This window comes from Accipiter gentilis, chromosome 24, assembly GCF_929443795.1.
Source record: "Accipiter gentilis chromosome 24, bAccGen1.1, whole genome shotgun sequence".
NCBI lineage: Eukaryota > Metazoa > Chordata > Aves > Accipitriformes > Accipitridae > Astur > Astur gentilis.
Genome location: NC_064903.1, coordinates 22,739,049 through 22,796,704, shown reverse-complemented (window position 1 = coordinate 22,796,704; position 57,656 = coordinate 22,739,049). Strand labels below are relative to the sequence as shown.

The following is a 57,656-nucleotide window of genomic DNA, read 5'->3' as shown; positions in this document are numbered from 1 at the left end:
GTATTATTAATACATGTAATGCTGTTGCAAAGAACTTTTTCTGTCTCTCCAACTTTTCTAAGCAAGCTCACTCAGTTTTTGATGCCAGTTTCAAGTACTGAAGAGAGATGAAGATAACTTTTCCTGTTAGCCCTTATTATAGGAAGAAGCTTTAAGCAATTGCTGAAACTTATTTTTCCAGTACAGGTCACCCCTCTCCGGCACAACGCTGCAGCTCTGTATTTAGCAAAAGCAAGCCGGGTGCTTTGCTTGATTTACCAAATGGAAACTGTGATTATCAGTAATGTTGCTGGCATGTGTTCTCACTGTGGGGAGTGGAGAAATCCAGTGAAGTCCACTGTAAGATGGGTCCGTTTCTGGATGGGGCTGTTTTTTGGGGGCTTTTTTTTTTTTTTTGTGGGACCTGTTCCATCCAAGTCTGGCTGCTCTGGCAGCAGCAAAGATTTTTTTTTGTTTTTTTGTTTTTTGGGTTTTTTCCTCCCCCTCCAAGAAGGATTTCTGAGAGACTGGAAGCCAAAATACAGCAAGGGTTAGGACTAAAATGCAACTTGCCTCTTTCTCAAGCGTGCACAGGTAGGCGGTTAGTCCAAGCGCAGGCGAGGCATTTCTTCGAGGAAGCGTCTGCAGGAGGAGCCTCTGCCTGTTCGGGCACGTGGTGCCAAAGGGTGCGATTCTCCAGCAGGGTCTCCCAGCTGGAAACGAACGGACCAGGGAGGAGAGTCAGGGTGAGGCGGAGCAGTCGCTCCTCTCTTTGCGTTGAGCCCAGCTCCGGCGTCTCCAGCGGCGTTTCCCGACCGGTCGCCCACACCGGCGGGTACCGCCGACGGCCGAATCCCGGCGGCAAGCAGCTTCGGAGGGCTGATGGAGGGGCAGAGACCAGGCTGCAAAGCTGTGGCTGCCGTCCTAGCTGGGTCCTTGATCTCCTCCATCCTCCGAGCCGCCGGGGTCAGAGCCCTGCAGGGCTCCCCACCGATGCCGCCGCTGGAGGATGCGATCCCGGAGAACGTCAGCTGGGCTGCCGAGGAATCCCGGGGCAACGAGTCCTCAGAGCACGCGTTTTTCTCTCTGGATTATCAGCACGTCCAAGTCCCTTTTGAAATCACGCTCTGGATCATGCTTGCCTCCTTGGCCAAAATAGGTAAGGCATCTCGAGAGGGTGGGGAAGGACGGGGCTCTCCGTGGGGATGGCGTGGGCAGGGGTGGCTTTTTTTCCTCCAGGAATTGTGATCACTCCTGTTAAATTACTGCCATAAAAGTTAATTTGCAGCATTTTTTTCTTTTTTTTTTTCCTTAGAAGGGAGAAGTCTCTGAGATTCATTTAGATCAGAACTTCTTTCAGATGGAAATGGTCTTTTTGTTGTGCTGTTCTGCATATTATATGATGAAATCTCAACTCTCTTAACATGCATGAAGAAATGATAATGATTACAGATTTTTTATTATTATTATTCCTATTCCAGTTTGGTTTGTTTCAATTACTTTCTTGCTTTTAATAACTCACCTAGAGTACTGGTAGTGGTTGTCAGCATTTCTCTCTAACATTGGGTGTTGCACAAGGCTGCCTTGATTGGTCTTTTTTCAACGTTACCTTTAGCTTTAAGCATTAACGATTAAATGATATTAAAAGCGGGACCATTTATAATTAATGAGAATGCTTTTTTCATGATTTTTTTTGGATGTATGGAATCTGTATTGTGTTTAAAATTAGCAGTTGCTATTTACACTAGTGCTGAATATGGCATGCTAATTAGATTACATCATAAATAATGCCGAATACTTTTTTATTTGAGTTTATTTCACTTTTCTATTTGCGTATTACCTGAAAATATGTCTTTAACCTTACGCTATGATCAACTGCAGTTTAAACCAACAGTAATTTTAGACAGTTTGGGGTTTTTTTTTGGTAATCTTTCAGATTTTCTAGCTAATTTCTTCTTGGGTGACTTCAACTTAATTGTGTGCATGTACTACTACTACTCCAAAGCACAGCCTGCTGAAGGTGGGAGCATGGGGATCTTCGCTGGTGCTCTTCAGCCAGTTTGGGCTGATGAGATAATACTTATGGTTTGGGTTTTTTTTTTTTCCTATTCATCCCCTTCCAGGGTTTCATCTATATAACAAGCTCCCTTCTGTCGTTCCCGAAAGCTGCTTATTGATATTTGTAGGACTCATCATGGGGGGAATCATCTACGGCTTAAACGACAAGTCGCCGCCTGTTATGGACAGCGACATCTTTTTCCTCTACCTCCTGCCACCCATCGTCCTTGACGCAGGTTACTTCATGCCCAGCCGTCCCTTTTTTGAGAACATGGGCACTATCCTCCTCTACGCAGTCGTGGGGACGATATGGAACGTGTTTGGGATCGGTTTTTCCCTGTACGGGATCTGCCAGGTGAAAGCCTTTCGCCTGCAGGACGTGTCGTTGCTCCACAACCTCCTGTTCGGCAGCCTGATCGCCGCCGTGGATCCCGTGGCGGTGTTAGCGGTCTTCGAAGAGATCCACGTCAACGAAAAGCTCCACATTTTGGTCTTTGGCGAATCGCTCCTGAATGACGCGGTGACGGTGGTAAGGACTAGCATCTTTTTTTTTTTTGCATATTGAACGTTCAGAGGAAGGATGAGCTGAAATGCCAGCAGCCTATTTTAGTGTCGTTGCTACATATGGCCGTGTCTCGTGAATATCTTGTTAAAGGCTGGTTTTCTCCTTCATATTTTCACCCAGGTGCTCTACAAGCTATTTCGTTCTTTCTGTGAAATGCCAACCATCAAAAGCGTGGATGTTTTTGCTGGAGTCGGAAAATTCTTTGTGGTTGGGCTAGGAGGAGTATTAGTAGGTCTGACTTTTGGGATGACCGCCGCCTTCACCACGCGATTCACCAAGGATATTCGCGTCATCGAACCGCTCTTTGTCTTCCTGTACAGCTATCTTTCCTACCTCACCGCCGAAATGTTTCACCTTTCGGGGATCGTGGCGTAAGTATGTCCCAGCATCTCATCTGATATTTACTGAAAAGTATCAGAAAAAGTTTTAAAGTAGGTTTGCTTAGTTGGAAGTCTGTGTTCAGCCGCAAACGATGAGTATAAAAGCCTGCGGTAGAGCTGAGAGGTGTAACCCCGTTTCACACGTTACACGTCAATGGTAATAGCTGCGAGTCACAAGCAATCCAGCTGACTACTGCTGGGCAAGCTTCCGACGGCTGATCCGTTTATGTAGGTTATTGAGGAATGTTTATTTGAGCTCCATGGTTTTTGTCTGGAAACCCTGGACGTTCAAGCAGCGAGATGTCTAGTAGATTTGGCAGAGGCAGAAGAGGCTTTCTTGGCATATATTGTTGTTTTCCATGTGTGGCCTAGTCAAAACCAACATTTGAAGAGCTCCAAGGAGTATTTAATGGACTCCTCGGAAAGGTTTGGTCTCAGTTTACAGCATGTCTGTTCTAGCATCTTCCTCCTCCTCTGCCCACCTTACCGACCGGCTGGTTTTGGGTGGTGGCCCCCTGGGCGTGCTGGGGCAGACCTTCTGGTGACAGAGCACAGTGCGTGATGGGGTGGGAGTTGGGAATCCCCTGCAGAGCTGAAGCCTGGAAATATTCCTACTGGTTGGGAGCGGAGGGCTCTAGTGGAAACCTCTGCTTTGGAGATTCTGACTTACGGCCAGAAATTCAGACACAGCTGACGAGTTTGGCTGGTCTCCTGAGCGAGGGTGTCGTCCATCTCCTCTCCACCTCCAGTCACGCTGGAAATCTACTGACCAATTTCAGCCAAAGGTGTTGGAGATCAAGATTTCAAAGGTACTAAAACCAAAACTGCTTGCAGTTTACTACAGCAATTGTACATAATCCAAAAAATAATAAATAAATAAATAAAAATCTGTGAATGCAACCCAATCTGCTAAACAGCTCTGCAAATGTTTTTTGGCTAGGTTTTTGAAGAACACTTTAGAGTCCTGGCAGGTTTTCTCTGTGAAGCTTTTGTACAACGAGGGTACAGCAACCTGGGGCAGACAGGGACTGCCCGGCTCCGGCAGCCGAGTCCCACGCTGCATCAGACACCATCTTGCGTATCCCCATGCAACTTTTCGGATCAGCGAAGTGAAACTATTTGTTTCTTTAAATTCAGTCTTTCACAAATTGTAACTTATAGATAATACAGTTAATTTATTTTTCTTTTTATTGGCTAGGTCATTCAGTAAAATGAATAATTTGGGGCCAGATCCTTCAGTTTTAAGAGTGGTAATTGAGCTTCATGCTTACCTCATTGTGTGTTTTCCTTGCAGAGCAGGTGCCAAGGAAAAAAAATAGATACAATAATCCTAATGGTCAAAGAAAGCTCACCTTAGAAAGCAGAGACAGATGAAAAACGGAGTGATCCAGTCCTTCGGGTTTCTGTGGGCTGATATCTCTTGCATTTGGTTCTCCTACCTAAACTAAGTCAGCTGGTGCTGAGGAGCACAACCAACTATTTCACATTTTCCAAAAGACTACAAAGTGTGCTTAGACTGCATTGATAGCTACAGTGTAAACAACTGTAAATCTGATCATAATGAAGATAAACATAAAAAAAATTGTCAGGTACCAGCTAGACACAGGAGTATGTGGGAGATCTATTTTAAAACTAATGATGCTTCTTTGGATATAAACCATTCCTATATCTTGCAGATTTTGTTTCCTCGAATGGTTAATAGGAGCAATATTCTAGCATTACTGAAAACAATTCTAGCTCTGGGAATAGGTAAGAGAAAGCCTATTTATAGGAGCGTAAGACAGAACAGTGAAATAAATAGGCTGCATAATCATCATAGAGCAGAAAACATTCAATCCTAATGGTGTCTACTTCTATCAGTCAGAATCTACTGTACCCATTATGGAACGCATTTTCTATTCTTTTGAATAATGCATTGTTTCTAAAGCAAAACAGTTGCAAAGGCAGCTGATTCCTCCACTGCTGGTCTTATAATTGCCAAATTATAAATACCTCTTTTATATATCTTGATTTCAAACAATTCAGTCATTTGTGACCAGGGAATACTGTATTATAAGAAGCAGATCTTGGCAGTTTGTTTCCTTGAAAAATAATTTGATTGCCAAAAAAAATCAATTCTACGTAGTCAAAAAAAAAAAAAAAAAAGAAAAAAAAAAAAATCTGTGCATGCAACCCAATCTGCTAAACAGCTCTGCAAATGTTTTTTAGTCAGATTTTTCCCCCCTGCCCCCCTTTGCCCTAGTGGCAGTGTCCATCTTTGAAGCTGGGACAGGACAGGTCAAGTTTATTCCCTCTCTGTGAATCTGGTGTGAACCCATATCCACCCTCCAATAAGTGTTCCCAAACCATGGTTCGGGAAGTCTCTTGCCCATAAATACTTGTTGGATTTCTTAGTTTCTAGCTGGAACTATTTTACCCACTATTTATTTATTGAGGCAGATACAGAAGAATTTATTATTTTCTTTTTAGCCCGTGGTTCAATCCCTGTTGCTCCTTCTGGCTCAGTGCTTTATGCAAAGTGGGTCAGTCTAAAAAGGATAAATCAAAAAAGACCAGTTTCAGAATATTTTTAAGTATTGGTGCATTTTCTTAGGAGATGAAACATGTGAACTCAAACAACACTAGATGAAAAAGAGATTTGAATCTTGGTCTCGTGCTGCTGGATGAAGCAGGGTCTCTTTCCCCAGCAAGAGTATCATGGCTTTTCTGAGTCTGACCTTTCATATCCTGCGCCTTCACTACAAGTCCTCTCCCTGAAGCCCAGTTCTAATTTCAGGCAAACCCAACCGTTCCTTCCTCCTTCAAAAAAAGTATGGGTTTTTTTCATGGCAATGAGGAAAAACAAATAACAACTATTTTTAAGTGAAAGAAATAGAAATGTGTGTATTTGTTGGGTTTTTTTTGTCTGAATGCAAAGCCCATTAATCAGTAACTCTCAGTGGGTGGAAGTGCATATTCATTTGAAAAAGGGTTTGTTTTTTTTTTTTTTCCTCTAATTTCTTATTTGTTGTTCCAACCAAATATCTGATAAGTATTTTCCCATAATAGTGTTGCCGATTTCCTTAGTGCTTTACGTAGAGCAGAAATGAATGTAGGTGTTGTCCATTCCTTGGCGTCTCGGTCCAGCAATAAATGCCGAGCTGTGGCAGGGAAGACGTGCTAGTGATTCCCTGGTGAGCCGGGAGGAAAGGAGCCTTATTCTGCTTTTATTAGCAGTGGTGCAGGTTAGGAGCAGCAATGCAGTGGCCGACGGTGTCTTCCTGAAATAAATAAATAGCTGTGGGGGAGAGAATCGAGGTCTTTGGTCTCATACAGGTTATAAAACCACAACCAGAGCAGAGTCAGCTCTGCCCAGCTGCAAACTGTCCTGTTTGCTGGGGCCGGGGGAGGCAACCTGGGTTTTTTTTTCCATCAAAGCCCAAATAATGCAAAGAATCTCCTTTGTGAAATTCTGGGGTTAAATATGATGTTTTCACTGCAAAGCAGTAGTTGCACGGCTGTTTTCTGAATAGCTCTTACCTGAGAGGATACATTATGGATAATGTGCTGCGGAGGCCACCACCTCTCTTAAACACTTATCTGCATCTATATGGGTCATTTACGTGTCCTGGTCATGGCTGGTGTTTAAAGTCAGTCTGCCAGAGCCCCGCGTACTTCTGCAAGCCAAGGATCTTCTTCTCTGTGAGCTTGTCTGTGTGTGATAAAGGTAAAGAGAGTTACCAAGATGTCCCCTGTGAAAGGAATTTTTAATGCAATAAAACTCCGTGTAGATGGCCTTACCAAATACCAATGGAATCGGATCTCAGAAACATAATGCCATTTTGCTTTTGCTGGTACAATATTTAGAACAAAACCATTTCTGTCCAGGCTAAACTGTAAAAAACGGAGCTTTGACTTTTTGAGCACTCAATTGTTTTGACCTTCTAAGATTGCTGGCCTGAAAATGTATTGATTTGAAAAGCTGATGAATTAGACTAACCACATGTACCCTGTAACTTGAAGAACCAATTATCCATGAAAAATTGCAAGGCAGAAATTTTAGTTAGTGTTGCGCACTTCTGAAATGACCTTGGCTATGCAATGCCTGAGGAGGTCAGATGTTCCGACTAAAGCAACAGCATTTCTTGGCTCATTGTCCAGCCTTATGAGCTTGCTTGAGCATTTTATTGTCTCTTGGTTGCATGGAGTCAATGGCTTCCAGGCTGTGCCCAAATAATAAAAAGTGCAAGTCTGGTCAGTGTGAGGTACGTCATATGGTTGAGTTTCTCCAACTTAAGATTAGCTTTGGTCCCTTGGGTGGAGTGCAGCATTTGGTCTGCTCTTAAACTACACCGATTCCGAGTCCTACAAGAATCTGCTGTAGTGACCAGATATCAGCCAAACTCACAGAACTCCTATTTACATGTTTCTCAGCATAAGAAACAAGTCTCCCTTCCCTGAAATGTCTTTCTCTCATCTGGGCAAAATAGGTAATGTGGGCTCCTGAGCATGAAACAATTCAGCCCAGATGGTTGGAGTGTGGCAAAGTTAAAGAACTGAAAACAGCGTATTGTGATGGGAAGAGCTGAGTGTAGTTAATTATAGGTATTGCTTTGTGGCTATGATAAATGCAACAGAATGTGAGTTGTTTATCTCTTAAAAAGCAGATTCGGATAGTCTGGTCAACATATATGGTCTCTTATTGTCCTGGTGGCCCTCCTGGTATTATTGGACTGATGTAGGAAGTGAACCACCAGCCAGTGAGATGTCTGAAAACATCTAAGACTTGATGAAGCCTATTTTTTTATAAATGACAATGTCTCAATTTTGTGTGCTTGAGTAGAAAAAATTATTGTTTCATTTTCTCAGCATCATTGCTTGTGCCATGGGCATGAAACGTTATGTGGAGGCCAACATCTCTCTGAAGTCTCACACCACAGTCAAATACTTCATGAAGATGTGGAGCAGTGTTAGCGATACCCTCATCTTCATCTTTCTTGGAGTTTCCACCATTGGAGAAAATCATGAATGGAACTGGCCATACATTTGCTTCACTGTCATTTTCTGTCTCATTTGGAGAGCACTAGGTATGATGAAATTATTGATTTTTTTTTTTTATATATATTATTATTATTTATGGGAGTGAACAGCGTGATCCCATTAAATGAGAGAATGCTTCTGTCCCCACCATCATCCTTTCCTGCTCGCTCTGTATGTGTGGTTATCCCAGACGTGAACACAAGGACCGGTGCTTCCCTCCTCCGTCACTCGCTCAATAGCAAGTGTTGCATTTTACTGCAGTTTCCTAGTTTCTGCACTCACCATAGACAGCACTGGTGCTAAATAGAAATTCTCACGACATCTGTTTTATTGATACCTCTGTCTTAGCCTCTCCTTTGATTGCCATGATCTCCTCTTCCATTTCAGCATATCCTCACAATAGGAGGGAGACTGTAAGTACATAGCTTGGGATCAGAGAGCTGTGTAAAAGCATGGGGCCTCTGGCTGCATGTTCTGAATTGCAGAGATTTAAGGGATTTAATTCATACCAAGTTTGTGTGCAGCAGCATCCTTAAATGGGCAAGTGGAGGAACCTTCAAACAGCTGTCCCTGGAGATGCTGTCCTGCTTTACAGAAGAGCAGTAAGCTGGGTAGATAAGAATTGGGACCTAAAATGTGAGGATGCTTCTGCTCCTACTGAAGAACTTCAGCTAAGGACTAAAAATGACAGACTTGCACAGAATCGGGGAATTGCTGAGGTTGGCAGGGATCTCTCGAGAACATCTGGTCCAAACCCCTGCTTAAGCATGGTCATCTAGCAGGACTGTCCATGTGGCTTATGATTATCTCCATGCATGGAGACTCTACAACCTCCCTGGGAAACCTACTGCAGTGTTTGACCAACCTCACAGTAAAAAAGTGACCAAGACTTAGCGACAACAAGAAGAGAGCTTTGCATGAAAATACTCTCCTGATAATTGCAGCTAAAGATAATCTTCTTGAGATCAGTCACGATGAAAACCACTGAGTCAAAGAAAGTAAACTCAAATTTGATAGACACTTCAAGAAATTGCTTAAATAGGATAGGCCGTGATTAGCAAGTGTATTGGTTTTGTTTGGCAAGGTTTTGGTAGCGGGGGGGGGTTACAGGGGTGGCTTCTGTAAGAAACTGCTGGAAGCTTCCCCTGTGTTCAAGAGAGAGCGAGCCCATATTAGCCGGCTCTGAGACGGACCCGCCGCCGGCCAAGGCCGAGCCAATCAGTGATAGTGGTAACGCCTCTGTGATAACATTTTTAAGAAGGAAAAAGTTGGGACGGAGAGAAACTGCCGCCGGAGTGAGGAGTGAGAACATGTAAGAGAAACAAGCCTGCGGACACCAAGGTCAGTGAAGAAGGAGGGGGAGGAGATGCTCCAGGCGCCGGAGCGAAGATTCCCCTGCAGCCCGTGGTGAAGACCCTGGTGAGGCAGGCTGTCCCCCTGCAGTCCAGGGAGGTCCACGGTGGAGCAGATCTCCACCTGTAGCCCGTGGAGGACCCCACGCCGGAGCAGGTGGGTTCCCGAAGGAGGCTGTGACCCCGTGGGAACCCCGCGCTGGAGCAGGTTCCTGGTAGGACCTGCGGATCTGTGGAGAGAGGAGCCCACGGAGCAGGCTTTCTGGCAGGACTTGTGACCCCGTGGGGGACCCGCGCTGGAGCAGTGTGCTCCTGAAGGACTGCACACCGTGGAATGGACCCATGCTGGAGCAGTTCGTGAAGAACTGCAGCCCGTGGGAATGGCCCACGTTGGAGGAGTTCGTGGAGGACTGTCTCCCGTGGGTGGGACCCCACGCTGGAGCAGGGGAAGAGTGTGATCAGCCCTCGTCCTGAGGAGGTGAAGCGGCAGAAAATAACGTGTGATGACCATAAACCCCATCCCTGTCCCCCTGTGCCGCTGGGGGGGCTTGGTGGTGAAATCCGGGAGGGTAGTTGTGCCCGGGAAGAACGGAGGGGTGGTGGGAAGGTGTTCTGAGATTTCGTTTTACTTCTCATTACCTTGCTCTGGTTGATTTGTAATAAATTGAGTATGTTTTGCAAATTGAGTCTGTTTTGCCCGTGACGGTAATAGTGAATGATCTCTCCTGTCCTTATCTCGACCCGCGAGCCTTTTGTTATATTTTCTCTCCCCTGTCCAGCTGAGGATGGGGGAGTGATAGAATGGCTTTGGTGGGCACCTGGTGTTCAGCCAGGGTCAACCCATCACAGTCTTTTTGGTGGAGATGCCGGGGAATGTGAGGAATTTGAGATAAGGATAGTAACTGAGAGAGGTAACGGGCAAAACATGGACTGAACGCAGCTAGAGAGTTAAGAGCTGCTTGATGAGTGGGGAATCTTTATTGTTGTAATTGTGGTGAAGGGATGAGGGGTGGATTGTGTGTGTAAATTGTCCACTTTTGTCAGTTTTGTGATGATATTATTTTGATTTTGGTGTGGGGAATTATTTTTGTGATGTGAGTGAAGACTTTGTGTGATGAATGTGGATTTTAATGATAGTTCTTAAAAATGTGATGCACAGAGGCGAGGGGTGGAATGTATTGGTTTTGTTTGGCAAGGTTTTGGTAGCGGGGGGGGGTTACAGGGGTGGCTTCTGTAAGAAACTGCTGGAAGCTTCCCCTGTGTTCAAGAGAGAGCGAGCCCATATTAGCCGGCTCTGAGACGGACCCGCCGCCGGCCAAGGCCGAGCCAATCAGTGATAGTGGTAACGCCTCTGTGATAACATTTTTAAGAAGGAAAAAGTTGGGACGGAGAGAAACTGCCGCCGGAGTGAGGAGTGAGAACATGTAAGAGAAACAAGCCTGCGGACACCAAGGTCAGTGAAGAAGGAGGGGGAGGAGATGCTCCAGGCGCCGGAGCGAAGATTCCCCTGCAGCCCGTGGTGAAGACCCTGGTGAGGCAGGCTGTCCCCCTGCAGTCCAGGGAGGTCCACGGTGGAGCAGATCTCCACCTGTAGCCCGTGGAGGACCCCACGCCGGAGCAGGTGGGTTCCCGAAGGAGGCTGTGACCCCGTGGGAACCCCGCGCTGGAGCAGGTTCCTGGCAGGACCTGCGGATCTGTGGAGAGAGGAGCCCACGGAGCAGGCTTTCTGGCAGGACTTGTGACCCCGTGGGGGACCCGCGCTGGAGCAGTGTGCTCCTGAAGGACTGCACACCGTGGAATGGACCCATGCTGGAGCAGTTCGTGAAGAACTGCAGCCCGTGGGAATGGCCCACGTTGGAGGAGTTCGTGGAGGACTGTCTCCCGTGGGTGGGACCCCACGCTGGAGCAGGGGAAGAGTGTGATCAGCCCTCGTCCTGAGGAGGTGAAGCGGCAGAAAATAACGTGTGATGACCATAAACCCCATCCCTGTCCCCCTGTGCCGCTGGGGGGGCTTGGTGGTGAAATCCGGGAGGGTAGTTGTGCCCGGGAAGAACGGAGGGGTGGTGGGAAGGTGTTCTGAGATTTCGTTTTACTTCTCATTACCTTGCTCTGGTTGATTTGTAATAAATTGAGTATGTTTTGCAAATTGAGTCTGTTTTGCCCGTGACGGTAATAGTGAATGATCTCTCCTGTCCTTATCTCGACCCGCGAGCCTTTTGTTATATTTTCTCTCCCCTGTCCAGCTGAGGATGGGGGAGTGATAGAATGGCTTTGGTGGGCACCTGGTGTTCAGCCAGGGTCAACCCATCACAGTCTTTTTTTTTTTTTTTTTTTTTTTTTTTTTTTTTTTTTTTTTTTTTTTTTTTTTTCAAGATAAGGGCAGTTTAATAAAACGATAGCAAAGGTTGCGCGCGAAAGCAAAGAAAAAAAAACAAATGATGTTACTCTCTACTTCCCATCAGCAGGCGATGTCTGGCCACTTCCTGGGAAGCAGGGCTCCAGTACGCGTAGTGCTTGCTCCGGAAGACAAAAATGCCCCCCACCTCCGTCTCCCTTCACTTAGCTTTTATATCTGAGCTGACGTCATATGGTATGGAATATCTGTTTGGTTAGTTTAGGTCAGCTGTCCTGGTTATGTCCTGTCCCAAGATCTTGCCCTGCCCCAGCCTGGGACCTAAAATGTGAGGATGCTTCTGCTCCTACTGAAGAACTTCAGCTAAGGACTAAAAATGACAGACTTGCACAGAATCGGGGAATTGCTGAGGTTGGCAGGGATCTCTCGAGAACATCTGGTCCAAACCCCTGCTTAAGCATGGTCATCTAGCAGGACTGTCCATGTGGCTTATGATTATCTCCATGCATGGAGACTCTACAACCTCCCTGGGAAACCTACTGCAGTGTTTGACCAACCTCACAGTAAAAAAGTGACCAAGACTTAGCGACAACAAGAAGAGAGCTTTGCATGAAAATACTCTCCTGATAATTGCAGCTAAAGATAATCTTCTTGAGATCAGTCACGATGAAAACCACTGAGTCAAAGAAAGTAAACTCAAATTTGATAGACACTTCAAGAAATTGCTTAAATAGGATAGGCCGTGATTAGCAAGACATAGCAGAATGGGTTTTATTAGCTGTTAATACATGCCAGGGTTTGTTTTAATAACTGTGTGCTATAAATGCGCTTGGAAACATGCTTATTAGTTGTGCATACGTTCAAATGTTTTATTATGATTAAGTGGTTTTCCCTTAAATTATTTGCTCACATGAAAAGAAGTTCTGAGTGAGTTTATCTTTTTTTAGTTCAAAAATTCTTCATTGCAAGACGTAAGGAACATAGTAACATTGCAGAAGCAATCCGAAAATCCTCTGGCTCCCCAAACACAGCTCTTCTGATTGCATTCTCAAATTATGCAGCGCATTATTAGAGAAGGGCTCAGCGCTGCAGCCAGGAAAGAAACCCCTCTTTATATTCCAAATCCCCCTTGAATTAAATAAGAAGGCACAAACCAGGGCTGAAAAATCATCTTGCATATCTGATCCTGAATAGGGTGTCCCTTTTCTGCAGCACCTTCCTGGAGAGCCGTAGGTGTGCCGGGAGGATGGAAGTCAGGCAGGGCGCTGCATGAAGCCGTGCTGGGAAACGCCTGCCTTGGAGATGGTGGTTGGGATTAAATCCTGACCTGCTCAGACCTGTCCGACAGCTCTGGACGTGCTTGAGGCACTGATCCAGAAATGGGAGGTGCCCATAGAGTTTGCTTGCAGGAATTGAGGACTTTTGGGGTTGAGAGCACTGGGGTTAGTATGTAAGTTGCACCTCAGTCCTTTATTGGACCCTCGTAGTGCTCTTAAACGAGAAATGATTCTGCTGAAGCCTGGGGACTGGAATTGCTTTGCTGTAAGAGAGGTCATCTAAAAAGCGAAATGCATTAACTGCAAGACAACGCTAGTATTCTACTGTTATCCAAGCACTGGGGAGATTTCCTTCTGCTCTTTTTCAAGGTGTATCTCCAGAAGAATATATATTCTGTTCAAAATGTTTAGTTGTATGTCATCTCTTGGAGCAAACTGGCCTTGAATTAGTTTAGGGAATGCTAATAGTAATTTATGAGGAAGGATTAAATGAAGACAAAAGCCAGGATATCAGCTCAAGTAAATTTTCTTCCTTTAAATCATTGGTACTGCCTGAGCTTACAGTAGCTGAAGATGTGATCTGAGGTATGGTTGTTTTTTTTTTTTTTTTTTAAAGTTACAAACAACCTTGAAACCAAAGTACTTCACATCTGCTGGTCTGGGCAGCAGCTCCATGGTGCTCAGGGGACGGAGAAGGTGTTGCAAGGTTCAGTTAATTGAGTTCCCTATTCCTGAACATCCACAGCTTTTTTTTTTCTTCCAACTGGTCTGATGTGCAATCAAAGTTCAGATATTTTTAGTTGTATGCATGTGAAGATGTTTGATATGTACATTAAAAGTGCACTATTTTTGACATTTATTTCTCTTACAAACACCCTTTAGAAAAGCAATAGTGATGGAGATCCAGCTAATTCCTAGCAAAAGTCAATGACAGTCTGTGTCATCAGTTCTCAAAATGGCCATTAATCTTCAGAAAATAAGATGTTGATCACATCTGTTGGTATTAAGATCACGGCTTACTGATTTAAGGCCTGACTTTTTGTACCTTTCCGCATCTGCTTATGTATTTGCAAATGACTATAAATTACATCAATTGCTGTGTCACCTTATGTAGTCTTAAATTCACACAGTATAAATCTCTGAGGGCAAGATTTGTGAAGAAACAACATTAATGCCGGCAGAATATACATCAAATATTTAGAGTGCCTTGGCTACTGCTTGGAAACTTTTGGAAATCGGAGGGTAACTGGTGGCTAAATTATTGCTGATGGTTTGTCTTGAGAGCGTTTATAATCCAAGCAATTCAATCATTTGTTATCACCAATTAGAATAAATCAATTAATATTTCAATCCTCAGAATCTGGCTCTGTATCATTATACTGGTAGATGTAAAATTTCAGCTGGCACGTGACCATAGGATTGCCCTAAAAACTTTAATTAACTACCGTCAAAATAGATGTGCTAATACATCCTATGCTGCCAGTAGTTATTGTTTGTTCAGTATTTAGCTGATGCTTAACACGGAGTCATCAGGTAACTCTGGGGAGCCGCAGTTGTGGGAGCGGGATGACACTAAAACTCCCCTGCAGAGTCCAGAGTCCTTCTGAAGGAAACTCTGGTTTCCCAGCTGGACTGTGCTAAGCACAAGGCTGAGTTAAAAACCAAGAGAATTTGATACAAGATGAGCTACCCAAAATTTTGTAGTTGTACAAACCCCGAGAACTGTGGCCAGTCAATGGTTTTTGGTATCCCCCAAATCAGAAATGTGTTGGGGATTAATTTTTATCTGGACAAATCAAATGCAAACCTGTTGGACCAGGCTGTGGAAGAAAAGCCATTCTCCAGTGGCATATTGGGAATATAGTACTTTGGGCCCCGGCCAATTCCTCGTGGTTGGTGTTTACCAGTTTAGTGATGTTTTACCGTAAATTATATCACATGGCTATGAGTTTTATCTAATTGCTCTTTTTGTTTGATATGCTCCCATCTTCTTTCCTGCTTTTCAGGGGTTCTCGTGCTGACTTTCTTTGTGAATAGATTTCACGTGAACACCATCACCAGCAAAGACCAATTCATTATAGCGTACGGGGGTCTCCGAGGGGCCATTTGTTTCTCTTTGGTGTTCTTGCTTCCTGACTTTCACAGAAAGAAGCTCTTCATTGCAGCAACGACTGTTGTCATCCTCTTCACCGTGTTCGTACAGGTAAAAACAATCTTGGTGTCACCAGCAGATGTAAATAATAAGCACGATTTTTTTTCCAGACAAGTAACCAGTGCTAAACCATTAGATGGATACAAGGATTTACCATTCATTGAAACATTCCCTCCATCAAGTGGTTGGCATATAAAAATTTAAAATTATTATTGAAAGAGGTAGAAGGTGTGAGAAGGTGTCACACGTTCGTGAGGTTGACTAGCAGTTGTTGACTTACAACATCTGCTATAGCATTTCCCCTGATAACTTTGACCTGGTCCATCCATATTTGTGTAGCCGTGGTGAAAATTGTGAAGAATGATGCTGGCATAAGTTTCCTCTCTGAAGTAGTGCTTTTACGTGTTTTATGTGAGAGCAAAGCCGACACAAATCAGCCTCTACAACCAGTTTGCTGATTGAGCAAGGTAAGAACCAGTCGTTATCGTAGGCCTTGTCATGAAAAGAAATGTTGCCTGAGCCATGCAGTAATGAAGGTCAGTTTTCCTGATCCCCAAGGTGAGAAGATGGAAGATACTGGAGATACTCCAAACCTTCTGAACATGGGCAGCAAGAATTTTAAAAGAGGTTTATGGTTTGGTCATCTCAGTTTCGGTAGTTCACAAGTGGGACAGTTTAAAGGGGCCTCATTTTGAAGGAGTGACGACTTATTTTCTGAGAATGAGTTCCATTTTATTGGGGCATCCAACAGTGGAAGCAATGACAGTCATTGGTTGTTTATCAAAATGTTTTGTATATATGCCTGAGATGTTTTCACATTCATGCAGCAAAGCAGCTGCAGTTAATTTTATGATGATGCAGCAGGAAGGGGATTGCTTTAACTCTTCCACCGGAAAAAAATTTTGGGTGTGTTACTCGTTATAAAAGCAAGGAAAATCAGAAGCAAATAAAAAAGTCATAGCACATTTTATTTATTTGCCTCTCATTTTTCTTTTGTAACTGATCCCTAAGCCCTGTTGCTACCTGCTTTTATTTTTTTTCTGCCCTAGTGATTCTTGGGCTGTTTCCTACCCAGTGGGGAAGCTTCTGCAAGCGAGTGCAACCTGCCCACATCAGAGGGTGGCTGTGGATGTGTTAACCCCCCCACTGCCAGGGTAGGGGAGGGAGCTGGACCCTCACAGCACTGGTTGCTCTGAGATAATTGGCTTTATTGTTGAAAGCACAATTTTATTTTTTTTTTAAATATATCTTTTTAAAGACTGATTTCTGCTATGGCTGATTTTTTGCAAAGCCCAATCCTCTAGAAAATAGGCTGTAGGAGCATCTGCAGCTTGAACTGCTTTTGGGGAGCCCATGGGAGCTACCACATCTGCCCCCGCCTGCAGTGACATAGTGGGCAAGTGGGCAAGGACCCAGGCTAGCCAGCCTGCAGCTGGGACAGGGGCACAACTCGGTGCTGGCATTGCTCTCCTTACTTAACATGCTTTTATTTTTCACGGATTCTGAACGAGCAGTCCCCCGGGGGTATGATGGAGAAGGGTTTTTCTCTCCCTTAGGCACAGGCTGAGGAGTTTCTGGGCTCCAGGGCGCAGCGCAGCCCTGCTCGGGAGCAGGCAGGCAGCAGCTCCCAGCATTGCCCTGACATCTACTGGTAAAAGAGTTCTTGCAGCTTTCCGTGGGATGAAGAATTTTGGCTATCTCTCCTTGCTCTTCTCTGCCCAGCAGCGGGTCTGTAAGGGCGAGGCTCCTTGGGGGGTTTCTCTGCAGGCACCCCTTTTCCTTCACCTGGCAAACGCTGGCACGTTTGAAGGAGGTTGTGGTGGAAAAATTGGGGTTGTCCGGTCCTGAAGTGAGCGAGGCTGATGTCTGTGCCAAAAACGTTCAGAGCGGGTCTCCTCTGAACCCATCCCTAGGGCAAGTGGGATGGGGGGGGCTGGGAAAGATGCCGTGCGGAAAAGGGATATTAATGCTCAACTCTCCTCTGTGCCCACTTGCTGAAGCAAGTGGGATGGGGGTCTGGGAAAGCCACCATAAAGAAAAAACTCCCTGGGAGCTCCTGCTCGAGGACGTGAGGTCCGTGTGGAGCTGCAGAGCTGGGGCTGCCCACCTCCTGCCCTCGGACGGAGGGAGCAGAGCTGCCGCGGAGGCTGTGGGAGACGGTGGCTCACGCTGAGCATCACCCCGCAAGAGCAAGGTCCTTCCACGTGGCCTCCCCGACCCCCTCAGGTTGGGGGTGTCGGGCAAGGTGGAGGGTTGAGGTTGACTCTCCGCTTCCCCACGTCTGCCTAATCCACGTCACGAGCTGAAAAAATGGTCAACGAGTCCGACGTGCCGATGGGCTCGGAGCTGAGACCCGCGGGGCAGCTGGACTGGGGGCAGTTTTCAGCCTGAAAGGAGAGAGTAGGGGCCAGGGGTGGGGGGAGCGTACTTAGGTGGAGGTTGACAAGTTTTAAGATGCAAATGCGGGTCAGAAATTGAAAAGATACGGTCACTAGGCACGTCCGCTCATGCAGAGACGCTCTTGAGTCTCAGACAAAGGTTGTTCTAAGGCAGCAGCTCCATTCTGCCGAGGCTTCGGAAAATCCTTCCCAGGACCGGGAAAAGGGCTTTTGTGTAAACTCAAAGCTCAACTGGTGATGTCATCCCCATGCAAAAGGGTGAGAGTTAAACAGGGTCCCCCGTGGGTACGTGTCGGCAGGGCGACCCCTTGACCTTCAGCCATTCAGTGGGAACATAGCATCTATAAAAACAGACTTTGCTCAGGCTCCAGATACCTGCAGCATTGTGTAGCTGAGGCCACCACGAGAACAGGGGGCGGAAAAAAAAAAGGAAACTTGCTGAAAAGCTGAACTGCAAAGATATTACTGTAGCTCAGCACAGAAAACATAGGTAAATAAAGCAGAAGCAGGTATTAAGATGAACCTTCAGAAACCTGGCTTTGCAAAGGAGTCCTACAGCTTCTGAAGTCCGTGGCACTGCTGTCGGCCACATCGGTGGATGCGGGATTGAAGAGTGACTGTCTTTAATATCCCAGCTTCTTGCATGGTGGATGTCACGTTGGGTGGAGAGGACAAGTGAAATATTGGCTACAAAACAGCTTCTGTGGATAGTGGATTCTTTTGCTGTTGTTTTGTGCGAGAAGTTTTCTTTATGTTGACAGTGATATCAATACAGGCTTCGTGGGGGGTGTTTGTGTTAAGATAGGACAGAAACTAGGGGAGAGATGATTTGGGCTCTTTTAAGTGAGTAAAGGCCAGCAAGGCATCTTGTCAGAGCACAAACCTACTTCATTTTCTTGGAAATCCTGACCATGCTGTCTGAAAAGCCCCATGCTGCACAGACTAATGACCAATGTGTAAGCAGTTGGGCTTGTCCATACGTGGGTCTATCAGTGCAGTACACAACCCAGGAGACTCATCTATTTTGGCCTAAGTTGCATAAGGTTTTTCCCACAACAAGCCTGGTTAATAATTTTGAGAAGGTCGACTGAGCAGTTGTCAAGTCCTCAGCTCTTCCAAGCAGGCCTGGATATGTGCCACGTAGACCAGAAAGTCCTCCAAGGAGCTGTGGGCTTGTCTGGAATGTCACAAAAAGCCCTCATTGTTCTGCCTTTCAGTGCGGTTTAAAAATGAAATACCATGTTCTCCATTTGAAGTTCACTCTCTCGGTCTATTGGCCTCTGACCCCTTCCATGAAATTGTTAGCAAATATAATAATTGCGAAGAGGATTTTTATTTTTTTTGTTTGCTGCCTACACTGACTCATTAACTACTGGATCGCTGGTGGTAGAAAAACTTTGTGTGAGCCATGATAAAGCCATCAGCATTGGGTGATGCGCTTCAGAGGAGTTATCCCCGGTGGGTGGAGGAGCATCACAGGGGACTACAGGAGTGTTGTGAAATGATACGTGGCCTGAAATGACACGTGGGATTCCCACAATGCTCCCAAGGTCAGGAAGAGCCAAAAGAATCCAGGTGTTTCTAAATGTGGGATTCCTGGTCACAAAACTCCAAAATGCCACTTTAAAATTAAAACAAATGCAGCTGATTATCCAGTGAAGACAAGAGACCAAACTGCATAGTCTCTACTTAATTTTTGTAATATGTTACTTCTGAATTTTTGAGTTTTATGTTATTTGCTCTGAATAGCAATGCATTTTTTTAATTAGTTATTAAAATGACACATTAATTGTTTATGTAATTAAAAATGTGTTCAACTCTCCTCTGTGCCAGCATTTGTGACATTCAGAAGTCATAAACATCAACTACTCCATCATTTTTGCTGTAAACATGTCCTAGAAAAGTCATTCCATACCAAAGTCAGACTAAGAAACGCATCACAGCAGCATTTCAGAAGTTCTCTCATGAGGCTTAAAGGACATTAAAACTCTTCCCTTGACCCTTCCCACCAGGTGGATACTTTGATTAGTAAACTTAGCCACCGACTGGCCACCAAAGATCATTGGAGTAATGATCCGTGACATATAATACTGAAAAAGTTAGCAGACAAATGTTGGTGGAGGCTGCATGCTGTGAAATCTCAAGCATCGTTTCAGGCATTTGAATTTTGAACGTTTCAAGCCCCTTTCCATCTGGTAGGCTACGAGCAATAGTAAGCCACAGGCTTGACCTTGAAATTATTGGTTGGCGTTTTGTGGTCTTTGAGATGCCAAATGAGGAGAGCGGCCCTCTCTGCCTACCTGCAGCCTGAAGCCGGCATGTGAGCTCCCTTTGACAGGCTACTACCAGGAGCAAACAAAATGTTTGGCTTATAGTTGGGAGAACAGAGTTTCTAGCGTTGTCGAAGCTTCGCAGATTTTATCATGCTAATAAAACCAAGCAGATAAGAGGGGCCTAGCTCAAACAGCAGGTCTTGTTCTAGCAAAGAACAAGGTAGCTGTGGCTCCTACCCACGCTGGTGATTTCTGTTCCAGTGCCGGTACCACTTAGAACATTTGATGCAAAGAAAGGCTGATTTTTGCTTTTGTGGTTATGCTGCAGGGAATGACCATCCGTCCTCTCGTTGACTTGTTGGCTGTCAAGAGGAAAAGAGAGAGTGCTCCCACAGTGGGAGAGCAGATCCATATTCGGGTAAGTGATGCATCCATCAACACGCGGCCAGAGCTTTCCAATACGCTTTGCTGACGCGGTGTGCCTCCAGGGACTCTACAGCCCTGCAATTGTACCTGAATCCTCTGCAGGTCAGTCCCTTTCCAGTTTTAAAGTGTTACGTGGCTTCCTAACCGTGGTTTATTATTTATGTTAGAATAGCACCCGTCACCACCATCGGTTTGGATATTTTTGCAAAAAAAAAAAAAAAAAAAAAAAATTTAGAAAAGGGAGGGTAAGGTTAGCACTATATAGGAGGGAACCACTAGAAGTGCCCCATCCCTGGCAGTGTCCAAGGCCAGGTTGGATGGGGCTTGGAGCAACCTGGTCTGGTGGAAGGTGTCCCTGCCCAGGGCAGGGGGGTTGGAGCTGGATGATCTTTAAGGTCCCCTCCAACCCAAACCATTCCATGATTCTAAGTCCATAACCCAAAGGTGGAATTTAGTTCACCTTGCTCTCACCATCCAAATATATGCTTTTCTAGTTATGGAGGACTTCTTCAGAGAGGGGCGCAGCTCCATGAGAAAGCAGGGTGTTCTGCGCACCTAGCTGAGGCTTTGTGTTTGCATCTGCATCCAACGTAAAATTATGTTTCTAAATCTAATTGTTTATGCTCAGTCACGTTTCTGTGGGTATAGCTCTTTTGGGAATATTTTTGTCTTCTTTTTGGGTGGCTAGCTATAAAGACATTAGGTCTGAGGACATTTATAAAAACTGTTTGGCATCCTCACAATTAGGTTGTATTACAGGGCTTTGTGTGAGGTTAACAGAACAGTTTAATAGGCTGAAGAGTCTTTTCCTATCATGAACAGAGAGTATTTTCTTCTTTTGTTAGTGCGTGAATAGTAAATCATCCCTGGAAATGTATTTATTAGGAAATGTGAGCTGAAAATGGCTATGTACCAATTAAGTGAAGTAGAGAAGGTAAGAACGCAGATAGTTGGAAATCGGGGACCTAGAAGCAGCTTTCTTCCTCAAATTTGTTTCTCCATCTGGATAGTTGGGACATTCTAGCTCACAAAACTGATGAACTGGGGGGTGGTGGTGTGTGTGTCATTTGCTGGTCCTCACACCTTACAGCTGCTCATAGCAATGCGAGGACTCTAAACCTGTACCAGGCGGCAGGGCCGAGTGAACCGCTCTGAAATTTTTCTGCCTCTGACCCCACAGAATTTTTTTTGAAAAATGAGAGCTGGAGGAAGCTTCAGGGACACTGGTACCTGAGTGCGGAGGGGCATTGACCTGCAGGAGAGCAGAGCCCTCTCCCAGTTTAGAGGTGCCAGTAGGAGGGAAAACAATTTGGGAAATCACAGAGATATAACTTCTAGGTGGAAAAATCAACCTGTCTGGAATTTTTAATATAATTTTAAGCAATAATAATGTTTTTGTATAAGGCTCAATATGGCCAATGATTTAATTTCGTATGGGAAGTGTCTGGGAGAAGGCAGTATTTATTATTCAAGTCAAAGCATCGTTTGTACGTTATCTACATCTATATCCCGAAGATACCGATCTCCTGAGACAAATTGGCCTCAAAACCCTCAATATGAGCATTTCCTGCTTTATCAAGGGCCAATATGCAGGACATGCAAGCCATCAGCCATCCTGTACATATCATAACGAGCAGATCCACGTCCCTCAGCGATTATTCTTTGCTCGCACAGACCTGAAAGCAAGCAGCCAAACCACTTATTGTACTCCAGAACCGAGGGATACTCGCGGATGCCTGGATGGGGAATTAGCCCGACATCCCCTCTTCTTGTTTACCGGTGCTGTGTACTGAGCTGAAAGCATCTCCTGTTTTGTCTGCTGGCTTTTGATGTTTGCTGACTGAGTTCATCACGTATGCAATACATGCAACCGGTGTATAGCAAAATCCTCTCTTCTGTTTAGTTCTTGGATCATTTGCTGGCTGGCATTGAAGATATATCTGGACACTGGGGACAGTATTACTGGAAAGACAAGTAAGGATTTGCCGAAATACAACTGTGTACATGTGTAGAAAAAAATGAGGCTGGTTTCTATTCCCTAAATTTCCACTGTGGGCAACTGAGCCTTGTTCATCCTTGTGGCACCAAGGGGCAGCTTTCCCTTGTCCAAGGCGAGACCAGGTTCTCGGGACGCTTCCATGCTTGCGGGTCACCTATTGTACTTGAGCCTAAAAAGACTCCTTTCCCTTCTCCTGTTGTGTTTGTCCCTTCTTGGCCAACAAAATCTGCTGGAAATGAAAGGGCCATGCCGGCACGACACACGGCTCGTGTGGCTTCAGGCTGTCCCTGCCTGCAGCGGTGCTGCCCGTGCCCTCCTGCCCGTCTGGCCGTGTGGGAGCTGAGGACCCCAACCCAGTGTGTGCCCAAGTAATGGTACAAATATGAGCTTGCAGCATTCGGAGGGGCAACTGCTTGTCGTGGACTGACAAATTATAGAGGATCTCGACATCTTTCTGTAGCAAAGTGCTCAATTTTCATTAAGTTCTGGTAGATTGTACGCATAGATTTTATTTTTTTTTAAAATACAAATAACATAAAATATACCAATAGCAATCTACCAGGTTTAGTTCCTTGGCTGTGCAGATACAGGCGCCGCTAACTTCATGGTAAGGACTCCGATTAATGCAGCTGGCAGGGATTTTCTTAGGAATGCCAGTGCTTGGAAGTGCCACTAGAGGGTATGGGAATCGCTGCTGCTCAGGAGTGTCCTGGCTCCTCGCTAGCAGGTTTGTGAACAGTATTTGATACCAACTAGATCTTTCCCAAACGTTGTGCTGCATTTGAGCAGAAAGCGAGAGGAAACGGCTCAAGAGGGAATCTGGAAGTGTTGAAAACTCTTGCATCCCTTGGGGCTACCGCATGTGCTTGTAGCACTTATAGTAGAGTTCATGATAAATCTGGTACTTTGGGGAGTTTTTATTGTATTTGGCAGAGCTTTAATATCTTAGCTCAGGTGCTGTAGTGCAGAAATAATTGAGGACTGACCTCTGGGTCTGTGGGTTTCTGGAAAGAAGGTAATGGAATATAAGGGAATATGGGGCAATTGTGGACTATGAACCTGCTGGCTTGCTCAGGTCCATTTAGGTGCTGGGAGAGGTGGGAGGAGGCTAAGCATGTCTTGTTTTGTTCTCAAACAGATTAGAATATTTCAACAGCAAATACCTGCAGAAGATCCTGCTTCGAGAATACGACCAGCCAAAATCAAGTATCGTGCTTCTCTACGAAAAGCTGGAGCGGAAACACGCCATTGAGCTGGCAGAAGCCGGGCAGCTGGGTCATGCTCCGTCTCATCCATCCTTGCTGTAAGTGCTCCCCTGCGGTCGTCCCCTTTCTGTCACTCGTCCCATCCCTCCCACCGGAGGGAACAGTTATGACAGGCTTTTGCAAACTTCTCTGCCCCCCTCTGCTCTTCCCCGCTGGGCTATCCCAGGGCAAGGAACAGCATAGCTCGGACAAACGCAAAGGAAACACTATTTAAAGATGAGTAGGCGGGTGTTAAAAATGATCAGGTGGATGAGCAACCTACTGGCTTTGATGAACAGTTTCTGATCTTGTATGTGGAGGCTCACCTGTATTCCTCCCAGAGTTACACAGAAACGGTGCTCTGAAAAAGAGGCTCTTGCACCCTTTTTTGATGGCTTTGCACCATTACGCATACTGAAGGAACCGACAGTGAGAACGAGCATCGGCTGAGACAGCAGGTCAAATATTTGCAGGTCAGAATGGCCGTCTCGTCTCTCACCAATGGTTCTGCCCTGCCACAGCTCCCCACAGCTCTTTTATCTACCAGGATGGCACAGCTCTGATGCAGATACCCAATGCCCCTTCCGCGGTGACCTCCATCTGCAAGGATTAGCTGTTGGTCACGTCTGCTGGTGGTGGTGGGATCTGAAAGGGCTGCCGTCAACACTGGGCTTCGGGGATGCACTGGCTGTGCTGCTGTGCATCTTCCGAAATAAGGCGTTCTCATTTTCTTTGCAGCAACAACGACAGGACTGTCAAAATAGACAAAAAATTGGAGGATGCTCTGAATCCGGATGTCCTGGAAAATATACAGGAAATATTGGCAAGGAACCTGTATCGAATAAGGAGAACGGTATAACTCTTCCCTCAATCCGTATTTTAGATGTCCAATAACAAAAGTTATCTCATTTATCCTAACAGCCTGAGCAGATGTTATGAATATTTACATAATTACTAATGATATCTCTTTGTGAGCAGAGAATAGTTGGCTGTGTGAAGCCAGATCCAGTTTCCAAGTCAGTGGCACATTTCTGTTTGCAGCATGACAGCTTTTGAAAGGTTCACCCAGTCAGCCTATAATTTCGTGAAGTATTTTAGGCATCACTACCCAGAACCAGAAAGGAGAAAGGAGGAGCGCATGGATCTTCAGGCATCAGGTTAGCAGATCCAGCAGTTGCAACAGCTCCTGGTTACCTGCAGGGCAGAGCAGGAATGGGGTTATCCCCATAGGAGAGAGCACAGTCAGTGAGCTGCAAGTAAGAATTACTCTGCCGAGGTTTTAAAGCCGCTCGGCAGTTTTGCTATGAAACTGGTACAACTGGTAAATAACGTAGAAACCACTTGCTGTTTACAGAATAACTCATGAATAATCTGTCTGAAGCTTTACATAGCACCTAGGATTGTGCATTGTAATTGCTGTTCACATGGTGATACATGGAGCCTTATCCTTAAAACCCATCTAAGCCTTTGTTTTATGGATTACGCACGAAATACCGAGTCCTTGGGGATGCGGCTGGTGTGGGCAGCTCAGCACAGAGGGATCAACCACCCCCTCCTGTCCCTCTGCTGAGCCAAGACAAGCAAGCAGATAAGGCTGGGAGGAAACCTATAGAAATAGTGAACAGGATGAAGATGAAGGCATACCTCCTGTTCGCGCTTACTCCTGCCTAAATCCGGCCTCACCCCTTGTAGCGACAGAGTTATCCCAACTCCCACTGATGATAGTGGGAGATTTAAGTTTGGTTGGTTTAAAGCTTCTGAAGGAGGATGTACGGTTCCTGTTGATTGCATGATTTATATAGGAAGGTGGGGCTGGTATAAAATATTGGAGCGCTGGGCAGAGGCACTGAGGCTGAAGGCGCCTCGAGCAGAGTAGTTGCGCTAGGTCGGTGTGTCACTGGACTAACAGAGATGCATCTCCGTCTCGTCATTCAGTGATCGCTTGGGCGATCTTGCGTAAAGAAGCAGAGTTTGGAGTCCCTTCCTTCCTTGGCTCTTTCCCTCCATCCCCACCTCTCATCCTTGGGTGGATCAGTTTATTCCCACAACTAGGCAGGGTGGCTACAGGGGGTCGAAGGACCCTGGAAGATGCGGGCACTAAAGAAGGGATGCAGCTGCGGAGGGAGGGACGGTCCCACCTCCAGCAGTGGTCGTCGTCTTCTGCAATGTGCAGGGGCCGGCGTACAACAGGCACACTCTTCCCGGCGAGTCCGAGCCCGTGGAGCACGCCAAGGAGATCCTGATCCTCCGGCACAAGAGCCTGCGGGTGGAAGTGAGCGGAGGCGACACGGCCAGCTCCAGGAAAGAGGTAAGAGGGAGCAGGGAAAGCTTGGACCCGCGGAGAACCATGCATGGGGTGCTTTCACTCTGCGGGTATAACAAACACTAGGACTAGTGCTGTTTATTGCTGGTGGTATTTCCTTTTAAAGACAAATCTCGTTGCCTTAAATTAAAAAAAAAAAAAAATAAGTGTGTCTCAATCCTAAATTGCATTCCAATGAGTAGGAAATACCAAGGGGAAAAAAAAAAACCCACCCAACCAAACTCCTGACAAACAAACGAGCCATCTTGCGTGTAGCGCCATTCGGTGCTTTGTGAACACAGGCTTCCATCCATGCTAGGAAAGTTGTTTACTGAGCAAATGTTATTAATAGGGCTTCAGTCTGTAGATCCAGAGGTCTGGCTTTCCCATGTTTTCTTTTCTGGGAGATTTCATCGAAGGAGGGAATTTGGTTCCCCCATTGTCAGCTGTCCAGATGGACTGTAAATATTTGAAACTGTTCGGTGTTTTTTTTCCCCCCAACTCTTTTTGCAGGGACAGAAACATTACTGTGAGCTTTGTTATTTATTCTGGAGGCGAGTTCTTTGTTTTTAAAAGCAGCTATGGTTCTAGGCAGACTTGAAGAAATTAAAATAGAGGGAAGTGTTGCATACTGGATTCCTGGGAGAACCACTTTGAGTCCAAATTTACTGCTGGCACAGCTCCGTGTCAGTTCCTGTTCTGAATTAGAGGAGAAACAAGGTAAATACTATGTCTGTGCTGGTGAAGACTTTTGCTGACTTCTTTGGAAAGCAGTGAGAGAAGCTGGACCACCATTTCCCTGTGGAAAGACAAAATGGTCCAGGAACGGCGCATGAGGAGCAGGCTTGGTCTTTTCAGTTTCCCCCATCCTCTGTAACTCTTACTCTAGAGGAAAAGCAATTAACCCCCTGCCCCTGTATTTTGCTCCAAACCCCCCAGGGCAGCAGCAGTAATTGCTGAGCCGTCCCTAAATTTTACCCACTTCTCTGAATCTTAGGTTTGGATGGTTTGAGCTCGAGCACTGTCCAAGTGCAAACTGTGGTCTCTAAGCTGGCCAGCAAGGCTCCATAGCTGAAGAGAACAGAATGACCTTTTAAAAAAGAAATAATTTATCCTCTTTATTTAGATAGTAATTTTCCACGACAGCACAAGAACTCGGGACTGCCGCAGGCTTTCTTCCACTCTGATTTCTTTGTTCAAATGCCAGTCATTGAAGAGCCCACCGAGAACGGCAGTAACGCACCAAATGCCGCCGCTTCTCAGCCCTTCATTCAGAGAAAGGTGTTCTGGCTCTTGCAAACAACTTAAAAGATTTAATTTGATCATTTACATGCTGATTGGTACTTACAATTCAAAATAGATAGGCAAGAACATGGCATGTTCCTGTAGAACATTTGGTATAATTAAACTTCAAAAGAACAACATCAAACTAGGGCTGATTTTGAGCACGACGTTACATACTTTAAGGACATTTGATTGTTAACCCTTGCGCTCCTGCTTCGCCCTTCGCTGCTGCTCCCAGTAGGTACTGCGGTGCATTTGGTAGGAAATTTAGCACCTTTGGGAAGACCGTTTCTCCTGTTACCTTGAATGCTTACAGCTGGCCTTTCAGAGAACAGAATATTTTGGGGGGAATTGCAAAAGCAGTAGAATTCACTCTGTCTCTGTACTGACTCCTGGATGGGGGCTAATGCCCTATGGGGGTCGCGAATGCGCCTATGGATTATGCAAAATGCCAATTTGATGCTGAATACTGCTGTCTCATAGAAGTCATTTGCTGGTGCTAGTCACACCTCTTTACGGCAGCTACTTTTGCTTTGTGCCAGTCTAAGGGAAGCAGATGTAAATACAGAAAGCTGATTCCATTGACATCTGTAAGGGTGACTCTAAGCCCAAGAAGCATCCCTCTGCACCCGAAAGGAAAAGCCAGGCATCTTTTGTGTGATCAGCAGCTTACCTGCTAATGTTTTAGAAGAGCTGCCTCATTTTACTGTGAATAGAAATAAGGCGATACCCAAAAGTGATGGGATAATGTTCTAAAAGAGCCCTGGAATATTAACACGAGGTGGGAGGGTGGGTGAATGCTGTTACTTCACACTGTAGGAGGACAGATTGCAGAATTTGTCAGCAGAAAGAAGGAACGCTGTGCTAAAAAGTAGATTTCAGCCCATTAAATGCAGCTTAATATTTTAAATTTGGGGGAAAAAGTTAAGCCGCTCAGATTTACTTTCCTGCCAAGTTGACAAGCAAATGGCATTTTCCTGTTTAAAAAACAGCAACGAATGAAAAAACCGTAGCTAGTTAGCGTTTGAGATTTTTCTAATTGTCAGATACTCCATCTTTTGTAGTCCCAAAGGGAAGGGTTTGGCCTTCCAGGTTTTGAGTCAGCAAGAAAAAACTAGATGCTCTCATGCCACACATTTTTCTATTCTGCGTTTCACCACGAGATGGAAGCATTACAACTGTGTTTGCAAACCCAACAGGAAACCAAGGAACTGCGAAACAAACTTCAAGCAAAGGGCCACTGAAACCCCTCTGGTGCTGGTGAAACGCCTGCACGTCTCCTATTGCCAGTCTGTTTGAAAAAAGCTTTGGCGGTACTTTCAATCAGTTAGCTGTTGTGAGCTGAGTGAATAATTAAGAAATCCCTTTGGTTCAGGAAAAACGCTGCTTTTTCTGCTTGCTGGCTGGCTGCATATGTATTTTTCTTTTTTAGTGAAGTTGGTTAGTCCTTTGCTATTAAAATATGAAGCTGTTGTCGCTCAGTTAGATTAATCTCATAATTTATTAGGTGCTGGCTGGTCTTCCCCCCCCCCGCCCCCGTATCAGTCACCACAGAATAAGGTATGCATGGAAGAGCATCTTCCTATAGGTCTGGGGCTCCACCAGGCTGGGGAAGAGCCAAGAGCAGAGTTCATCTCACCCGATGGACAACCCAACTCCTTCCACAGTCGGTGTGGAGAAACCGGTGCCCTCGCCAGGACAGGCACCGGTCCGTGACCGACCGCAGGCTTCGGCCGGGGCGAATCACTTCTTCTCTCTAACCTGGGTGGCTTCAGGTGCCTTGGGGTTGTACTGCACTTGAGGTCTCTGCCTTTGCTTTTACAGTCGTGCTGCGTTAGACGCCCCTGACAAGGAGGAGTTGCAGAGTGAATAGGGAAGGCAGAGAAAAAAAGTAAGAAAAGAACAATCCTCATCCCTCCAGAGCCAATGGTGCAGGTTAAATGATTTACACCAGGCAGAAAAAAAAACCTTGGCAGGCCTACGAGGTGACTTCAGATCTGAATCGTAGCCCAGGGGATTAACTCCAAGACTATCTCTTTCCAGCAGAAAGTTTGCCTTCCTCCGCCTAAGGACAAAATTCCTTCCGAAGGCTGCTGCTTCCTGGAGCTGTGCATCACGCTGGCTCTGAACGCTGTCCGGATTTTGGGCTTGCCTTATTTTAGGCAAAGTTCCAACACAGAGTACGCTGGCAGGGCGGTTTCTGAGACCCAGAATAGCTTTTATTTACCACCGAGCACCCAGAAAATCCTTGCACCTGTAGCCAGGCAACTTCGTCCTCTTTTCTTCTGCCAAAACACGAGTACACTCCCCCAGAAGGAGCTTATTTGGAGCTGCCTGTAAGCCATGTGCGTAAATGACATACTGCCTTTGGTAATTATGTCGGAGCCCTTTCATGGAGCATGCTCTGAGAATCGTTAAATGCCCCTGGGAATGGCTTTCCAGGGAGCCGGGCGCTGCTGCTGGAGCTGGGAAGGCATTGTTATTAAAATGGTCAATAAAAGTGCGAACAAGGGATGGAGGGCATCGGTCCTCGTTAGGGGAGGGAGGAGAACGAACCGAAACAAAACAGAAAACTAGGCTGGGAGGTGTCCAGAGTTATTTTGGCAGTCTGGGTTTCTGGATCGAGGTGCCAAATCACAGCTGCGTAAGAGACTTATTCCCAGTTTACAGAAGCACCGAACAATTCAGGCAGCATTGTGCTACCTGGTGGTTTTTTTTTTTTTTTTTTCCTCTTTTTTTTTTTTTTTTTTTTTTTCCTGAAGGGTGGAGATTAGCACTGGAGTGAAAGGACAGGGAGCTCGTTAGTGCAAGCTCGTTACCTGCCTCCTTGGCCTGCAGCCAAGGTGGGGAAGAGCCAAGGTGAGAAATGTCCATGTGCTGGGGACGGGCTTTGCCTCTGCCCCGTCCTCCCCGCTCCGGGACTGTTCCTTCCTTCCCATCCTACCTGCCGAATCACTCCTGGAGAGCTCAGACCTCTTCCACCAACTCGAAACAAACCAGCGTCTGTAAATATTTCCTGCCATCTATTCGGTCTATTTTTAGCAATAGTTCTTTTTGTTTTTCTTGGCAAAAGTAAAACAAATGGAAACGGAGTCCTTGGGGATTGCAAATGGCTTGTTTATGAAGCAGGAGTGTCATTAACAGACTCGCTAGCGGTTTTCATAAATGCATTAAAGTACTTTTCTTCCTTAATCGCAGAAGGAGGACTCCTACTCAGCGCGGGGCGTCTCCGGCCCGCAGCCCAAGCTGTGCCGTTCCTTCACCGGTAAGCTGGGGACCCGGTGGCCGCCGGTGGGGATTTCTCACCTCCCTTCCTCACCCTGCCCCGTCCCCATGGGATCACCCAGCAGGTGACAGGGGAAGGATGTGCCGAGGTCCACGGCGTGTCCCTTGCGGGGCTGGGATTTGGGAGAGAGCCACGGCGAAGCCTCCTGCCCTCCCTCCCTCGCCGCGGGAAGCTTTGGGCTGCGTGTCGCAGGCAGGGCTGGCAGGGACATCGCTCCAACCCCGGGGGACAACGCCGGGTTCCTCAGATGAGCATCGTGACCAAGAAAGCGGAGCCGAAAGCCTTCCCGGCCCCATCCCAGCCCGACCTGAGAGGAGATTCAGCGTGCGGTGGGATGCACGGCTGGCGGTGAAGGTGCTCCAGGCAGCTCCCTGGGGGCAGGTGTTGGGAACCATCGCAGTGAGAAGCGTGTCCCAGTCCAGGCGTTTGACCTCCGTATTACCCGTGTGCTGCAAGGGGTGCGTGAATTTACCCAGAATTTTCTTGCCTCCCGTATCCGGCCAGGCAAGCGTTTGAAACTGGTACTGTTCTCCATGTTCCACCAAGCACTAAGTTGTTTGGCAGCAATTGCAGCTCATTCTGCCTACGGTGATGCTAATGCATAGACTAAAAACTTATAAAAATGAATGATACTTCAAAACATGAAGTTTGTGCCCAAATGCTTTCCAAAAATTAAGTTCTATTTTTTTTTTTTGCTTGCTAAGCATTATTAAAATGCATTTTGAGTGGCCCATTAGCAGCACTGTCTGTTTTGAATATCTGTTACAGAAAGATCAGTGTCTCAAGACCTCATGTTTTTCTAAGCCCAAGCTCAGTTTTTAGATAACTGAAAGCTTAGTTTTCACACTTAAAAAGAAAGGTTTAATATCAATGAAGCCTCACACAAAGTATAGTAGACAGAGTCATTTTAGCCTCTGAACCACATGAGATGTTCAGTGCAAAACTGGGCACTGAATTTTTACAATACTTGGCACAACACCTTTTAGCACAAGCACGTCTGTAAAAGTGATGCTTGAAAAGATTCAGTGTTTGTTGAAAAAAAAGAAAAAAATAATGTTGCCTCGCAATACGGGTTGAGATAGGTTAAGGGCCTGGGTCTAACATTAATGTACAGAATATGTCTTCGTTACATATCTACTGGAAAAATATTTAAGAAACAAGAAAATTTCCTTTCAATCTTTTTGTGTCCTTCTATTTCTAATGTTTCCTTCCTTTGTAATTTTCTTTAAACAGTTAACTGAAAACTTGCTAAATAAAGAGCTGTAGAATAGCTGGCACTTTCCCTGCACAACAGTATCTTAGTACAGGTTTGCAAGAGTAGATGGAAGGAACACAATCGTGTGGCATTTGTGTGTTCACAACTTGGACATCTGCTAGGGATGTAGCTACTTTAATCCACAGTTTATTAGAAATAGTTTAAAGAAACCTAAAAAACCTAAAAAGTTTAAACTATGTTCTTCCTGAAGAAAAACGTAAGTGTAAGCAGAGCAAAGTGATAAAATCAGTATTTCTGGATTTTTATTTTTTTTTTTTGCCCCAGGGAAAATGTGAGCACAACAGCCCCTGACATACCCTGGCGACTGGGCTGAAGGAGACTGTAACCCTTCACATCGTGATTGCATGTACACCTCCGGGAAAAATCACTTTATGTGGCGACGTGAAATTATAGGTGCTCCAGCAGGACACCTTGAAAAGCTGTTTTAAAGTAGTCACTGATAGGAATTTTTGTTCTGTGGAGTTGATGGTGGGGGCTGACAAAAAAAGGATGATATTGATCCAGATAAATAACATATTTCAAAGTACAAAATAGGGTTTAAATTGTCTTCCCCCCCCCCCCCCTTTTTCTTCCATTGAAACCCTCATCTTTTTGTCTTCTGTTTTATCATTGAAAAGTGATCCTTGCAGTGGAATAGCTCATCTCTAACGTGCAAATGGCCACCTCGGTAGCTCTCGGTATTTCTTCATTCCTGTTGACCCGCAAAGGAGAACATTTCTCATACAAGTTGGTGTTTTTCTCTTCCCACAGTGGGGAATGCAGAAAAGGTTCGGGAAGTGGAACGGAACCGGTCGAAGTCGGTGTGTGTCATCCCACCGCCGCAGCCCAGCGGTACGGCCTGGGGTGAGAAGAAAGACACGGAGAAAGAGCTGACTTTGGAGATGTAAAAGCACAAGTGATGCTGCTGGCTTCCCATCGGGGATATGACTCTGTTGCATGGATGGGTACTATACATGTAGATAATGTATATAAGATGCATACTGAAAAGGACAGCACAGACCGGGCAAAATATTCTGAGTGGTTTGCATCGAAATGTGTGCTCTTATTGCAGAATGTTGGTTTTTAATGGGAACCAAGGGAAAAGATGCACAGCTGAGCACCTGCAATGCAAGGTAATATCTGAGAGAGAATTTCTAAGAAATGTCTAGGAAAAATTTGTTCACTCTGGGAAAATTGCTGAAACTCTCTACGACTGCAAGAAAGGATGTTTTAATAAGGTGAGATATTAGATCTTCTCATTAATCAGCCGGGGTAGACTAAACAGCAGGGAACATTTAGATTATATATTAGGAAAAACTTTATAATCTCAAAAAGGGTTTTATTAGGCGATAGAACATGCCACCAGGAGAGACAGCAGAAACAAAGATCTCTTCTGCTCCTGAGGAACTGATGGGTCCTGACTATGAACATTAATCACATGAAGTCCCAAGTTAAAGCATATAGTTAAATAAGGTGTTGTGTCTTACCAGAGGGTCTGTCCCACACCTAGACACAGTTCTTCTAATGAAAACTTATTGCAGCTGTGTTAAAAGGGGAAAATACATTCTCACTGATTTTTTAAAAATTTTTTTAAGGATTGGTTCACCTCAAAAAATAAAATGGGGATGCTCCAAACCCAGTGGCGATATCAGATGAGGGTGCCAGCCCTGAAATAGATGGGCAAACCTTGTGCTGTGGCTGGTTGTTTGCAGCAAGCCTGCCAAGATTCTCTAAGCTGATCTCTGCTGCCGTAGCCGAGAGCTGCAGGGTCAGAGGAGGTTTGAATGCGTCTCCTTAGAAGATGTGGCAGAGAGAGGGACCCAAAAGGCCCCAGGACACCACTGCCTGCTACACTGGGGCTTTCGCTTTAACTTAAAGACACAAAATTGCGTGTGTTTGCTTTGCAATGACATGGAGGTCTCATTTTCATTTGAACAAACTCCTTTACAGTGTCCTGATATAAGCTGATGTAGTCCATTTTGACTTGCGGGCCACTGGAAATTCACCTCACTGCAAATGAAAATTGGACCTTTCAGCCTTATATGTGTATTTTGAGTGTGTATATACATCTATGTACATATTTATTGATTTTAGTATAAGTCCATCGTTGTCATCAGTTACTTTATTAAAATTTTGGTTTGTCTCTTACTTTAACCCATCTTGCGTGGGATTTGTCTACACATTGTTTAGAAAACTGCCCATCTTTGAATATGTTGTAAAACACAACATACACGAATACGTTGTAATGTACTACGTTTCTCTTTCAATTAACTATGCTGTGTTATGAGATCGTCTACGAGTTATGACATCCCTGCATCTGCAATGCGCTCGTGGTGATGTCAGCAGTAGCTGATGACACGCGGAGGTGTCTCTCCGGGTGTCATCGGTCCAGCACAGCAATCCTGCTTTTTTTTGGGAGATCTGCTTTGAACAGCGGCACATTCAGCTCTGCCCTGTGCAACCCTTGCTCAGTGATCACAAGATCCTGAGCAAGGCAAGTGATTGTAACGAGTGAGAAAAATGGTCTGTTTATTGGCATAAGCAATTGCATACAAGTGAGAGGAAAAAAACCCACCTGAATCTGAAGGTTCTCGGCTATCTGGAGTTGAAATGTCTGCTGTTTACCTGCAGTTTAATGTCCATGGTGTTTAAAATTTCTCCTTAAGTTCTGCACAGTAAGTAGCTATTGAAAGATTTACTAAGACAAGTCCTTTTTATTCTGTAGCTGGAGAGCAAAAAGGAAAATAAATCAAGTTGCTTGCAAGGAGTTTTTAATCCTTTTTTTTTTTAATCAAGGATAGAAACTTTGTGAATCCCTTGGCCAATTCTTGCTTAGTGGTTTGTTTGTTTGTTTGTTTCTGCTTTTGTCCAAAATATCTGGATGTCTGTACCATCTTTGTCTTGTACAGCATCCTTCATGCTTCTGGGCATTGGGTACTTAAATAATGATCTTTTTTCTGTTTGAGTTTCCCATCGTGTAAAATGAGTTCTCTGCAATATCGTTATGTGCTGCCAAGGACCTTATCAAACAGTGGCTGTTTTGACATGTGTAGATTTCTTTGTAATACTGTAGCAGGCAACAGAAATGGTTAGAAAAATCAGGACACTTCCAGAAAATTGAAGTGAAATTTTATCTGATGTGGAGAAAATTAGAAAACATTTTGCTTGGTTTTTTTTTCAAAATTGTACATTTTCATCTCACGTTAGCACGACGAGAGACATTTTGATGCCAGGGTCTCCCAGCTCCTAGCAATTCCAGATGTGGCTCGGCTCCAGGTGTGCGGCTCGGTGGCTCGAGGCTGGTCCAGCCAGCCCCGCATCCCTGTGCACATGCACTGCCGGATCCTGCACGGATCCCAGCCCTTTAATCCCTTTCAACCTTGCTTTGCAGTGCTGGGTCCATAAATACCTCTCTGCTGTATTAACAATTTGCTTGAGCTGCAGAGAAGACAATATTCTGTGCAGTACATACTTTCCCAATGAGTCACTCTGCCCCAAATTTAACCTTGTAGATATTATGGATTTTTTTCTTAAAGTTTCTTTACAAAATATAATAGCACAGCTAAAGCTTTCATGAAGTATTTTCCAGTTGCTTAGTGGCCAAGCCCTCTGACTAGTATGTATTTCAGCCCAGAATACCTTTGATAATCTTTGCCAGTATCCAGTGTTGGTGGTCTTAAAATTCTACAACCGAGTGGAAAACTGTTAAATGCTCAGGCTTCAGAGCATGCCTAATTAATTCTTTCCAGGGTTTTAGTCCTTTAAAAAGTGTTAAAAACATGGATTCGGTGTATCATTGAATATTGCATGGTTCTGTGGAAATAAATTGCATCAGTTTGATTCCTTTAGTAGTTCAGAGAGTTATTGCTCTGTGCTTACTCTGGAAGTTTACAGGAGTCTTTTGAAAGTTAAGGTTAAAATAGGCAAAAGTCGCTAATGATGGGCAGCAGCTCAATGGCAAAGTGAGAGCCCAAAAACTGCATCAGAAAGGTCTGGGCTCAAGCAGCCGCATTTAAAAATCAGGCTGTAAATCTGTCTTGCACTCGCAACTCCAAAAAGCATTTGTGTTCAGGACGTGGACTTCTTTTTATTTTTATTTTGACCAGAAAATCACACTTGTGTTTAGTTTATTTCACAACTGCTTCAGGAGATTATAATGGCTTAATCCTGGAAAGTACTGGCAACACTTAAGAAGCAGGTGAGGCAAATCTGAGCTTTTTTCTCTCCTGACATCAAGTACTGGGGGGTATTCAACCTTATAAGAAACATTAAGGATCTTTCAACATCCAGGCTTATGGGCTTCTTCCAAGAGACATGTAGACGGGAGAGATGAAAGAGGAGCATGGGATGGAGATGAACTGGTGATTATAATTTTAATGCAGAATTAAAGGGGCAAATACCAATAGGGATATCTATTCCTCTCCCTTCCTTGTGCAGTTCATACTGGGGGTTGCCCTTTGCAAAACCGTCCGGGGATGTTGGTGGCATTTCCAAGGCAAAGTTGGTAGCATTTGAGTAGCACTTGTTGTGGTCCGGATGGCTTTGCTCTCCTTCTTGGTTTCTTCTTGTTCTGAGATTTGTGGACACAATGATAAAGGCAAAGACCCAAGAGAGATATTCACCCCATCTACCTAAGGAAACACTACGTGGAACATCTTGCGGAACATGAGAGATCGTCAGGGTAAGCTCCAGGTATGCAGATCGCCAAAGAGACTCAGGAAAGTCTCTGAAGGCAGCCCTGAATCACATCTGTTTATAAAATTGCAAGAAATCTGCTGCTTTCAGCATGAGAGAGTGAAAATATGTTGACCTATCTACATAATATGTAATTTTTCTGTAAGCATGGATCAAACCACGAAAAATAATGATAGCTCAGACCATGCTGATGGAGTCTTTGATCAGTCAAAAGGTAAAACACTAATTCTGTGAAAAATCTGAGCTGTCTAGCCACAGGTCCTTGCTAAAGTATATATGTTTTGGAGATTCACAATTTCACTTTAAAAGCTAAAGGGGGAAAAAAAAATCATCGGGGTTAATTAGGAAAAAAAAGGTCACTAAAATGCCTAGGATACAACTTCCCTTTCCTTACACGTAGGTCCTAGGGCTGTCTGTGGTGGTACCCTTTTTCGACCCCTCTAGATAAGAAGAGCCTGAAGGCAGCTCCCCGCTGGCACCAGAAGAGGTAAGGGGGGAAGGGAAGGTCGTTTTCCTTGGTAATTGGTGTCTGTCTTCTGCACGGGTCATGGTGGTGGTCAGTTAATACACCTTTAGTGTAGCGCTCCAGAGATCCCAACACAAGCTACAAAGGACAACCACCAGCGTTACCGGTTTCTGTGAGCTTGGACGTGTGTGGCAGCCTGTTACTTTTTTGTTGGTTGGTTTGGTTTTTTTAGGATGGGGTTCTAAACCTGTAGCTATGGTGCTCCAGGGGTGTTATATTAACTAAGGCACCGGCTAGTGATGAGAAGAGGCTGTAGACTGGTTTGGGACGACGATTTCTCCCCTCCACGGTTTCCCCCCCCGCCAAATACCTGCCTTCGGGCTGGGGAGGCAGGCAGAGGAGCTCCTGGTCTGCCCAGTGCCTATGTATAAGGTAGCCTGTTTGACATGCAAAGAGTCGCTTTGTAGGAGGACACAAGCGTGGTCCTAATAGTCGTTCAGGCCACCCAAGAGCTCCATCACCCTCTGGAGGTGCCTCTTGGACCTCGTGCTGAGGGGTGGGATGGACCGGGCAGAGCATCTGTGGGACCTGGGGCCAGTGTCGGGGCCAGGGCTTGCTGTTCCTGGCTGGGAAATAATTTATTTCCTTCTCTAAATTAAAGACCATCTCTGCTGGAAGAGTAAAATCAGGGGTCCTTGAGTCCTGGGTGAGGCTGTGAGGGATGGAGAGTGAAATCCCGTTATGTTAGGGAAATTGAAAATCTACTGTTGATTCCAGGATTTGTTCTACAGTATTTTTGTATAATAAAAGCCCTTTTATTCCTGTTTTCTCCCCCTATCCTACATGTTGCAAATGCACAAAGGGTTATGGAGCTCATGCTGGGCAGATACTGGGCCATCCTTATGGCCCCACTGTGCTTTCTTTATGGTCTCCCAATATCAAGTGCTGGATGTTGGATGTTAATAGTGTGGCCCCAGGTCTGCAGTCTGACCCCCAACACTCTACACGTTCCCACACAGAGTTCAGATGCAAAGACAACATCATAAAGCAGCCAAGGAAATGGTAAAATGAAAAAATCTGGATGAGTTGATCACAATTTAAAAAATATTTTATTAGAAATTTTCCATCAATTTACATATTTAGTAATTGCTTTCATTCTTTGATAGACATCAAAAGGTGTTTTGCCCTCCAGAATGGAACTTTTTCTTTGAAAAAATTTGAAATTAAACACTCAAATTAAGAAATGCCCTTCTTAAAATTTTTCCAGAGGTATTCACTCACCCCCGCCCTTCCTCAAAAAAGATTTGGTTTTTAAACCCCACATTTTCTGATTAGTTCATCAGAAAATCCCCAGCCCTTTCTCACTGCGGAGGAAGAGAGGGGGGCTGGAATGATTTATTGGTGGTTTTCTTGTCATTTCTTCTTTCCTTTTTCCTTTTCTTTTCTTCTAGTATATGTGTGTCCTGTCTATTAACAAGGCTGTCTGTTGCATTGTATAAAATCTATATGAACAAAACGCTTGCACAAAAGAAAACCAAAAAACTAATTTAGACTTTGAAACCAGAACAGGTCTGAATCTTATAATTAATAAAGATTTTTTTTTCCAAGGAGTAAAGGAAGTATTACTCTTATGACAAAAACATTCCTATTATCAAAATTTTAATTTTACCTACTTTTTTTTTCCCCAAGCACAAGGGAAATAGTGAAGCAAGGGGGGTGCAGAAGTTAGGTGAACCCTGGCTGAGGGATTTTTGCTCCTCTGGTAGCCCCAACAACCTGCTGGTGTGAGGACCCAGCACCTTCTGGGCTGGCTGGTTGCAATGGGGTTGATGTCTAATGAAAGAAAATAATCAAGTGGAATGGAAGGAAACAGAAGGGGGCTGTAGCCCCATCACATGCATTAACTGTCCCCAGTAAGCCTGGGTGCTCCCATCGCGTGCTGCTGGAGCAGCCGCCCCGGCCACGGTCTCATTGTCCATCATGTCCAGGAATTTTTCAGATCCTAATGGTGGTGGGCACGTGCGTGGGGGTGTGCCAAGGAGAAGGGAAAGCTCGTGGCATGGAGAAGCGTTTTGACCTTGCAAACTCAATTCCTATTCCACAGCCTAAGAATTTGGAAAATGTTTGGCTGGGCACATAACAGCCGGTGAGGAGCCAAGGCTGGGCACCAGCAATGCTCTGCCTCAGCCACGCAGGCGTTTTCGTGCCAATGGGACTGAGAATTGCTGAGGACACCTTCCAAATGGCAAACAGCGCTAACTTGTGAATACGCATTAGCATAAATACAGCAATGCCAGATACAGCTGACTAAAAAGCACACACATAAATGTGGAAGCGTGCATTAATCCCTTTTTTTAAAATATACAAGTGCCCACTTTGCATTTTAATTTTATGCAATTGCAATGCAATCTGCAAAAAAAGTCCTCGCTTCTGGTGCGCAAACCCTTGTCTTCACCGAGCTCCTTCAAGCATTGCCAAAGCTCCTCCGTCAGTCGTGTTCAGCTTTGAGATATAGATCACAGGAGTAGATGGCAACCGATTTTCCTTGTTACTTCAGACAGGTTTAACCAGTATTACGTGTTAGTTACATGGCAACTGATTGAAATTACATGTATTGAAGATTATTTAGGTGATAGATACGTTGCACTTTGTATTTAATTAATAATTTTACGTTCAATACGAAGAAGTCGTCTCATTGCAGTAATCATTGCCTGCTAAGTAACCAGATGACTGCGAGATGAGTATGTTACTGCAGTTCAAAACTATGGAAAAAGAGTGGATGGGCTGGGAGGGGTTTAATATGTGTAGGAATGGGACGAGTGGAAGTGTAGAGAGGGTTGACCACAAGCACCTCCGTGCAAACCCATTGCAGGAGCAGGGACTGCTTCCATTGGAGATGGAAGCTAAACACGGGAGAGTGAGTTAGCGGCTGAGGAGGGACGGTGCATGTTTATTCATGCAGAATTACAGGGCTGAGGAGGGCTCGTTTCCCAGGCGGCACTGCCAAGGAAGCGCGGGAGGAGTGGAGCTGCTCGTTGCTCCCCCACGGGCACGCCAAGGGTTTTCGGTGGGAGGCTGTATTACATCAGAATGGTTTCTCTTCTCCCTTAGCTGACTAAAGAGGTTGCTTGGAAGAAAAGAGGTGGTTAAGCAGGCTGGAGACGTGATGTATATTTTCACTTCCCTGAAAACGACCTTTGTACTGCAGCTCTCCCATCAGGTGCACGTCCACTGCTCTGTGTTTGAGGGCCACGCAGTGACGTCTCTACCTGCCGAGAGCAGCGTTCAGCCCTGCCGCGGGGTCTCCCGTCTCGTTATACTAACATCAGAAGGCCTTCTTCCATTTTAGCGACCAACCAAGATGTAAACCTAACCTTTGAGACAACCTGCTGGCCCTGTAAGAACAATGCGGAGGATAGAATAAATTATTATAATTTAAAGTCTATTGTGCTCATAGAAGAAGAGTGAGCATATTCATCAGCCCATATGCCTCAACAGTTGGCTAGAAGGGTAGTCAAAATTTTACCCAACCCTCTCCAGTTTCCCTAACCAGTGTGCAGTTTCTCTGAGATACCCATATGTTCACAGTTAACTTTAACTATTAAATTGATTTGGAAATTAATTTGGCAACAAAAAATCCCATAGGATAAGGAAGTCAACAGCTTCATCTATCCCCCTTTTTAGAACAGGTCACGACTTAGGCTAAGGTTAGAAAGTCAGAACTTGAAATTTTTGCTGTAATTCAAATTTCCTCCCCCAGCCTCCTGGCATGTCACAAGAATATAGTTACTGCCCTACAGAAATTATAATTTTCCTAGTCTGGCATCCCGTTCCTGGCAGTGATCTACAGCAGATGCTCCAGCAGAAGACAAAAACATTACCAACCAAATGGCAATGAAATTCCATGCGGGAATGTCCTCGTCCCCATGAGACACTTCTTCCACAGCAGGCTCGGGCAGTGGGAGGGGTATGGATGCTATATAGTCTGCTCTTCTGTGGCAGGAGAGAGAACATCTTTCTACAGCTGCACAGCAAGACGTTCTAGGTATATTGGTACGTACACCCGATTTTAATGCTCCTTGCCTAGTTAGATGGCGACCTGCCTGATTTGAACGTGTTTGCACGGGTTGATTGCATCACTTCTGATAGCACCAAGATATTTAAGATATCACCGATGTTTTAATGTTACTGCATGGATCTCTGGGGTTACTTTGTGTGAAAGCTGCGTTAGTGTTTTGTTCAGAGGGAGCAGGAGCTGAAGGAGACGCATATTCCAGAAGTGCCACTTCTATACCACACGTGCGAGGACACGGCTAAAGGTACCTGACAGCCATGGCTGTGGAAACTGCAGACTCCGCGACACGGTAAAGATCTTCCAGTTCAGATCTGCTCAAGCCACGCACAGCCTCTCTGCTAATCTCGTGCACAAACGGGGTTTTAAAAACTCTCCAGTGTCCTGGGCAGTTCTGCATCATTATGGTTAATGGTTATTCATGTCCTACAGCCGCTGCCCGACCGGCTGAGGCTGAGGGCTCTCTGCAGCGCTCTTCTGAAATGCACAGCCATGTGTTTATTTGGAAATCTTCCTGCTCTGTCTCAATAGCTATTTGTCATGTTCCTTAATGCCACAGCTGTTTGGTTACGCCAGGTCATCTGCTTTTATTAGTCCTGTTCCCACCACCCACTGAAACTCACACCAGCCAGGAGCAGATTATTATCCGTGTCCAAAAATAGCACTTCTCTCCTCTCCCTCTTCCAGCGATCCTGGAAACTTCAGTGGTTTTCTTCTTTTCTGATTTCCAATCCTGCTGCCTACCTGCTGCCCCATGAAGGCTGGAGTAGCCGCCCTCACGGCCGGGATCCTCGGTGGCACCGGCGTGTTGCTCTTTCTCATCGCTTTCGGGACGGATTACTGGCTTCTAGCTATGGAGAGCTGCGGCGTCTTCGAGAGTGGGAATAGCACTCTGCGGACCGGGGAGGTAAACTCTGACATCTCGTCTTACTTCGGAAGAATCGCCTAATTTAAAGAATTTAAAATTTGAATCATTGAAAGTGACCTGCTAATGTAAAATGTTAGCCTGAGCTAACTTTAAAATCCAAGCCAGCTTTTGCATAGTATCTAGCATGTTGACTGGAGTAAAGTGCATCTAGGAAACATTAAGACAGCATCTCTGTAATCTGGCAGATATGAACATTAGGGAATGAAAAGCAAAAATGTAAGAGCTTTACTTGTTGACAGCATTTGCCTCTAAAGACAAAAGATACATCCTGATATTTGCCATTAAATGATTTCTCCCTCTGTAGTTTCTTCATTTAAAAATAGCTCGTATGTGTAGGACTTGGCAATCATTTACATCTGAAGTGATATGACTACGGCACAGACAGAAAACAAAAGTGAACATCAGACGTAGAACAGAGCAGACAAGAGTGCCTGCCCATCTAACAAGAAAAGGCCTACATATTTTAAAAATAAGATTTTTATAGGATTTTAGTTAGCAGGAAATGTAATTTTCAAAGGACAATTTGGTATTTTAGTGCTAACTGCTGGTATCACTTGTTTATAGATTCTTTCGAAAGTTTGATTTTAGCTGCACTTGCTATTGTCTAACTCTTCAATGAACTAACAACCAGATCAGTTCCTTGAGCCACCCACTCTTCAAAAATGTTTTTGTGCTGATCAATGTGTGGTTTCAATTACAAAATGACAGGAAGATCCTTGTTGTGTGCAGACTTTTTGTTACTTTAAAGTTCAATCCAATTAGGTTTGATTTTTTTCTGGTGTGGTGAGTCACACTGGGTAAGCATCATGATGCCAGCAAGAAATATTTTCTTTCATTTCAGAATCCCATAATCAAATGTAGGACACTGTTCGCTTGAGTCATGTTTCCAAATGACATTCTCTGCTGAAAAGAAAAACTTATGATAGAAAAACAGCCCAGCAGAAGACACTGTCTTTACTGTTTAAAGCAGCGCAGTAAAGCTCTGGAGATGGCGGAGAGTCACGGACAGAGGACTGCCGCTCGTTTTCTGTGCACTTGGGAAATGGCAATGTTAATTGTTTCAGATTTTCGTTTGTGCTGTTGTCTTTTAAAGTGGAGAGACTAGAGACGTTGCACTGCACGACATGAATAAGCATCTCAAACATTTAAGATACACTCTTGGTCAAGTGTTAGTGTGCCTGTCACTAAGGCAGAGCGACTTCAAAAGCACCAGGCAGAAATAGGAACTGCTCTTACTCTTTCCTCTAAGCTATTTTATTTCTATTTCAGACACTGTTGCTATTATTTCTATTTCAGTTACCGGTTGTGTACAATGGGCTGTGTTTTTACCTTCTCTGCCCTTTCTTAAACTGGCAAATCCTGTCCCTTACAGATAAGGATAGTCTTGAGTATCTGCCAAGCAGCGATTAAATGTGCCGTAGATGCACTAAGTCAGCAGCCATCCGGCTGATGAAGTTTGAGGGCTGCCTGTTACCATTGTCACAGTTAGGATTCTATCCTGAAAGTAAAAGGAGAATCAGGTCAGAGCTCTGGAAAGCGGTCATAACCTGGTGCATAAAAACTTCGAGGCGAGGGAAATATCTTTTAGCACCTCCCCGTTGAGTCCCATCTCCTTTCTCTAGTTCACAGGACTGTATGGAGCTTCTCCGTCCTCCACAAAACGTAATTTTGTAGCAGTCGCGTCTCCTTTACCAAACTCTATGTGCTAAAGATAAAATTGACTTTGGCTATAGTTTTCATAAGTTTTTTGGTAAATAGTCCATGACTCGGCTTTGCAATATCCTCCCTTCTGGAAAGACCTAAACCTTGTGCTGGCAGGTCTGGTCTGGGGGTTGAAACAGACTCACAAAAAAGGAAAAATTGCCAACATCCCTATCACCATCTATGAGAAGACTGGTGCGGGCAGAATAATGTGTGTCTTGGGTAAGTTTAGCATAACTTCTACCAGGCTCAACAGAGGGAGAGAAAGAAGGAAACCTTTGGGCTGGTGACTGGAAGAGGCTTACTGGGAGCATTAGAGTTGGGCTGTCTTCTGGGGTTAAGCCAGACCTTACATGGGTCCTACAGACTAGCGAAGACATCTGAACTGTTGCATTGGGTCACACCTAAAATTGCTTACCTGGTAATCAGCCTGCTTCTTACCGGTTACAACAGCATCAACATTTACTGAAGGAAACTGTTTAAGAAGTAGAATACACCCAGAATGCTCTGCTCCCTGACATACCCATCCAGCTCTAGCAACCAGTGGTTTAAGGATATTAGAAAAAGAAGAAACTGTTCTGTGAAGGTCTGCAGGGCAATTTGTTATCAGAACATTTTCTAGCTGTGATACGGCAGAAAGCCAAGGACAGCAGCTGCCTCTGTGTTCCCCAACCCCTCCAAAACCAACTCAAATGACAACAAATGAAAAGCCCGACAAAAAATGAAAGCAACAACTGTCTAAGCAAACAGTACACGCTTTCCACCATGATCATCCCTGTATCAGCTTGGGCTTTCATTCCTCCACAGGCTGAAATGCCGACAGAGGTCAGGAAGGAGATCCTCACTTTCCACCATGAGGGCTTCTTCTGGAGGTGCTGGTTCTTTGGCGAGGGCCACCGAGAGACCATCTGGACCTTCTGGTACAGTGAGTACAATGCCACCGCACCATATCCACAGCACTGACTCACGACTGAATTGCAAACAAGCACAAGAAAGGCTCCCAGAGATGGAGACAGTTGTCTTTATTTATTTTTTTTTTTTTCGTTCTCATCGTCTCTCAGTCAAAACCAAATTTGGCTTCTGTGCTCTTTTGTTTTGACTTGGATTTTGCTCTCAGGGGGTTGTTGACAGAAATGTAGGAAGCACTTGATGCCGTTTATCACCTACAAAGTCTTACGGAGTGGTGGCTTCCACCAGCGAGGACAACTCTCCCCCCCATACCTCTTGATGTTTGTGGTCAGCTAAGGTCTGCTAAATTTGAGCCCATGCCTTTCCTGGCCATTAGCATCACTCTTCTCTCAGTGTTTTAAGCCATCAGGGTGCTGAGCATTCCCACCTCCCACTGATTTCAGGGTGGCAAAGGCTGGACACGCATGCATGTGGTCTCACTGGGTGCTCAGGACCTCTAGCAGTGGGCAGTGGTGGACCGTGGAGAGCCATAACCATGTGTGTTTATGCTCTTAAGCACACCAGGCCTTTATTTTAAGATCTTGCCTGGTTTGCTTTTTAAGGTCATTGAAATTACACGTGTGAATAAACAGAGAGATGGATGCAAAATATTTTTTTTTTTTTTCTGAAAGCACATTCACTCTTCAGAAAAAAATTGAAGGAGAAGGTGAAACCTGTTCTGAGACACCAGTTGGTGCTGACTGGTGGCCCACGTGCAGTGAAGTGTGGGGTCTTGGCCCAGTGAACCAGGTGCTCCCACCAGAAAGAGCAAAGGAGTGAAACCATCCCACAACACGCCTGGCAGCAGCCCTGCTTGTGGCCAAGCCAGCAATCAGCTCTCCCGCATTAATGCACAGTGGGTATTTAGAGGACAGCCTTTCCCTGGGATACCACAGCCCTAGAGAAGTATTGGGGATAAAAAAAAAAAAAAAAAATTAAAATAAGTTTTGCAAAGGTTTTAAACATTGCAAAAGCCTTGACCCCATGCTCGCTGGTGCTTCAGTCTGCTCAAGGATGCTGACGTGCCTGTGGAGAGGCATGATCGCCTCCTAGGGCATTTAGCTGCAAATAATGCAGGTTCCCACCATAAATTTACTCCGCGGTGATTAAAATTTCAGATGGCTTTGCTGTCCTCCAGCACCTGACCTGTGTTGCCTGTAAAATCTTGCAGGAACGGTTACTGCCACCATTCAACTGAACATTGTGAGATTTTTCACACAGGAATTTTTGATAAAAAAGGACAGGCTTGAGAGAGGGAGTTTGCTATCTAATTACATTTTATGGAAATACATGATATAATACAATGTTACCTGAAGTAAAATAACTCTTTCTGATAACTGGCAAATTTGTATTACTTCTTTAGGTATTTATTATAATAGGATTGATCATGGCAAATTAATTTGCTGCTCTCATGGATGTAATAATTAATTCAATAGGTATTCCATAGTCAATTTAGCATGAACTAATGTCCACCTATTATAAAGTGGTCCTTTGAGCTGGGGAACATATTTAAATAAGTGGCCAACCATTAATTAATTCATTTAACATTCATTCTATTACTGTTAATCATGATAAGCCTCAGTGGTATTAATATTGATGGGGCATTTCCATTCTAATTGTGCTTTCCCTTCTCACAAACTGGAGGTCTTGTGAGGCAGCTTGTCTGGTACCCAAATATCTTTGCCCCTTCCAGGCGGTCTGACACGTTTTCTGGAGGAAAGCAGCAATGGGCATATTTACACCGATTTCAGTTGCTCCATCTTTCCTGATTTATGTTCACTTCAGACTCAGGTTATGAAGAGGAGAAGATGTACAGGTAGCAGTCTCAGATCCCGTTATATCTTCCCTCTTTCATCATTCTTCTTTTTCTTTTACTTTTTTTCTTTCTAACCGGAATTTACTATCCTTCTTTACTCCCAGCCTTCTGATTTCAGTGAGGGTTTTGTAGCTTTTGCAGAATAGTACATTGCCATCTGAATACCGTAACTGTGATTTTGCAAAAAATAGAAGCAAACAGGGATTCTTTTGTTGTTCTCTTTCAGCCAGCCAAGCCCACCCCAAGTTCTGCATGCACGGCTACCTCTTTCCCATGCCCATCGCTCTCGGACCTTTCCCCCATCCTTCCTACGACACAACCGCAGGTGGGTTTCTTCCCTCCTCCCCCAGCAGCTCCTTTCCCCAGCGATCGGGCAGAGGTTTATGATGTGTGTCAGTGCTGCGGTTCTCCCACTGTAAATGCACGTGGCCAAGCACGACCAAGACTTTGGGAAAGCTCCTTTACAAAATGGCCTTGCTTAGTTGGCTGCCCCAAGCCGTGAGCACACGGAGATGTTCTCCCACGTCTTCTCTCCTCCAGAGCCAGCCATGAGCCGTGCACCCCTCCGCTGGGTGCTCAGCACCTATTCCTATGAGCGAGGGATGACGCTAAATCCAGTCTCTCCCACCTCCTCACTCACTGGGAGGAGTTGGAGGCAAAGGGCTTCAGCCCCATGGCCAAATCCAGACCCTGCGGGCACGCAAGTAAAAATAATTTCTCCTGGGCTGTAGGCTTGTGCCAGCTCAGTGCTGACTCGTTCCCAGAGTCTGGCTTCCTGGGAGAGCTCTGGTGTTGATTTGTTGCAAGACAAAATAAACAAGCACTGGAAAATCAGTTAAGGACCAAATTGTTAGAAGATCCACGTAAGTGACTGGCTTATTTTTAATACACGGAATACGACACAGTTGGAGAGCTCTCCTTTCAACTGGTTCCCTTTTTATTTATGTTTCTCTGTATTTTCAGAGTTCTTTAATGAATCAGCTGCTGTTAGGAATTTTAATTTGCTAAATTGGTGGCAGCAGCTAGAATTAATTCAATGATCTTTTTTGAAATGAATTGATTTCTTTAAATAGTGTGCATCACTCTGCCTTGCCTCCGGGGATCCGGGGCAGGCATACTGCACAAACAAACATCTTGACCTTTTCCTTAGCCTTTAGCGGTACCTTTTTTTATTTTTATTTTTTTTTTTTTTATGAGAAATTAATTAAAAAAAAAAAATTGTCAGTAGGAGCATGTGAGGGAGAGCAGCTAGTTTCTTTTGCTCTGCTGTGCAGGATTCCTGCCTCGGGGAACACGCTGTAGTGTAAAATGGATACGAGGGACCTGTCAACGGTAGAAGGAGGAGCCCCGTTGCAGGCTGCGTGCAGCGAGCACACGGGTTAAGCGGTGGGATTTTTTCTGCTTAGGAGAGACAGGCGTGACGTCTAGTTTCTGAATGATCTTGCTGATAAACACGCTATTTTTTCCGTACTAAATAAAGGGCGCTGGAGGCATCTGTCCCTGCCTGTCAGCCCTTGCTATGAAACCCTCTCCAGCTGCCTCTCAGCAAAGCCCGTTGGGATGGATCCCGGGAAAGTGGAGATGGATCCCGGGAAGGTGGGGATGGATCCCGGGAAGGTGTCGGCGAGGGGCTCGGCGCAGGGGCTGCACCCCGGGGTGCTGTGGGGCTCTGCCTGGAGGGTCCCGGCACCCACCCCGCTATGATCCCCGGGGAGGTGAAGATGTCTCAGCACCCACATTTAGGGCAGCGGGAGCATCGGGCTCCTCTGCTGCACCAACCCCGCGTTTGGACATCTGCAGAGAGCAGACGCTTCTGTCGTTAACGCTCGTTTTATTTCAAACCAGTCCATCTTCATATGCAAATGATGACAAAACAGGAGGCTGTCCAAGAAGAGGGGTCCTCCAGCTATTACTTGCTCCAGAGATAATTCTGCCTTATCTGCATCCTCTTAGGCTCCCTGAGAGAAACGGGTGACGGGAGGTTAAACATGAAAATGAATTCTGTGGTTTTGGAGAGTTCAAGATACTTATCTCTCCCTAAGTGGCTCTCCTGACAAAATGGTTTCAAATGAGCAAAACGCATCTTTTCTGTATCATTTTTCTTTCAAGTGTGAATCATTTCAGCGTTACCCACTTGCTTGTGCTCGGCTTAAATCTCTCTAGCTAGCGCTTCGGAAAAACAACAGGCAGAGCGAGATGCAGTGGCCCGAGGGGATCAGATAAACCAGGGAAACGGGGAGCCGGGTATCAGAGGGTCTCTGCCTGAAGACCACCACCTTTGGCCAAGGTTTATGGCTGCGACTGGAGAAGATTTGGCTACTGGGAGACTGAAATTAGTGGGCTACATCCCATCCCCTGGGATGCGATGGATGCAAACTTGCTCAGCTCTGGCTGGCGTGGTTGCCTGAAGTCACGGCAAACCCCCCAAATTCAGAGGATGAGGAGGCAGCTGTTCTCTTACTTGGAGTCAAGCAAGGCCATTAATGGGGGAAACCATGAGCTCCCGTTTTCCCTGCAGTCCTGCTAACAAAACCCGTCTTTATTTTAAACTGGGAACCTGGCACCTTCCGTAAGTGTTAATTAAAGGGGAACAAAGATCTCTCCTAATGTTGCAATTTTCTTCCCTTTCTTGCCAAGCTCTTCCATCCCCCCCCAGGCACAGCTAAGCACGGTGTCCTTTACTCTCCCCCCCCCCCCCCCCGTTTTGTGGCATGCTTGCCTGGCAAACCCTTCCAACCCCTTGTCCTCGTTCCAATCCCATTATGCCGGGCATGACATTCAGCCTGAACTTGCACCAGTTCCAGGCACATCGCACCCGTGCCGCGGCAGGGCGTTAGCAAAGCACGAGCTCCAGCTCTGCCTAGCGCGAGCAGCCTTACGGGTTATTGCTTTTAGTATTGCTGGGAGTTAAGCCTGGACTGAAGAAAACCCCTTTTCCTCTCCTTTCCCCTGACTTTGCTCTTTTTTTTTTTTTTTTTTGGCCGCGCAGTGTACAGAGGATTCTGGACGGCGTTCATTCTGCTGGCCGTCGCCGCCGGGCTGGTGGGGGGGCTGCTGCTGGTGTGCGGCGTGCCCTTCGTCAGCCCCCGATCCTACAAAGTCGGAGGCGGATTCCTCCTCGCCTCGGGTAAGCGGCCGTAACGGGATACGGCCGGAGCAGGAATGGGATACGGCCGTGCTCTGCTTCGTGCGTGCAGGGGAAGGGGAGGCAGCCAGGGATGAGGCACCGGGGGGAGATGGGGGCTCTGGTGGGAGCTATGCTGGCTTGGGGTAAATGATTTCCCTCTTCCCCCACTGGAAGGAAACCTCTGTGCTCAGTCAAGCTTTAGCAAGACAGTCCTTAGTCCTAGAGAGGCTGGCATTTGGGAAAAATACTTTTTTGTTGTTGTTCTACTTTTCTACGCAACCCAGGGGAACAGAGCCTTTGACTTTAGTAAAGTCCGTAGCCGCGTTAACCCTGGGCAGTGATCAGCCACGCTCCGTTCCCCTAAGTCAGTCTTTGCATTTGGGCCTCTCCTGTCTCTGCTGTTAACATCTGGTAGAGCTGGAAACCCACTGAGCAATGAAAGGCATACCCAGCCATTCAAAATGGGAGGGCTGGCTTAATAAAATCGGAAAAGATAAAGCGGTGGCACAGCAGGAAAATGAATTAAAAATAGGCATTTATTCATTATTCCTATTGCCATTACGAATGATTCCACTGAATTATCAGTTGGGCTTTTTCCTTTTCTGCATTTGAGAAGGAATAACTGGCTTAACTAGTAGAAATACTTGATTTATAACAGTGACTCGAACTCAGAAAAAAGCTTTTTTGCGACTCAAGCAGCTAAAGGCTGGAGCTTAGCTGAGCCATGCCAAGTGAAGGACTTCATTATGAAGTCAGGACTTTCTCTGAAAAACCACTACTTAATTATGGATCCTGCACCAGGTCCTGCTTCCTCATACATGGCATGAATCAGACACGAGCCAGGGTCTTTGCTCCCAGTTTGGGCTCTGACTGCGTCCAATTTTAGGGGGGCTGAAAACATTTATGAAAATATTTTACAGGAAAGGTCCCAACACTGACCTTGGAAAAACTCCACCTAAACTACTTCCAATCTTGCTGTGCCCTGCTATCATTACCTTTTATTCCACCCACCCCCCCCCCATTTACCTTCCTATCCATTTTACAGCTCCTTTCCCAATTTCTGTCTCCTCCAGATGTAGTAATAATTAACCACGTGACACCAGCTGAGCTGCTTGTTAAAATGAAGCTAGATGACATCTATCTATTTGTCTAAAAAAATCTGGAAGCCACTAAATCAACTTGGCCCTACCTGCCTCTGCTAATTCGCTTGGCATTTTGTCCAATTTTCCATTTAGTCTCCAGGTCTTCAGTTATTGAAGTGAGGGCAGCAAGCCTGTGGGTATCTGCTTTTCTGTGTCTTATATAATGTAATAGATGCTTAATATTTCTAAGGGCAAATTTCATGTGGTTTTACACACATGATTTTTGTTTGGGAATGCAAGACCTCTTGCTATCAGACCTCCATCAGGTACCAATGCCTTCTACTGAGTAGTGTCGGCCACTTGGCATGTGTGTGCAATGAAGTCATCTCTTCTTGTGAGACTAGTGCCGAATATTTGAATCCTCTTAGATGTGACACTCTGGCTACCTCAGTTAAAGCCCTTCCTCTTCAAAACACTCAACTTTCAGCCCAAATGGAAAAACTCAGATCAGTTACCTTATGATGCTGGCCAGATAAGTAAAATATCACACAGAAAAGGATGTCGAGTAATATTGAATCACCATATTCTTTTTTTTTCTTCGTTGTTTTTGCACTTTATTTGACTACTTCTTGATTAAAAAGCTGGGGCATAGAATGTGACACTTTTTAGAAGAGCTGATTATGCATCACATAAACCTCTTGGCATTAGACAAAGATGCTGCTATTTAAATTGAAGTTTGTATTAATGCAGTTTCAATCTGAACAGCAATCATTGTTATTAACTGTCATTAGGAGGAACGAGTTCAGCTGGAAGAGACTTCCTGCCATATTTTCAACCTAACTGATAGCTAGGAGAATGCAATAGTATTTCAGCATTTTCAGCAAAGTTTGCTTAGAGTTTCAGCTAATCCTTTTTTGGGGGGGGTATCCTGAACTCAGACCTCTGGATCCTGCTTGACACTGGCTTCCTGATGGATTTGGGTTGCATCCTTCCATGGTTATTTCCTCGCTATCACTTCTAAAAATATTCTGCATAATTGCACTAAGCAGTAGGAACAATAGATTTAACACAGCTTCAACTCCCTCGCCGTCCCTTTCCTTCAGATAGCGGGATGTGGAGAGACAACGCAGGAGAAAGCGCGTCTTGTCTTCTAATCATGGCCTGAGGGTCAGTGTTAATTAACCTCCCTTGCAGAAATGATCTCTCCTTGAGGAAGTGTGAAAATGCTGGCAATTTGTAGAGCGGGAATGTGGTCTGCCAGTCGGATGGGGAGATGGGGCACCACGGCTGCAAGATGCCCCGGCCTCTCTGGGCATCCTTTATATCCAACTTTATTCTGTCCATAAACTCCCTCTGCCCCTGTCGGTAGCAGCCCAAGCCGAGGTCCTGAATCACACACAACAGTGGCTAATCATTGCAAAATGATGCAACATTTGCCACCGAAAGGCTCTAAAGGTTTTATTGGTGCAAATGCACTCCCAGGTGTGTTTATGGATAACCAGCCTGACGCGATTTTGAGGAGTTACTTGTGCCCCTCTGTCGCCGGGGGAATTCAGCGCCTAAGGGTGAAGATTGTTATCGTTCGATTAGATCCCTTTGAGTTTCCTCTCCAAGATGCCTTTTATTTACTGTACTTCCAAGAGAACAAACCTGACTGCCAGCTACCATAACAAATGTAGTGCTCGGTGGGTGGCGTTTCTGAGAGCCCTCTCAAAGGACCGGAGCCATCCCCCTTGATTTTGTCTGCTGGGCAACTCGAGAAATACAGCCCGAGCCCATCTGACGTTTGCTGCTCCTTGCATTTGCCCATCTACTGCCCCAGCTGAGCAGTTATCTTTGCCAGCCTGCTCCCCAAACCCCCCAGATTGCATGAGCAAATAGCCAGCTTGCTTTCGTTCGAACATTTGCCATCTCAGACTTAGCTCCAGTGCTTGCGAGGGGGAGGCAGATACTGCCTGGTGACTAATTGTCCCTTTGTTTCAACAGTCAGATGACAATATGATTAATTATCACTACAATGTCACGGAGAGGGCTGGGTGAATGCTGCACTGCAGCTTCTGGAAACTGGATTGCTGGGACAACTTTGCTTGTGCTCCTTGGTTTTCTGTACTTGTGCTCCTCGGTTTTCTCTTTCCTTTGGGCATTTTAGAGACCAAGCTTAGAAGCGAGCACGTGCTTCATCCAGACACTAGGGCAATGACTGAGCTTGCTGTGCTGCCCTAATACGTTTGGACCAGCCTCATAGCTGTAGGCTTAAGGGAAAAAAACCGACCTGAGCTCTACCTGGTGGCTTGCTCAGGGGCGAGGAGGCTGCTCTGGAGGGAACGCACAGGCAAAGCGTGAGCGTTCGGTGAGTTTTCAAAGCAAGCCATAAGGATGGGTGTCCCAGGTAATGTTAAGCAACCTAAAGAGGAGCTTGTTATCAGCTCGGCTTACACTGGAAGACACAGATACATGATGAACCGGGTACAGGCTACAAGTTTCTTCCAGGCGCTGTGGTCCTGGTGCTGTTTCTCCAGCATCCCCACTTGTACGGCACGCACGGGTGTGCTCACACCGTCCCGCAGCCGCAGGATCCCTATGGCCGTGGGCCATTTCCAGCCCGCAAAGGCAGCGCAAAGCTTCTCCTGCGCGTTCAGAGCCATGTCGTGGTCCTGGGAGAGGAGCACGGCGTGTGCTCAGACCAACCTGGTCTTCAGTGTGAGCTGACTGTGTTAAAAAAAAGGCAGCTTTGCCAGTCCTGTGAGTTAAAGTGCTGGATTTTGTGCTCAGATTCCTCTTCCCAAATCAAGCATCTCCATTTTGGCAATCTCGGGCTCCTCGCATGCAGTAACGGCTGACGGTTATGGAAGGGCAGCTGAAGGTCACCCCTCCCTTTCCTCATTATTAACATCCTTAAGAGGCAACTAGTGAGAAAGGTGAACGAGTCAAAGTTCATTAGTCTCGTAATTAGCAGATTACACAAAAGTTCAGTAGCTTCCACAGAATAAGAGTTAAAGATTGAGTTCACTCACCTGTCCCCACAATTAGCCGCTGTAAAGGTGTCACAAGGATATAAAGTGAGAGAAAGAAAAAGAATTTACTCACAAGGAAGGTGCAGCCCTCCTGGGAGGGGGAGATGGAGTGCCAGGGTTCATTGTCCTGCAGTTAAAAGTGTACGAAGGAGAAAGATTTAATACCCCACTTCAATTTTCTTGCAATTAGCCCCTCCCCAGAAGATGCCGTTGACCTCATCAGCATTGAGATGGAGTTTCGCAGTTAATTTTTTCCATACCATCCTAATGAACAGAGGCAAAGAGGAAAGGGAGAGAAAGGAGGAGATGGCTTGGCTAATTTTCCAGTGGTAGAAACCACAGGGATCCTGAGAAGAGCATGGGGATGGTCTGGTTTGATGAGAGCTTCACTTACACTTACCCAAACTAAACAAACGTCCTGTGTCTCAGGTGCATGTGCCAACACCAGGCTCATTTCTTGGGCAGAAAACTAAATTTTTTTTCAGTTTTTCATTTTGCTGCTCAAGGCAGGAATAAATCTGTCTCTGTACATAAAAAGCCATTTGGGGCTGGCAGGAAACAAAGATGTCTTTCGACTGTGGCTAACACTAAAAGCTCCAAAAAGGAGGTCGTAAAGTGAGACCTGTTCAAAAGATGAAAAATCCAAAATAAAATAACGTTTTAAAACAAAAATGCAAAACGTTTACTTTGGTAATATGGGAGTGAAAGATCCTGATATTCCCATTATGAAAAGTCTACTAATGTCTAAAAGCATGACAAATTTTAGGCAGTTTCATGAATACTTGTGATGATCGTTCCAAGTAAGCATTTTTTCGCTGAACAGTTTTCAGTGAGCCGCCCTTTCTGCGCTTCCACCGTCCTTCTTTGGCTGCACCTGCCCTTTTGATTTTCTTTTCTCGCCGAGGAGATGGTGTAAATCCCAGGGACTCCTCGCCACTCAGCTGTAATTATTCCAGGGAAGAAGGCTGCTTACTTTACATTTTCTTGTCATTTTCCCAGAGTGTGAAAATGTTCTTAATTTACATGCCGTGGCCGTGCCATCACCTCCAGTACCTGTTTAATAAATCCTTCCATACCGAGACCTGGCGCTTCTCCCGGGGCGAGGGGAAGGACCGTTTCCCGGCCAGCTCGGGGATGGTGCCACCCACTCATGGGGCTTCCCTGCACCCTCCTCGGTAAGAACTGGTAGCTTTTAATCTGATTTCTTCCCTAAATGAGGCTTAGGCCATCTAAATTGTCCTGGGACAATTCAATGCAAACCCCCTGGTTATTTAAAGAAAAGGAAGAGAATTCAAAAGTACACTAAGGTACCCGTGTCCTCTGTCCCGCCGGGGCCACATTTTTTTATTTGCGTCTCTTACGGTAGGTATTATAAGTTAATGAGATAGAAATTGATCTTTAAAAGAGCACTTTTCAAGGTTCAGTTGCTATCTAATTAATTTAATTTTAAATTACATCAGTAATAAAGACTTAATTGCCTTCTTATCAATATATTGTATTTTGTAAAGGACATGTGACTATTTAAACATGCATTCGTTTTCTTATAGTAGAATAATTGGTATTTTAAGCATACAACTATCATATTAAGTGTAAAATATTTATTTGTGCACTTAATTTCAAGTGGTATCAAAATCTGAATGAACATGCAAATGTTACAACAGCTGCTGTTTAACTCCTAGCCTGCCTCTCCAGCAAACAGAAGAACTTTCCGATGTAAGGGAGAACAGTTTGAAATAACAGCTCGTGGTGATGTGAAGTCTATTCATACGGGTACACCAATTTTTGGTTATTAAGAAAAATTCAATTTGCAGTCTTAAGGTACAGGAGGCAGTTTAATAGACATGACAGCTTAGGATGGGTACCTTCAACTTCCATATAACACATAGTGAAGACTTTGAACCCTCTATACCTTCACATAAGTCTCATTTTTGGCTACAAGATGTGAGGCGGAGGTTTGTAGCAGCAGATGTGCTTATACCCATGATGAGCAGAAACACAGTTACACACTGATGTGTTTTCTCTGACCGAGGTTTCAGTACCCACCATTGCTAAGCAGATATATCAATGTCAAGCTTTACCCGCTTCCATGGGGGCTGGATTTTGTAGTGTATAAGCTGCCAGGAAGAATAATTAAATATAGTACAAACTACCTTTGATTTAAAAATTGCAAGGGGAGAAATTAAATCCAGCAGAAGGCACAACACAGCCACAGAACTGTGTGGTAACTTGTCAACTAAATTAATAGCGAACTCTTCACTTCTACTATAAAAATATTATAATCCGTGATGTATTTCTTTCATATATGTGTGTGTATGTGCATACATCTATATGTTATACAGCACCATTTAAAAATAGCAAGCTTCTAGCTGTGAAGTAGCAAGATCAGATATTACTGAAGTGCTTTCAGATCTGTCATCGCACCGCCACTATTTAATTTTAATACATGTTGACTTGAAAATGCACTGTATATATCCTTTAATGTGACGCAGTAAATAATACTGGGGCCACACTAGTTTTTTGTCATCTGCTTCAGAAGGGGGGAGGGCTAGACCTCCAGCCTCTGACCACCACCACTCAGTGAATTATGGGGAAAGGAGGTTCCTCTTACGGCACCGAAACCCCCAAACCCGCCGGGGGCTGCGCCAGGTCCGGGAGGTGCCTGTTGGCCACGTGCTCTTCAGATGTGACCGAGCTCTTCCCGCAAACGCTGACCTTCGATGGGTACGCATCTGGAAATAGGAGATGGGAAAATCCCACGGGAGACCTGCTATTTGGGTCGCAGGCATCCTGCGCGGCTCGGAGGAGAGCGGACCCTCTCTACGCGAGACGCTGACCTGGCACTTGCTGCTCAGGCTTGAGCGTGGCCTCAGCCCTCCTCCCGTCTGGCTCCGGGGGAGCGCAAAGGGGGTCTCATTTGCCAATAAAAAGACTTTCTAGCCTCGTGGTATAAGCTGTTTACTAGTCTTTTTATTATTCTGTTATTTAGTAGCCCAGCTGAGATTACCATCTCACGGCTACATGCCTTTTCCACCCTATTATGTGTTATTTCTCTGCAAAATAGGATCATCTATAATCCTTGCCATGTGTTTTAATACTCGGTTGCAAAGCTCAGTTTAAGGAAGGGTAACACAAGCCGTGAGGGGGAACCGCCACGAGCTGCAGCAGCCTCTCGGCGTCTGCGTGGGCTCTGCTTGTGCGGAGTTTGATGCTGGCTAACGCTTACCATCGGCAGGACTGATCCCTGTGTCTTTGCATTTCTGGTGGAAATTGGATCTGACGCTACTTGGAAGGGTAGACAGAAAAAAAGTAAAAAGTACGTCTTGGTCTTCCCTTCTCGCTCATCTCAGACAAATTTAAAATAAAAAAGGTGAACCAACCCACCTTTAAGACAGGACTGCAGAGGTAGCCTCATGCCGATCCCTGCTGTGAACATCAGCTGTGGTCATGATGGTTTCTCCATGGCCGTATCCAGCTGCAGGAGAGCCCCTGGGTGGTGCTGGCGGTCGCACACGAGGTGTCAGAGCGGCTGGGCAGGAGCTGGTACCGGTGGTGGGGGTCTCTCCCACGGTGAGTAGGCTTGGCTTTCAGGGGAACCCGCAATGTCATAAATAGTAATTCTGCAACGCTAAGCTTTGGTGCAAAGGACCGGCAGGAATAAATGGAAATCTGTTGCGATCTTTTCTTGGCAAGCTGATGGGACGAGTTTCATGTGCACAGAATAACTCATCTTTGTCTCTCTTTCCAGGAGGCTTATTTCTCCTGCTCATATTTCTCTTTGTGATCTGGAAGGAGTTTGCTGCTGATTTTCAGAAGTACATCCTTCTGGAGAGAAGCGAGAAGTGCCTGGACGACGTTCCCGTCCATGTGCGTTACGGGTGGTCGTTCATGTTCGCCGCAGCGGGGGTGCCCCTGGTTTTACTTTCCGGACTCCTCTTCTACCTGATCGGCAGAGACATCATGAAGTCCCTGGAGTAAGCCAAATTTGGAGAAGGTCTTTGAGAAAATTGGTGATGCTCCTTGTCATGAAACATACACAAGTTTTGAGGACTTGATCGTTTTTGTAGCTATAATTGTCAGCATAGGTGCATGATTACACTCACTCTTACACGGAGGCAGGGATGGAGAAATGAGCGTCCAACCTCTGTCAGTCCAAACCCAGCCCCAGCTGAACATCCAGCTTCAGCATTTCCACACTTTGGAGAAA

The 57,656-nt window shown here is 45.4% G+C and overlaps 2 protein-coding genes across 2 annotated transcripts in view; both read left to right on the top strand.

Annotated features, from left to right (window-relative positions):
• The first annotated feature begins 585 nt into the window (after nt 1-585).
• On the top strand, nt 586-33,593 carry LOC126050266 (sodium/hydrogen exchanger 2-like). The gene is made up of 12 exons (XM_049827919.1): nt 586-1,138; nt 2,103-2,566; nt 2,723-2,973; nt 7,831-8,048; nt 14,990-15,186; nt 20,136-20,225; nt 22,137-22,207; nt 23,371-23,535; nt 24,215-24,329; nt 25,650-25,784; nt 30,261-30,327; nt 32,375-33,593. Exons 1-12 carry the CDS (start codon nt 862-864, stop codon nt 32,509-32,511), a joined length of 2,187 nt encoding a protein of 728 aa, XP_049683876.1. The 5' UTR covers nt 586-861; the 3' UTR covers nt 32,512-33,593.
• Nucleotides 33,594-41,499: 7,906 nt separating this feature from the next.
• Nucleotides 41,500-57,656, top strand: part of LOC126050174 (transmembrane protein 182-like) — a 16,442-nt gene continuing 285 nt past the window's right edge. Inside the window, exons 1-5 of the mRNA XM_049827722.1 lie at nt 41,500-41,743; nt 44,273-44,390; nt 46,456-46,554; nt 49,219-49,356; nt 57,198-57,656. The exon at nt 57,198-57,656 is cut by the window's right edge and continues 285 nt beyond it. Of these exons, the coding sequence (XP_049683679.1) occupies nt 41,591-41,743; nt 44,273-44,390; nt 46,456-46,554; nt 49,219-49,356; nt 57,198-57,427 (738 nt within the window). The 5' untranslated portion in view covers nt 41,500-41,590 and the 3' untranslated portion in view covers nt 57,428-57,656. The remainder of the gene's footprint in view (nt 41,744-44,272; nt 44,391-46,455; nt 46,555-49,218; nt 49,357-57,197) is intronic.

Coding starts and splice junctions, on each gene's coding strand:
- LOC126050266 (XM_049827919.1), top strand. CDS start 862: ATGGAGGGGCAGAGACCAGGCTGCAAAGCTGTGGCTGCCGTCCTAGCT. Junction 2,974..7,830: donor CACCTTTCGGGGATCGTGGC/GTAAGTATGTCC, acceptor TCATTTTCTCAG/CATCATTGCTTGTGCCATGG. Junction 22,208..23,370: donor CAGTATTACTGGAAAGACAA/GTAAGGATTTGC, acceptor GTTCTCAAACAG/ATTAGAATATTTCAACAGCA.